The following is a 72,089-nucleotide window of genomic DNA, read 5'->3' as shown; positions in this document are numbered from 1 at the left end:
TACTGAAAAGTGACAAAGTTGGTTACCTTGAATGCTAGTGTGTTAATAGATGTTGTACTGTTAGTTACTGAGCAGAGCCCTTTAGGATTTCACAAGGTACAGACCTCTGATGTGATTCCTCTCATTGTGGAGCTGCATGCAATACTTTGTAGGCTTGCAGTACTTTTATAAAGATTCCCTCAAGCTGACACCTGTCCTTGCTTCTCATAGTTTACTAGGGTTTACAGAAGTTGATATAGAGTAGGATAATTCAAAGTTATCAGAAATACTAATGACCAGGCAGGAAGATTGAAATCTTCACATAAAACTCATGTTTTTTTTCTCATCTTTTGTATTGCAGCCACTGAGTTCTTGGTGTGTTTCTTATTGTTTAGACTAAAATGTTATTAGGAGTTTTGGATTCATTCTTGTGGTACTATATTTCTATAATATGCTTCTGAGATCATTTATATCAGTTTGTTTTTGAGTCTGTAATAAAACCCTTTAACCTTCTTTAGTAGTCTTAGCCTTACTGTGTGACTAATTTGTTACACTGTTATTGGATTTTACAACTTACGTTTACTCTCTCTTACCTCTCATGCAACTAATAAAGGTCCACTGACCAGTAAAGGAAAGTAGTACCAGAAGTAGAGTGTTCTCAGTTGGTAGCATGGCGAGGATGCTTAGTTCTTAGAGTAGAGGGCGGTAGAGAGGTTACCATAGACTAGTTTTAACTCAAGCCCTAGCCCCTAAAGTTGATGTTTTGGCCTGGAGGATCAGCGAAATTACAGCGATTTGAAGCAGAAGCAGAATGTTGGTAGCAGCAGAGAAGTGAGTATAAATAGGGTTGTGTGTTACAGTGGTTTATATGTAGCTTGTGGGTTGTATTAAAATGGTCTGATTTTTTGCGGGGTGTTTGAGTGTCATGTGAGTGTGGTTTTAAGCTGAAGTTGTTACTGGGTCCGACATGACCTAAGATCCCAGGATGATATTCAGATGTAGAAGAAACTGTATTGTAATTTGTCTGCTATAGTTTTATGGGGTTTGCTGTGAGACGTCGTCGACAGCCCAGTGAAGATAGCGACTTTCTTTCTATGTCTGAAAGTGAGCGATGATCAGCGCTGTTAACCTTTTGCGCAGAGGGAAATTGTGCTGATCAGGTTAGTTCTTAACAGGTTGAGATCCCATTTAGAATGTGTGTTCAAATAGAAATATTTCTTGGGTGATTGCATTTTGTTGATTTCTTTACTAAAGCAGACAATTGTTTCTGATCGTTATTTGTATTACTGGTGTTTGTGTATGGTGGTGAAGAGAGATTGTTCATGGAAATTGTAAAGGAGCGTGAGCTCCTGCGAGGAGCAAGATTGGCGTCATAGTGTGCCGCTCTGAGATTGGTAGGTTGGTGCAAAGTCAGGCTGTTATTGGTTGTTCACGTAATTGAGTACCGCGCTGGTATTGGTCAGTGGGTTGGAATGAGAGTTTTTGAAGAAAAACATTGTTTTAGATTGAAAGTATTCTGATCTTTAATGCTGATACATTTGTTGGGAAAATTGAATGTTTTGGACTATTATGTAATTGGTGAGGGTGAGGATACCTGTTAGAGAGGGAGAAGAGGCACCACCTGAAGCTACAGCAGGTCATTACATGGCAATAAACATAGGGCTTCACATATGTATTTAGCTTAGTAAATGGCACAGGATCACAGAGAAAGAAACTGCACTGCTGTTTCCTGGCTATGGTACGTTTAATGTAGGAATTATCAAAAACATGAGAAGAATTTTATACGAAATGAAACCGTTACCCAGACCTGGGAGTTAGCAGCGCATACCAGAGAAAGAGAGAAATATCAGTGAAGTGCTAGAATGGCAGTGTGGACATATGTGGATGCTAGATGGGATACCGAACAGAAAAGGTGGACAATGGACATGATAGAAGGAGCAAGGTTGTACCCTGTATTGACCGGTGAAGAAAGTGGCACAGAGAGAATGAAGGAGAAGAGAGACAAGTCCAAGGGATCAGGAGAAAGGAGAGAGGATAGTGATAGACACTAGTGATAGTCTTTTGGATGTGTTATTGTGAGAATGCCCACCTCCATACAATGAGCCTAACATGATAAGTGGGGAAGGCACTAATGTGAGTGATCTGGTGGGAGTGGCTACCGCCCCAATTAATGGGAATTCCAATGTGATGGAGATCACTCCTGTTACAATGAATCAAAATATGTTAGGGGAGAACTCAGGAATATTTGCACCTAGCACCTCCCAAGCTCTCACCCCTCCAGATGCTCTTACTGTTCCAGTTACTATCAGCTCAGTCCAAATTCTGCAGGGAATGTGATACCTTGTATGACTCTTCTGGCTATGCCACAGACTTCAGGGAATACTCCCACCTGTGTAGGGGCGAAAGGATTAGTTCCTTTAGTTCCTATGAGTGTGAGTTTTTGTGGAGCAAATGCAGACCCCTTGATGGATCAGACTAGATTTGGACCTTTGAGGACATTCCAGAGATTACCAGAAACTGATACGATTACGTGGGAGCCACCTATAAATGCAAATAGGAATATGCCCAGAGAGGAGGAAATATCTGCAGCTCCTGGGAGGCAGTCAAATTTGAGTGTCCAAGAATTGGATGAATGGCTGAAAATGCTTAATGAAACATCAAATATAAGTAAGTCTGGGAATAACCAGGTCAAACCTCAAGGCAAATTTGGTGGATGTACTCAAAGGGAAATTGGAGCCAGATGAGATGATAAGGGGAAGCCTTCAATTAGCTCAAATAGATGTCTTGCACCCTAATGATCTTTTATTTATGAGCACTTTTTTATCAGACAAGCTCATGATAAACTTGTTGACTTAGCAAGAAAGCATGAGATATGCCTGGAGCAGCGAAAACTTTACAAAAGAACCACTGACTTTCCTTCTCAGATCAGGGCATAGAAAACTTCAGAGTACCAGGATTGAAAATGCTATTTCGGGAGTTGATTCAGAGTATTTGAATCTGGTGTGCATTAGATAATTAAGAGGACAAGTGGCCAAGGAAGAAGAGTCCCAAATGATCTATGGGGTAACCGCCTCCTTCAGGAGAAAAGGGAGCGTGTACCACAAGTTTCCCCTTGCGGGAAGTACCTAGCGGAGTTTATGTCCATGTGCTTTGGAGTAGAAGTGATCTTGTGTCATTCACTAATGACTTTCCGTGATTGAGAGAGAAGCCTGTGGAATGGTACAAAGAAGTTGATCTATTTGTGAAAATTTCAAAGGTATTGTGAACTTATTTGAATACTTTGTTTGACATTGTCGTTCCAGGTGATTTGTGGTCTGCATGTAAAATAGCTATGGATTGGCCTGAATGGGAGCCGGAACAGGATGGTGTGGCACATGGCCCATCATCTATTTTAATGAAAAAGTATGATCAGGTGATGACTTGGCTGAAAGCTAAGGTGCAGCCACAGGATATTGATTGGGTCATGTTTAATAGGATGACTTGTATCAATAGTAAGGTACAGGAAGAATTTCTTGGCAAGAAGAAGACGTCTTAATGAGATAGGAGACAATTTCTCATGGTGGAGAGGGACGCTCAGGACAATCGAGAGTGTGGGAGAATATCTGAATGCTGCAAATTTCTACCTAGGACGATAGAAATTTACTGAAAAATGATAACGTTGGTTGCCTTGAATGCTTGTGTATTAATAGATGTTGTACTGTTAGTTAGGGAGCAGAGCCCCTTCGGTTTTCACAAGGTACAGACATCTGATGTGATTCCTCTCATTGTGTTGCTGCATGCTATACTTTGTAGGCTTGCAGAACTTTTACGGAAGACTCCCTCATGCTGACACCTGTTCTTTGCTTCCCATAGTTGACTAGGCTTTACCGAAGTTCGTATAGAGTAGGATAATTGCGATTTATCAGAAATGCTAATGACTAGTCAGGAAGATTGCATTCTGCAAAGTTAACTCCTAGTACTTTGTTCTAATCTTTTGTATTGCAGCCACTGAGTTCTTGGTATGTTTCTAATTGTTTAGACAACATTTTATTAGGTGGTTCAGATTCATTCTTGTGATACTATATTTTATAACATGCTTCTGAGACTCCTTTGTATCAGCTTGTTTTTGAGTCTGTAATAAAGACCCTTTAACTTTCTTTAGTAGTCTTATCCTTATTGCCTAACTAATTAGTTACACTGTTATTGGATTTGCAACTTACGTTTACTCCCTCTTACCTTTCATGCAACTAATAAAGGTCCACCGACTAGGAGAGGAAAGTAGTACCAGAAATAGAGCATTCTCACTGATGTGCGATTTACTAATACAAATAACAACACATAACATGTTATTAGAACGTATTTGAATTGTTCTGAATGAGCCACCATAGAGTAACAAGCCACCACCGACTACCAATAGCCAGGCGAGGGCAGTACTATGATGACCTTTCAAAGGTAATTACGAGAAACAGTGGTATTAATACTGAGAAAGACTCTGCCCAGCAGCTCCAATGACAGAGCAGGTCCCAAGGCCATTTGGGGCGGCAAAGGTTTATTTAGGTCCACGGCCCTGCTTTGGGACAGCTTCCTGTTGGAAATTAAAACAGCTCTCTCTGTATCGGTTTTTAGAAAGCCAGACTCTTTGTCCAAAAATAGGATCAGAACTTTGCTTCCCTGTCTCTTCTAGCGCCAAGACGCCTCTGGGCATTATTCGTTTGTGCTTAATAAATTGCTCATTCATTCAAAAGGGTCATGTTTGCGCCTAAGCACGACTGACATATATATACTGGCTTGTAAAAAACACTGCGCCTCCTTGCTTTGCTTCATGCAGAGGAAGCATTCACAAATGTAAAGATGGCCGCATCCGTGTAAAAGGGATTGCTCTGGAGTGCCGGAGCCACGGCGTGTTCATGTCCCCGGGCTGGGACGTCCCTCGTGGGCTCTCCACAGACAGAGATGAATCGCCTCTGCCTGACCCCTCAGCGGCTGCCCTCCCCTGGCGCCCCCCGGCAGACACGAGGAGGGACCGCTTCGTCCCTCTGGGGCAAAGCATTTGAGGGGTCAACGGACGGGGCGGAGTGGGGCAACATTAGGCTAATAACTCTATGCGCCCCTCGCCCCGGAAGGGTTCTGTGACAGATGGGGCCGTGTTTCACACACAACATTGAATGTTTCATTGACTGATAAAAGCATGAATAAAGAACAGAGATAAACAGCCACTTTCGTTCTATTCGTCCTTGAAGAGCTTGCTGTTGTGGTGACACACTGGAAATAATGCTAAAATAGACGTGATATTTGTACCCGTTTATATTTCTCTCTGACTCAAGGCACACTCGGGCATTCGAGGCGAGCTGCGATAAGGGCTTGACTCTCAGGCACGCGCTCTCTTCGGTGCGTAGCTGCTGCTGGCGACAAGGCCTCCCTTAGAGTCAGGGGGATCCTTGTTGCATGTGTTGGAAGATGAATTAGTAACCAGAGAGTTAATCTACCAGAAAAGCTTGTTTTAAATTATCGTCCTCTAAACATATCGCAGCCAGAATATCACTCTTTACAAAGTCGTGAATTGAAGTTACTAGAGGTTAGTATCGATGTTCTATTCTCATCCCCAGCTATATGTACCTTGGTGATATATATGAACATCCTCAGACCCGTAAGCAGAGAACAACGCGGGACCAGGGTTCAATTCCCGACCCGGCAGGGTCATGGACCAGGGTCAAAACGGACTCGATAATTCTCGCCTCGGTGCCTACTCTAACCAGGGAACACACTCGGCAACTCTGGCCATTAAGCATGCCTCATCTCTACAACGGCCCCCCACAGACACCGGGGATGCCTGGTTTCACCTTGGAGATACCCAGAAAAGGGACCATCTCACAGGGAAAACCAGGACGGGTTCCCCAGCGGTCTTCAGCGACAGGATACTCCATGGAGTCGCAGTGCGCTTTACAAGTACACCCACATTTACTTTAATGTGGATTTAGGAATGATGAATCCAGATTTACCTATGTATACTTAGCTTCTCAGTATTATGACACTCAATCTTCTGGCTGTATTATTTGGGTAGGACCATATTTTTGTTCATGATATTCTCATGTAGAGCCTGCTGGCAGCATTGCAGTTGTTCAGATACTGTGAGGACCCGCCACTTGGGGCACTAGAGAGGTGCATAATGTGTGAGACGCAGGGGCAGGGGGCACTAGAGAGATTCAGGTAATGTGAGACACAGAGGCTGGGGGCACTAGAGAGGGTAGATAGTGTGAGACACAGGGGTGGGTACTAGAGAGGGTATATAGTGTGAGACACAGGGGCTGGGGGCACTAGAGAGATTCAGGTAATGTGAGACACAGGGGCTGGGGGCACTAGAGAGGGTAGATAGTGTGAGACACAGGGGTGGGTACTAGAGAGGGTATATAGTGTGAGACACAGGGGCTGGGGGCAATAGAGAGGGTAGATAGTGTGAGGTCCTGGGACTGTATCTGCACTAGAGAGGGGAGCACTAGAGGAATTCCGGTAATGTGAAGCCAGGGGCTGGGGGCACTAGAGAGGGTAGATAGTGTGAGACACAGGGGCTGGGGGCACTAGAAGGGTGCAGACCATGTAAGGCTCAGGGTCTGGGGGGCACTAGAGAGGGTAGATAGTGTGAGACACAGGGGCTGGGGGCACTAGAAAGGTGCAGACCATGTAAGGCTCAGGGGCTGGGGGCACTAGAGAAGGCAGATAATGTGAGACACAGCGGCTGGGGGCCCTAGAGAGGGTAGATCGTGTGAGACACAGGGGCTGGGGGCACTAGAGAGGGTATATAGTGTGAGACACAGGGGTGGGGCACTAGAAAGGTGCAGACCATGTGAGGCTCAGGGGCTGGGGGCACTAGAGAGGGCAGATAGTGTGAGACACAGCGGCTGGGGGCCCTAGAGAGGGTAGATCGTGTGAGACACAGGGGCTGGGGGCACTAGAGAGGGTATATAGTGTGAGACACAGGGTGGGGCACAAGAAAGGTGCAGACCATGTGAGGCTCAGGGGCTGGGGGCACTAGAGAGGGCAGATAGTGTGAGACACAGCGGCTGGGGGCCCTAGGGAGGGTAGATTGTGTGAGACACAGGGGCTGGCCGCACTAGAGAGGGTAGATAGTGTGAGACACAGGTCTGGGGGCACTAGAGAGGGCAGATAGTGTGAGGTCCAGGGGTTAGGGGCACTAGAGAGGGTAAAAAGTGTGAGACACAGGGGCTGGAGGCCCTAGAGAGGGTAGAAAGTGTGAGACACAGGGGTTGGGGGCACTAGAGAGGGTAGATAGTGTGAGACACAGAGGCTGGGGACACTAGAGATGGTAGATAGTGTGAGACACCGGGGCTGGAGGCACTAGAGAGGGTAGAAAGTGTGAGACACAGGGTTTGGGGGCACTAGAGAGGGTAGACAGTGTGAGACACAGGGGAGGGGGGCACTAGAAAAGGGCAGACCTTGTGAGGCGCAGGGGCTGTGAGCATTAGAGCGGGCAGATATTGTGAGGCTAAAGAGTTGAGGGCACTAAAGAGGTGCAGGCAGTGTTGGGTGTAGTAGAGAGTGCAGACAGTGTGAGGCCTAGGAATTGAGAGAAATTAAGATCTGAAATAATGTAATACCTGGGGCAAGTGACGCCAGTCTAGTGGCAGTGGGGATGGCAGAAGCATGCAGTGAGGCCTACAGCCAGGGGCACCTGACACCAATTATGTCGGGATACAGAGGTGCAGGCAGAGGTGCCCAGGGCTAAGACCTGCCTCTCCCTGCACCCTCGAATAGTCTGGCTTCATTGTGTTTGCAGCTTGGAGTAAGCTTCGTTCTCAGCACTAGAATCATACATGGCCTCCTTTCAAACATACATCTTTGTTGTGTCCTGGCACAGGCCATTGCTGATGCTCATTCCACCAGAGGGCTCCAGCGATTCTATTTCCTTGCACTGTTTATCTGTGTATATATTAATATAATGATGAGCACATTTTCATTTAAAGAACTACCACCGTCAGTGTAGTGAGTCACAAAAGCACAGTGCATACACTGACAGTACTCAGGCTGAGCTCCTGTAAAGGCTATTCTGCAGCAGACCCTGAAACCAGTCCCAGGATGATTGTTTGCTGTGCAGGGAAGTCCTAGCTTGTCAGTTCCGGCTGGACCGTTCTCATGAGGTCATTAATTAATCAACAGTGGGAATGGACACTAGTCTCTACAATAACCATTGGTTATTCTTTGACAACCCTCATAGACGCTGACACAATCGGTTGTTGAAAACGTGCGGTATATCTTTTCGTCCGCCCCTTAGTCAAGCGTCAGGGCATAGTCATTGGGTTGTCAAAATAACGTGCTGTATGCCTGCCTCACCCGAGGCAACCTCCAGTTAGTGTAGAAATGTCCAGAGATAGGGGGACAGATCTCAGGAGGTGATGAATAAAACAAGAGGGGGGTTTTAGGAATTGTAAAAAACGGTAGTTCCCCGTAACAATAATATTTATTCAAAGAAGGTGAGTACCGTTAGATAAAAAAGTAATGGTTATATTAAGTAATTGAGTTACCGGATTACCATATAACTCTTAAAGACAGGTCGACATGTTTCAGCTCACCTAGGGCCAGAAGGTCTATGGAGCTTTCGTCAGGACAAAACACAAAAAAAGGACAGAGAAAGTACTCACACTATTAGTGTAGTTTTCAAAGGTTTGTACGAAGTTCTCAATTTGAGATTCCTGTAATAGTAAAACAAACAAGGTATTGCTAATAAGCATTAATTAAAGGATGATGGCACCTAGCACGCAAGCGTGGCTCAAAGTTTTGAGCTGGATACGAACAATATTAGTTCTTCAATGAAAGCGCACCTAATTACGGGCACCTAATGGGGAGGAGGGTCTGAATGGGAGGAAGTTCAGGAGGTTCGCTACACTGGAATTATTTACAATTGTATCGGTCAGTTGGATTTAGTAAACAGTGATGAAATTATCTAAAATTAACAAAAAGGAAGAAAGTCACAGGATTTCCATATGTCTAATACAGCGTGCAACGTGGCGACATTGTGAGGGTTTTTACACAACATACCTTCGTAAGTGGTTCAAAGTTCCACATCAGGTTGCAAAAGAGTCGCTAGTAACGCGGTCTTTGCTGAAAGGTTAGAGAGCAGAGGTGGTATTTAACAAAAGTGACTCAATAAGAGTAATGTCATAACTAGGAAATCACAAGGTTCATAGAGGAAGTCCTAACCGCCATTCTTACCCGCGTGTTCCGAAGCATGTGCTGCTTGTGCTGACTCTGCCCCTGGAAGAGGAGGCCTTAGTTCAGTTTCCTGTTTATAGTGGAGAAAGTAGAAATAAACAAGGGATTACCAGGTCAAAGTGCTTACTTCAAGATGGTGGCTCTGCTCGAAATTCACTCGCAAATGAATCGCAAAAATAGACATCAGTGGAGCCTGTGATGGTAGAACAATTTTTGTCAAAAGAAATTATACATCTGTATATTATATGATCTTTTTGGGAAAATCCCCCCAAAAAAACGAACGTTCTTTTTTTGGGAAAATGTCATTGTTTTTTGAGAACAGATTAAGAAAACTGATGCCAGGGAATATTATCATTCAATCCCGATACATGGGTTTTGAGGCGATTTACCCATCGCTGTTCCTTTTCAAAAAGGATCTGTTCAGCATTTTGATTCTTATCATGGAGCATCTCGAGTATTGTCCAGCTCAGTTCGTCGCATGTATGCCCAGCTTCCAAAAAGTGTGTGCTGAGTTTGGTGGTATTTTTCTTCAGTCTCACATTACTTCTGTGTTCACCTATGCGGATTTTAGCTTTTCTGCAGGTCATGCCAATATATTTGAGATGGCAAGGGCATGTGACCATATACACCACATGGGTGGAGTTGCAATTCGTGCGGGATCTTTGGGTCCAAATGAAGTCATCTGTCAACTGTAATGTTTTGGTGGTTTTAGTGAATTTGCACACGCCACAGGTACCACAGGGGAAATGCCCTGTGACTGGGGCCATGTTGATGTTCCTGATGGTAGGTGTCGTGAAATTTTTCTTCTTTGGTCGAGTGTGCACCAAGACATCTTTCAGATTCTTTGTTCTTTTGTTGGCGAATCTTGGTTTTGGCCAATCATACACGCCTGACGTTATTATTTTCCAGTTTTTTCTTATCAACTTTTGTACTTCATAGCTGGCAGGGCAATAGGTGGTGACACATGTAACCAGGTCTTTTATTGGTTCCTTTTCATGCAGTTGGAGTAGGCATTACCGAGGTTGATTTTTTGCTCTCTTTTTACATTTTGCAATCACTTGGGGCGTGTAGTCTCTTGCTCGTAGCTTTTTACTCAGGACTGTAGCTTGTTCTTTGTAATCATGTTCTTTACTACAATTACGCTTATGCTGGAGGAATTGGCTATATGGAAGGTTGTCTCTGAGTGGGCGAGGATGGTAGCTATAATAAGACAAAAGGCTATTCTTGGCCGTAGGTTTAGTATAAGTTTTTGTCTCAAGTTTCCCATTATCTGCGAAGATGGTCAGATCGAGGAAATCAATGCTGGTCTGGCTAGCTGAAAAGGTGAATTTCAGCCAGCGATCTCTCCTATTCAGCCATTCAATGAATGTGGTTAGGTCTTGTTTTGTTTCCCAGATTAGCAGGATATCGTCAATGTAGCGTTTCCAGTATTTAATACTGGAAACGAATGGGTTGTCGTTGTTAAGGACAAACTTCTGTTCAAATTGACTGACGTACAATCCCGCTACTGACGGCGCGAAGGCACTGCCCATGGAAGTCCCGTGGCACTGTAGGAAGAGGAGTCCATTGTACTCAAAATAATTCTCCTTTAGGGCTAACCTACAGCACTCAAGGACAAAGTGGCGAGGAGTCCGGTGGGACCATTCTTCCTGAAAGAGTAGGTCTTCGAGCATCTGCATGGTATCATTTTGTGGTAGGCTCGTGTACAATGATTCGACATCCAATCCTACTAAGATCATGTTCAGTGGGTCGAATTCTTTATCCGCAATCTGTATTAATAGGTCGCGGGTGTCTTTGAGATATGTCGGGGTTCGCTGGACAATCGGTTTCAAATATTCGTCCGCAAATTTTGAAAGAGGTTCCAAAAGAGAACCAATTCCCGACACAATTGGACGGCCTGGTGGTGGCAACTTGTTTTTATGAGTTTTGGGTAACGAGAAAAAAATATGGTATTTTTGGAACTCGCGGGGTCAGGAAATCGGCTTCTTTTTTGGATATCCATCCGTTTACTTCTGCCTCATGAACCATTATGGCGATGGTGTTCGTTAGTCTTGCAGTTGGATCAGAGTCCAACCTCCTGTAGAAGGTTTCATTTGATAGTAGGGCAAGACATTATTGGTCATAACCTTCTTTTGTAAGGATCACAACCCCTCCGCCCTTGTCTGCTGGTTTTATAATTATGTCTTCATTGTCTTTCAGCTCATTGAGGGCAATTCTTTCCTTTTTGGTAAGATTTTGGAAGGGTTTTTTCTTTTTTTCAAGATGGTCTATTCAATTCAAGATTGCCTGTTCAAAGGCTAATATTTCGATTGGTACATTGTTTGTGGGGGGTAAGAATTTAGACTTCCTCCTTAATGTGGTGTCTCCCTCATTGTTGGTTGGGGGGGAGCCATCAAAGAATGCCTTAAGTTTTAATGTCCTACAAAATTCAGACAGTTCGCATTTAAGTTTAAAGGAGTCCAGGGGGGGGGTTGGGACGAAGCCTAAGCCTTTGTTCAAGACTGTAGTTTGTTCTTGGGACAGGATCGTATCAGTTAAGTTCACTATTAGTGATTCTTCTTGTTCTGTTCCGTCTGGGCTGAAGACATGCTGCGCGTTTGTACATTTAGAGGACAGTCTTGCCATGTTATGTTTTTCTTTTTGCCTCTTTGTAGATTTTGGCCTCTCCCTAAAAAAGCTTGTGTCGATTGAAGGGGTGGAATCTGGTTATGCATCATTTGGTTTCCCATTTGTTGTTGTTGGTCCACCCCCTGGGTGTAGGGGTTCATCCAACCTCCATATGGGGGCATAAACGGTTGGAAAAAAGGCATAGGGTTTCCTGGAAAAAATGGTGGTCTATGCCATCTGTTCCCTCTATTTCCACGTCGTGGACCTCTGAACCTTGGGGTGTAACGTCCCCTCCTCGATGTTTGTGGGTCTTGATTTCCTTCTGAGCCATCAGAGGACCACCCTGCAGAATCTGTATCTGAGGTGACCTCATTGGCAATATATTCCTCCTTAGAATAGGGGTGCATGCGTTCTTGGCTGAATTTTTTGAGATCTTTCGCTAATTTCTGAAGTTTATTTTGCATCAGAAACTGCTGAGTTTCGTCCATTTCTTTATTGATCTCGTCTAGTCTTGAAAACTACACTAATAGTGTGAGTACTTTCTATGTCCTTTTTTTGTGTTTTGTCCTGACGAAAGCTCCATAGACCTTCTGGCCCTAGGTGAGCTGAAACATGTCGACCTGTCTTTAAGAGTTATATGGTAATCCGGTAACTCAATTACTTAATATAACCATTACTTTTTTATCTAACGGTACTCACCTTCTTTGAATAAATATTATTGTTACGGGGAACTACCGTTTTTTACAATTCCTAAAACCCCCCTCTTGTTTTATTCATCACCTCCTGAGATCTGTCCCCCTATCTCTGGACACTTCTACACTAACTGGAGGTTGCCTCGGGTGAGGCAGGCATACAGCACGTTATTTTGACAACCCAATGACTATGCCCTGACGCTTGACTAAGGGGCGGACGAAAAGATATACCGCACGTTTTCAACAACCGATTGTGTCAGCGTCTATGAGGGTTGTCAAAGAATAACCAATGGTTATTGTAGAGACTAGTGTCCATTCCCACTGTTGATTAATTAATGACTTCCTAAGGGGAACTGATTGGACTACAATTCCTCTTCCCTCCCTTTTGATGAAAGCCGTTCTCATGAGGCACAGGGTCAAGACTGGATTTGTATATAGCTGGGTCTGAACTGGGGTGGTGAAGATGATAGATTAAACCCAGATCTGTGATTGGGGGTGAGTGTCTGAAAAGTTTCAACGCTCCGTCCATCATTTCCTTGTGTTTACTTTCTTCGCCCTAAGTTGGCATGGTGTGCCCAGACCTTTATCCCTTGCTCATTTTGCCACTGGATTGAAACCAGCCTGGCTGATGAGGGGTGTTACCCCGAAACTGGTCCCAGGATGCCTGATTCCGTTACTGGGAAGACCTGGCTTGGCAGTTTGGCCTGGACTGTTCCATGAGGCACAGGGTCAAGACTGATTTGCATATAGCTGGGTCTGAACTGGGGTGGTGAAGATGATGGATTAAACCCAGATCTGTGACTGGGAGTAAGTGTCGGAAAAGTTTCAGCACTTGTTTGCCCTAAGTTGGCAGGGTATGGCTAGACCTGGGTCCCTTGCTCACTTTCCCCGAAACCAGTCCCAGGATGCTTGTTTCCAGTCCAGGGTACATCATGAGGCACAGGGTCAAGACTGATTTGCATATGTCTGGGTCTGAACTGAGGTGTTGAAGTGAGCTAAAGAACGATGATGGATTAAACCTAGATCTGTGATTGGGGGTGAGTGTCTGAAAAGTTTCAACGCTCCGTCCATTATTTCCTTGCGTTTACTTTGTTCGCCCTAAGTTGGCATGGTGGGCCCAGACCTGGATCCCTTGCTCATTTTGCCACTTGATTGAAACCAGCCTGGCTGATGAGGGGTGTTACCCCGAAACTGGTCCCAGGATGCCTGATTCCCTTCCTGGGAAGATCTGGCTTGGCAGTTTGGCCTGGACTGTTCCATGAGGCACAGGGTCAAGACTGATTTGCATATAGCTGGGTCTGTACTGGGGTGGTGAAGATGATGGATTAAACCCAGATCTGTGACTTGGGGTGAGTGTCTGAAAAGTTTCAGTGCTAATTTGCCCTAAGTTGGTAGGGTGTTGCCAGACCTGGATCCCTTGCTCACTTTCCCCGAAACCAGTCCCAGGATGCTTGTTTCCAGTCCAGGGTACACCATGAGGCACAGGGTCAAGACTGATTTGCATAGCTGTGTCTGAACGGAGGTGGTGAAGTTAGCCAAAGAACAATGATGGGTTCAACTCAGATCTGTGACTTGGGGCGAGTGTCTGAAAAGTTTCAGCACTTGTTTGCCCTAAGTTGGCAGTGTATGGCCAGACCTGGGTCCCTTGCTCACTTTCCCCGAAACAAGTCCCAGGATGCTTGTTTCCAGTCCAGGGTACACCATGAGGCACAGGGTCAGACTGATTTGCATATGGCTGGGTCTGAACTGAGGTGGTGAAGTGAGCTAAAGAACGATGATGGATTCAACCCAGATCTGTGACTGGGGGTGAGTGTCTGAAAAGTTTCAGCGCGCCGTCCATCATCTCCTTGTGTTTGCTCTATTCTGCAGCAGACCAGAAGGTCCACAGTCTTTGGAACCAGGGATTCGTGGGATCTGGTGGTGATCTAGTTGGCAGCAAAGAATACAGCATCCCCAGCTCCCACCACGCACCCCACCTAGACCTACCAAAACAGAAAGCAGCAAGAATGATATGGGTCATATTTCATGAATTCCAAGAAGGCACACGTACACATAACATTAGAATTTCTCTTCTACCATTCTGCCTGCAGACAAGAAGCAAATGCTACAGAAAGGAACCCAGTGTTGTGGCAGTGAACGGAGTATGAGGTAAAAGAGTGCATGTACATCTTTGATGTGCGGTGAATGCAGGTTCACTGACAGGCTGCTTGTGCTGTGCTCTGTGGGCCTCTCTCCATCACTCTAAAATGCTTCATGAGATATGACATCTGCTGGAATGAATAGCTGTGCTTCCCTCTTAGCCGCCGTGCTGCAAGCTGCAAGCACAATAGCCCTTCCAGTGTCCCTTGTGCCTCACGCCAGTCAATCTAAAAGCTCATTGACCCACTACCAGCCTCCAAAACCGTATATAGACTCAGTTCATTGAGTGTCTGCCTCTAAACAGGAATCAAGGTAGCTGCACAGATGTAAGACATGCTTCCTGGTTCCTTGGTCTTTATGGTGACCTTCTCCCTCCAGGACATTACCTTTATTGTTTCTGGCCCTGGACACTTGTATGGTAGCCTAAAGCATTCTGGTTGTTGTAGTCTTGTTTTGCTTCAATTGAACTACGTAGATTAACACACTTGGAATCATTGATTTACAAGTTAAAAGTTCAGGACTGGCGAAAGTGTCTGCAAGGGCCTGCAGCACATTGGTGACCCTGCTCGTCGTAGAGGCAAACAGGCCAGGACCCCAAACAGGGCTGTGATCTGGGGGTTATGGTTGCATCTTTATAGCAGCTCCTTGCTCAAACTACTGACAGTCTAACTGCACACACAACATTTAGGGCAGGATTTACTAATGTTTTGTGCAACACAGCAAGACAACTTGCTGCGCTGCGTCAAATGGAGAGGGCTATAATGTGCTTTATTTACTTACATATGGTTCATTACTGCTGTCTGTGTGCGGACGCAATTGTGGCTGTCAAGCGCCAAAGTGGGCACCCTTACGCCATGGTGCAAGGGTGCCTGCGATACAGGACTCCTTCCTACACAAATACAGTCCTCTCAGGCATTTTCCTCTTTCTATTTGTGCTGCGGAAAGAGAAACAAAACGAGGGGGAATTAAGATATTTCTCCTCGTTATGCCTCACTTAGGAAGGGATCACCCAAACTCCTCCCATGGAATGCCTTCCCAGCGCAGAGTAACACAAGGCAGTGACTTGCGCGGCCTTGCGTTACTCCATATTTACTATGCCATGCAAGGTGGCTCTGCGTGGCATAGTGACGCAAGCCCTTCGTAAATCTGGGCCTAAGTCTCAAAAGACATATGGACCAATCAGCTGCATTCATTCTTTCCATGATACCAACACATGAATATGACTCACCAGCCAATTATGCACAGCCAGAAGATCTGATGCATAGTCCATATCAATTCTATGGTAACATAGAAGTTGATGCAGTGGAATATTCAGTCAAACACTAGAGCAGGAATGTCCAGCGCAGGTCCAGGAGGAAGGATCCATCCCAGGTTTTAAGAATAACCATGGACTTCGTAAATTTTATTCATTTAGATCAATTCTGTGTTACCGTCGAGCCGAGACTCCGTACTGTCTGTCGCTGCCGTATTGCAGGGGGAAATTTCCTTCATATGCCGCGGGGTTGCCCGAACACACTGGGATGAAATACAACGTGAGTTAAACATGGTATTGGGAGTATCCATTCCAGCAGACCCGAAGGTTGCGCTTTTGGGCATCCCTTGTGATGTGGATGTTACCAGGCCACATTTTCTCTTCAATTTGCTAGGTTTAGTCGTGGCAAAATGAAATATAGGATGATACTCGGGCACGTCAGATATGCCGACACTTCACATGTGGAAAAGGGGGATGGACCTCTACATGGTGGTTGAATGAGTTACATGCAAAAGCAGGGGGTTCCCCAAAAAGTGCTGTAGGATATGGGGCAGTTGGATAGATCACTATAGTTTGGATTTCCTAAACGAGACACCACAGATCATGGTGAGTGGGGACCAACCTTAGTAGTGGTCCCAGAACCCGGAAGAGGTTCGACCAAGAGATACACAAAATGGGTTTTGGATTTCTCTATATCTGGGTGGGGAGGGAAGAACTACTGTAATATCTTTTTTTTTTTTTCTTTATTGCATAGGAAAGACATTACACAGCTTCTTGCACCTACAACCCGGAGGCCGGCAGCGTGACAATCAGATATAACACAGCCTCGTGAACGGCATCCCGGAGGCCCGGCAGCGTATCACAGGATCAGGCGATAGTAGTAGCACCTCCGGCGTTGCCAAGTATCGAAGGATGTACTGCAGCAGAACAGCGTTTTCAGTTATTATTTTTTTAAAGTTGAAAAAACGTCCCAACATTCAACAAACTAAGAGGCTTTATAGACACACTCGGATATGAAGGTACGAGCTGATAGAGTAATACAGATAGGCAAGATCGTACTCATCTAAATAGTCATACAACAAGAGTCTTGGCGGCACAGAATCAACGCTATAGCAGGCATCATGCATGGTGTCACGGAGTGTCATTGAATGTGAGGGGGGCGAGTACATGGCACGGGTGGCATGGAAGGACCCTGGGATGAGCAAGGGGGCAGGCGTCGCCGAGAGAGAGGTCTATGGTTATGAGCGACATATGGGGTGCGCTGGGCAGGGCGGTGACCCATGGCTCGGGAACAGGGAGACAACCCCCATCAGAATGGAGATGAAATGCATATGTATTGACGAGAATTGTGGTCCCACTTTAAGTCCCAGCAGTGTCACTAATCACTAGTATGGTTCCCCTCAGGTGTATCGTCATCATCAGTCTGTGCAAGTAAATAGCTCACTAGGGGGCCCCAAATATCTTTAGGCCGACTCATGACCGGTAACAATTCAGCGAAGGTAGTAAGCTGTTCCTGACAATAGGTTAAGTCTGCTATCCAATCCTTAAATTTAGGCGCTCTGCCTCGGCCCCAATGGCACGCCACCCGCCTCCTAGCCAAGAGCAATGCAGTATCGACAAATTTCCGACAGGATTTAGGGATATGCGGAGTATGCCCGAGAAGTGCCATCAATGGGTCCATAGGCACGACGCCCTTCGTCATCGCCGTGAGGGCGTCCGTTACCTGTTGCCAGTAATGCTGTACCAGAGGGCATCCCCACGCCAAGTGCAGGAAGTCTGCGTGTTCGGCATGGCAACGCCCGCATCGGTCATCGTCCGCTAAGCCAAATCTGTGTTTCTGCACTGGTGTATAATACATCCGTTGTAGGAATTTGTAATGTATGATTTTAAGTCTACTGCTTGCGGAGATACGAGACGTGAGGGTGCAGCAGTATTGCCATTGCTCATCAGTGAGGTCAGCAGTTAGTTCAGCATTCCAATGTATCCGGGCACCAGCCTCAGGCATTGGAGCAGCAGCCCTGAGCTGACGATAAAGGCCAGAGACAAGATGTGCCCCGTCCTGTGAGCACAGTAGGAAATGAAGTGGAAGTAGGATTTCAGGTTCATCAGGGAAATCAGGCAGGATGTCCCTCATCCCCGCGCGCAGGCGTATGTAATAGAAGACTTCAAGCGGGATGCGGCTATGAGATGCAAAGAACAACTCCGCAGACTTAAACTGACCGTTCGAGAACAGGTCGCCCCCAACAAGCAACTCCCACCCTCGCACATAGGGTGCGAAAACCCTGTTCCTGCAGCAGGGCGAGATCAGGATGAAAAGTAAGCGGTAGCTTGGGTGAATACGGCAGGCGGCAGGACAAGCTCTTGGCAATACGGCGCCATGCGTCAAGTGTACATGATACGGAGGTGTTCGATGTAGGTATGGATGATTCCGGGCAGTGGAGCAGCCCATTGAGCGGAATAGGATGTACAATCCAATCCTCCACCGCAATGTGAGGCAAGAAGGGGGTAGGGGCCAGCCAGTGGTAGGCGAACTGCGCTTGTGCACATTGATAATACGCTTCAAAGTCAGGGACATCAAAGCCTCCCTTGTCATATGGAAGGATGAGCGTGGACCATTTCAACCTTGGGTTCTTCCCCCCCAGAATAACCGACGTTGCTCCGACTTCAGGGTTTTGAAGAAAAAAGCGCCAGGAAAATAGGGAATGTTAAGGAAGAGATAGAGGAAGCGGGGTAGAATCACCATTTTTATAAGGGATGCCCTTCCGGCCATGGAAAGCGGCAAGGTTATCCAACGGTCTACTGTGGCAGCTAATTTAGTGATTGCTACTCCCTAATTGGACCGTAGTGTTTCGCTCCTATCTCGGGAAATTGTATCCCCAGGTATTGAAGATCGGTCCGACACCACTCCAGCGGATAATCAAGGGGAAATTCGGCAACCGCTTCCGTTAAAGGGAAAAATTGCGACTTGGACCAATTAATGTGTACACCTGACATTCTGCAGAACACAACACATTCTCGGAGTAGAGGGTTAAGGTGCAACTCAGGGTGTTTAACATAAAGCGTGATGTCATCAGCGTAGAGAGACACATCGATTTGCCGCTGTAAGCATTGTTTCGCCCCCTCACAATGCAGTTGACGTAGGCGACAGGCGAGAGGTTCAACAGCTATAGCAAACAAGAGGGGAGATAAGGGGCATCCCTGGCGCGTGCCTCTAGTAATGTCAATAGTGTGCGAAAGGCGACCATTTACAAGTACTCTCGCCGTGGGTCGAGTATAGAGCAGGCGGACCCAGGAGATAAAGAGTTTCGGGAACCCCATAGTAGCTAATACTGTAATATCTAATGAGATTTTTAGTTTTTTTCTGTATTCCTCTATGTATTAATTGAGGATATAATAATTGGATATTTTATGATTGCTAAATGTGCGACCATTGGTATGGTTTTGTAAGTGGCATGTTTCTCAGGAGACATGAAATAAAATAAAATAAAAAATAGTTATAAAAAAATAATTGTGTGTAACCGCAGGGTATGTGGCTATCTTTGCATGGATCCAGCCCCCCTGGACCTAAATTGGACACCCCTGCTCTTGGACCCCTTATCTCGAGGCCATTACCACCATCTGTGGCTATACCTATAACTTGGGTTCTGGGCCTTTAACAACTGGTACAGCCCTCAGCAGCAGGTTGATTGTTGATAGCTACATTTGAAGACAATAGAGTAGCAGCTATAGCCCTTCAGCTCCAACACACATTGTTTGTCTTTCTGTTTCTCCCTTTTAATTTAGAACATTCTGCCCTCACTGGGAGGCATATTCTAATTACATAGCCCTTCTGCTTTGTGCTTTACGGGTTGTTTGAGACCCTCTCTTTTGTTATAGTCCCTCGTCTTCTTCAACTTGGACATGCAACTCAGGTCTAGAGCTTTAAGAACGGATACAGCCCTCAGCAGCAAGCTATAATGCTGTAGTAATAACTTTGCAATATTACCCAGGAGGAGGATGGTCAGGATGGAAAGAGGGAAAAGGTAGGCAATATTCCACAAATGACTGAACAGCTGACAGTCACTGCTGTAATGCCTCGCAGAATAATAATCATTCGAGCTGGCTATGGTCCAAGATAAGCTATGGGGCAAAGGTTATAACTAAGGGAAGTAAACTTAATTAGTGGAGGGCGAAAGGAGCTGAGTCGTGAGTGCCATGCTGATTACAATGCAAAGTTGCAAACATATATTGACGAAATTGCTCAACATGGAAATACTGTTGCAAGACTTGACTGCCATGCAGATGGTAGGACTCTGTAGACACAGATACATTTTAACACTGGGTGGAGTGAGATCAAAATAATATGCAGGTAATCAGCGGGAATGCAGACCACAGAACAGAGGATCATGGCAAAAAGAAAATCATGTGAACTGTAGGTTGTACTAGATAGAGTAAAGCCGAAGAAAGTGCAGTGGATAAGTCTGAAGTATGTATAGTCATTATGTATTATGTTTGTTGTATTTGTATAACGTGAACCTAGCCAAAAGGCTATAAGATAACATGAAACCAACAGCCAGAACTAAGAAAAACAATACAAGGAAATTGGTGCTTGGCGAACCTTTAAATATGAGAATAGTCATGTGAAGAAAGTATTCTGGAAGGACGTGAGCAAGGAAGGGCAAGAGTGACTCAACACATCTTGTATCAGTTAATACTATGGTGTATGGCCACCACACATACTATTGAAATGTACTTGTGTAATAGATTTTGGGCAGTGAATTTAGTAAACAAATTAGCACGACATGCACCATCTAGGAAGACAAATATTGCCATCTGGAGCCCAGAGAATATATAGCAAGGTTTGGGAAAGAAAGATTCAAGGGGAAAGACCAACGTGGAAACAAAATAACACCAACATACTGTAATCCTGGTCTGAGGGCAAGAGGAAGTGAGTGTCGGGAGGAGTGTAAATCATTTGTCACAACAAAAAGAGAAGATGTTAGTGGATAAAATGAGGAACACAAAGTAAATGCAGATGGTGTTAAAGGTAGGAACAAACAAGAGGCCAGTGGAACAAATGAAGTATCTAGACCATTGGCACGGATACACTGCGGGTTAACCCCTCACAAAGACCATAGAGAGACAGGTCATTTAAATATAAGCAGACATGAATGGGAATTATTAATTGTACTAAGTTGCTTAGAACATGTTAACATTTTTAAATTTGTTGCTTCCAAGAGTCCTAGGCAACTGAAATGCCATCTTGTGATGAGTTTGGTAAGTTTGAGATTTAGGTTGATAAAGATCCTGAAGGGAAGACCCTGCGGGTGCCTTGTCACAGAGGTGGCCATCAGGCTTAAAAGGAATATAGAAAGCATATTTACTATGACAAGGATACATTACATACTCATTTAAAAGGAAAGGAATAAAAACTTTCAGTCTGCTAAATGCCAGTAATCAGTAGCAGCTGGTGTGCGGGCGGAGTGGCAGGGCGGGGGAATGGACAAAAGGGAGGTGGGGGGAGGGGAAACGGACAATGATGAAAATATTTTTAAAGAATAGGGAATAAAGAACTTACCTGCCACCACCGCTCTTCTGGTCCATGTCTTCGCTGCAGCACAGGCTCCCATACTCCCCTGCGGCCAATCCTGATGCTGCTCTCATGCCTGAAAGCATCATCAGGATTGGCCTGAGCGCCATGAATTTGTGCTCCCATAGAGACTGGGAGCCTGTGCTTGCTGTCTCCAATCCGGCAATGCAGCTGGGTTGAAGCCAGCTCAGTGCGCCTGTTGGTTTTGCCGCCTTGAGACGGCCAGCCAAATCGACATGTGCACCCATAGCAGTGCCCACCACTTCCTCTCGTCACTGCCTTTGCGACTTGCCCCACCCTTAGAACTTGAAAAGTAAAATGATAACAGACCAATGTTACCATTGTTTTATTTTTCAAGTTTTGAGGCTGGCGGGGGGGCGACCCTCCTCCACCGTAGGCGAGTAGCCACTACTGCAGATAATACCAGCATTGACAAATAATGGAACTCTGAAACTCTCAATAAGTTTGTCAATATTATTGATGTCTCACAAACGAAGCTGCTGAACACAGGAAAAAAAATCACTATGGGACAATTCCGATCTTGACCGGAAGGGCTCTGAATCGGATTCGGAATTGCCTAAACTGATCTGGAGCCCTTATTTCCAACCAAATCATTCACAGTTTCGAATTACCTAGTACGATGCCTGGAAAGCCTTATCGTTGACCGTATCGGTTCTGGAAGGCATTCGGAGAGATAGAGCCCTCAAGGGCCGATTCGTACAGCTCTATGGACTAGGGGGCATATTAGCAAGGCAGGCAATATGAAATTATTGCTGCTTTTGCGGCCCGTTTTCATCCGCAAAGCGGCGATAATTACATCGCCCTATTAGCAAGCTGTTGCTAACATCAGTTGGCGACAGCTTTTAGGTGATAGCGAGCGGTTTGGGGCCCGCTTTGCATGTCATCGATATTTATCGCTAATGACAAGCAAAGTGGGCGTTCCCAACATGTTAGCGACTGAAAGCAGTCGCTAACATCGCTATCGCCTATTATCAACTCAGGCATAGCGATGAAAAAATTGCGCTAAGCACGAATATTGCTGAAAACTAACGCCTGCTCAGACCACTTCTTAACCTGTATATCCAATGGGAGGTGGATATTCAGATTAAGACCCTAGTGGCGTTAATGCCTGAATATTGCTGGATTTCCAGAGATATTCACGCATTGAGCCGCTATCGCCGGATATTTTATCGCATTTGAGATAAACGTCGCTAATAGCACGTTATCGCTGCTATAAAACCCGGCGATAGAAAAATTGTCGATAAGCTTATTTAGCAATAAATATCGCTAGTTGTCGATAATATGCCCCTAGGTTTTCCAAGCGAGCAAGTACGATGAAGAATTCGGACATCCTTTCCGATTCGGTTTGCCCAGATCAAAAAAGGCTTTCGGAATTGGTCTTTGGGGGCCCCTCGCTAGCCCCTCTTCACCCGGGGCCCTCCGAATCATGCTTGTGGGGGTACCCATGGGTCCCCTTTACCCAACCATGCACAGTGTGTTGGGCACCGGGTGCACGCTTTTCTCCACCCACCCCTTTTTTGCAATGGGAACCTGTGTACGCGTTCAGTACACAGCCTTCAATGGGAGTCCGCGAGAACCAAGTTCATCACTATATGGATGCATCAGAATTGGTTGCACGGACTACCGGAACGCGATTCGCTTGGAAAGCTCCCCTGAACTGAGTCGTTCAGAGGGCTTCCCCAACGGGATCGGAATCGGGCCCTTAGTGATCTACAGGAATTTCAATGTCCCAATATCACAATTAGGTTTAAATAATGAGGTTTCCTCTATTGGGGAACTAATATGTGAGATAATGGAATGTACCTAGATAGGTAAGAAGGGTTACAAGAGTGTAAAGAGGTAAACTGAAATGGGTAAGCCAAACTCTCAAAGGATAATCAGAGATAGAACAGATTCAGACACTACAGCTCAGACAATATATAATAATGGCAGGAGAAGTGTGACTGATTTTTGTATAGTGAATATTTTGGCTTGGTATCTGATATCAATGATCTAGTAATACATATGTGTCCAGAGTGTGACCTTGAGCATCTGATTGTAACCCTACATAAGACAGACCAATCGGGGGAAGTGCATGCAGAAATTGAGAGGTAAGTAAGGGCCAGCTCTACGCTACCAATAAGAGAAGGATTATCTAGTGGTCTACACTAGATAATACAACTGTAATTCAAATGTAATAAATGTAATGAATTAAGTTAAATCTCGAATAGATAGTAGTCTGGTAGATGACATAGACATATGTGTGTTGCATGAATCTCTAATCTCTAAAATAAATTTTTTTGAAACTACCGTTAAGTGCAGAAGTGTATTAAAGGGGGAAAAGTAGAGACATTTTGGTTTGAGGGAGATTAAGTAGCATATAAGGAAAAATTAATACCACTTGAGCGCATGGAGAGAAGTGGGAGTAAGTCTGGTGAACTGTTAAGGGCAGTAAAAAGAGACCACAAAACTGATCAAGAACACGAAGCAGCTATTCCAGAACCAAATGTAAGACAAACTACTAGAGGCAGCAAAAGCAAAGGACTTAAAAGAGTTTTTGGGAAGTAATAGCAGGTGCCATTAAGAGTTACCAAACACTAATGATGTGCATCTCTAGTGATGCTTGGATAAATCATTATCAGCTTTATAGAGTTCAACCAGGAGAATGGAGAGGGTAGACCTGAGTGTGGTAGTTGAAGAGACAATCCTATTGGTGAGTGAATTTTGCTTTGAAGAAATAAGTAACACTCTAAGAGTAGATAAGGATTCTAAGGCACCTGGCTTCATACCAATTGATATTTCCTTGTTGGAACCAGTGGTGTGGGTCACTGTCTTGTGGTTATTCAGTGTTCCAGAATCATGGCCGAGCCCAGTGATCCTTTCTTTCACATAAAAGGGCTGTAGAGATGACCCTGGCAATTTGGTTTAATAGACTTGGATAATAAGATATTTGGAAGCTCATGTTAAACCGAATACAGTAGCTCCTGGATTGCAAAAACAATTTGGTGGACACACTGACTGGACTTCTTTCTATTTTTTGGATGGGAGGCTAATGTTTTAGACTATTCGTAATTTGGTGTAAAAGTGGTGCTAGATAAAGAACACAACTCTTTTCAACATTTATTGACCTGAAAGCTGCGTTTGACTCAGTAGACAGTCAAAAACTTTGGTTGGCCCTGGAAAAAGATGGCATGTTCTCTAATGTGCTGTAGAAAGAGCTACATGAACACAATCACGCATGTCTTCGCTGTGGAAAGTAGGGAAACATGACAATAATGGTGTCATGATCCTGGTGAGCAGACCTGCTGAAAGCCCCTGGAGTTCTGAACACCTATTTGGATGTGAAATATAGTTTACAGACCTGTGGTAGCAATCGGGGGAAACAGGGAAAGGAAGTGAGCGGGACACTGGATCTTTCGCTCAGAATGTTTTTGTCACAGGGACAAATAGTACAGAGCAACCTCAGCGTGCAGGAATGGAAGGTCATTGAAACGCTTGTATGTTAAACAGAGTACGACCACAGGTAAATATGCAGATACTAGTTGGAGTGAACTCATAAGACATGGAAGAAATACAAGCTTACTGGTTTCAGCAGCGAGTGTTTGAATGCTGAGCCCTTGAACCAACGAGGACGTCAGGATGCCACCACAAACCAGGCCAGTGAGGAGCTGAAGACGTGAGTGAGCCAAAAGGTATCAAGCACAAAAAAAACAAAAATAGGGTAACGAGTGCTAGAGGGATGCTTAATGAGTAAGAACCGAGAGGTAATGAGACAGAATATTGAGGCAAAAAATTCGAACTACTTTAATATCGAGTGAAAAATATCGTGGAATGGAAATATCGAGTGCAAACATAACGATGTCAAGAATATCGATTTGAAGGTAAGTAATATCGATTTTAAAAATATTGTTATGTGTTTTAGTATATATTTTAAATCTGTGTCATGTAATATTTTTGTAGAAGTATGGTTTATGTTTTTTAATATATGTGTTACATTTCTAGTAGGTATTACGTTTAATTTAATTTAACTTTGTGTCTTTTAGTTCCATAGCGGGTTGTGGGTTTATAGGAGAATAGGGTGGGAAGTAATTTAATTATAATGAATTAATAATAATTTTTATTTCATTTTATTTATTTAATTGATATTTAATATTGTTAATTGTGCGTTTAAGTTTTTTGGGCTCATTTTATATGTGGGTTGTGGGGTTTATAGGAGTAAAAAGTAGGAAGTGATTTCTTTTTAATTAATTATTAATTGGTTTTTAATTAATATTAATGAATTAATTGATAATTAATTATGGTAATTGTGTAATATTGTAGGTGCGGGATGTGGGGCTAATAGGGGTGGGAAGTGATTTATTTTTAATTACCTAATAATTTGTTGTTAATTAATATTTATTAATTAATTGATCATTCATTATGGTAATTATGTTTTTATGAGGGGCAGGTTGTGGGGTTAAAAGGGCAAAGGGTAGGAACTAATTTATTTTAAGTTAATTATTAATTAGTTAATAATTAATAATAATTATTTAATTGATAAGTAATTATGGTAATTGTTTAATTACATATTTCTGGGTGTGGGTTTTGGCAAAGGCTGAGTACTAAATTTATTTGACTTAATCTATAGTTAGTTGTTAAATACTATTAGTTATTTAATACAGAATTAATTTTAATTGTGTAATTAATGTTTTTATTGATCAATTTTAGGTGTGGGTTGTGGGGATTATAGGGTTAAAGGGTGGGAAGTTAATTAATTTGAATGAATTATAATTTGGTTTTTAATTAATAATATTTATTTAAGTGATAATTAATTATTTAAATTGTAATTTTTTTTACATTTTTGAGGTGAGTTCTGGGTTTTGTAGGGGTATGGGGTGGGAGGTAAATCCATTTTAAACAATTAATATATATTTTTTAATTAATAATAATAATTAATTTAATAATCAATTGTGTTGTGTGTTTTGTGGGGTATATTGTGTGAAGTACATTAATTAAAATTAATTAATAATGAATATTTAAATCATGAAAAATTATTTGTTGATGAATATTTATACTAATAGTGTAAATCATTATTCAGGTGCCGGTTGTAAGTTTTGTGGTGTTATAGGGTGAGAAGTAACTAAATAAAATGTATGTAATAATGAATGTTTTTGTTAAATAATTTTTAAATAAAAATATTTGTTTGTATGAAAATCATTTTTGGATTTTATTTGTAATACTATTTGTAGCTATTTGTGATATGTATTTAACATTATAATATGTTTTTATTTTGTAAATTGTATAATAATAAATATATATCTTTTTTCAACATATTTATGTATTTTGTTTAATTACTTTGTTTTAAAAATATTTTTATTTTGCTTGTTTTTAATTTAGAACTGACTGGAGTAGGACTAGTAAATTGTATCCCTCTGCAATGCAACACTTTCCCTAAAATAGTACATTTTACCCCTCTGCAATCCAACACTTTCCCTACTGTTGTACTGACTGGAGTGGGGATAGTACATTTTACACCTCCGTAGTCCAACTCTTTCCCTACTGTTGTACTTACTGAGTGGGAATAGTCAATTTTACCCCTCCTCAATCCAATGCTATTCCTACTGTTGCACTGACTGGAGTGGGAACAGTAAATTTTACCCATCCACAATCCAACGCTTTCCCTACAATTGCACTGAATGGAGTGGTAATAGTAAATTGTACCCCTCCGTAATCCAGCGCTATCCCTATTGTTGCTCTGACTGGAGTGGGAATAGTACATCTTACCCCTCCACAATCCAACACTTTCCCTACTGTTGCACTGACTGAAGTGGGAATAGTAAATGTTAGCCCTCCGCAATCCAGCACTTTCCCTACTATTGCATTAACTGGCGTGGGAATAGTAAATTTTAACCCTCCACAATCCAACCCTTACCCTACTGTTGCACTGACTGGAGTGGGAATTGCTTTTTTTGTTAATTATACATTTTAATGTTGTGTTAAGTGTAGTGGGAATAGTAAATTGTAGTATTTTGTAATGTTATATTTTATGTAAGTTTATACTTATTGCAGTTAGAATAGTAAATCTTATTTTTGTGTGGTGTAAAATATGTTGTTACTGTTGTGTTGTTTCAGGTGGGAGTAATTATTTCTATATTTATTTAGTAGAAAAATGTTTTCTTTTTAATGTGGTCGGAAACGTATATGTATTTATTTTAATTTGAACTAATTTGTTTTATGTTGTACTTTATGTGTTTGATTTATTATAATAATAACCTAATTTGCAATATTTATTGTTTGTAACTTTTTTTTAATAAAATTGTAAAATACGTGTTGTTTAATTTTTATTTTAAATTACATTGATTCCCGTTGTTTATATTTTATGTTTTTGGTATATTTAATATGTTTACATATATTTTTGGTAATATTATGCTAATTAAGATTTTGTAAATTATATCATTAATTACAATATTAGTTTATATTTTTATAATTATATATATATGTGTATTTACATTTTTAAAAGGAAGTTTATTTGTTGTATTTGTTAAAATATACATTTAATTATTTTTTTCATAAATTAAAGTTAGTATTTAATTTATGTGTATTTCAATATTTGAAATTATATATATTTTAAAATCGATATTTATTACAACTATAATATTGTAAACTATATATTTTTGATATTTTTGTACTTACCTGTTCAAGTATAGGGAGTCAATATTTTTGCACTCTATAGTTTTTACCTCAATATTTTTTACATCTATATTTTTGTGGCCGATATTCTGTCAGTGAACCAACCGAGAGGGAAGAAAGTGAGAAACGTGAGGGGCACATAGCAGATGAAAACTGGTACAAAAGTACCAACAGGTGCAAACTGTATGAGATGAAGACACGTTACCAAGCAAAAAGGAAATCTCAGAAATGGCTTTAACACTTTCCATGCGTTGAACGGCCCCACAGCCGTCCGACGTCACAGTTAGCCTGTGTGTCGGACGGTCGGAGGCTGTCCGAATTGCACACGGGTGGAATTTGCCCGCACCGTGGTGGATTTCCACGCTCGTTCAAGGGGTTGAATACTAGTTGCTGGAGGCGTGGCTAGCCACCTAGATGGGAGCAGCATAACTCAAAGCTCAGCGTCTGACCCCAAACATCCGCACTAATCCGGCTCAGTGGCACCCACCGTCCCCAGGGACATAAACTTATACCTGTGGTATTGCTCTCCTTCCAGTGGTCTGGACAGGCATTCAGCTAAGCTAAAGGGGCCCAACGATTGCTTCTGCCAGTCGCAGTGTCATCTGGGCTTCGCGGTGGCCCGTGAGGCAGGGGACGGCTCCCAGCTATGACCCCTGAAGAACTACAGTCAGAGCTAGCAGGGCTCACGGGGAGCACTACCCCTGCTGGGAGCCTGGCGATGCTGTAGTTCATGTGATGTGTCACACTGGGGCCTCTGACGACATCAATGAGTGAGCCGGCTTGGAAGCCCATCCAGCAGTGACACAAGGGGCCTTGTTAGGCTGTGGTGAATACCAACGGCTTGCAACACATCAGCATCTCTTGCCCCGGGCTGACGTCACGTAGGTGCACAGCTTGAGATGCTCTGGGGGCGGCGCAAGGAGGGGAGGCCCCCACCTCTCCATAAACATTTGGTGCATACACCCTGAGCCGGCCCCACAAGACTCCTATCAACTGGCACAGAGGCTGTGGTGTACCTGGTGAACCTTCTTCCACCACCAAAAGCAAAAACAACAGTTGACGGACAGAATGCAGAACAATGTCATACATTCACCCCAGTACAGAGATCTGGGCCTAAATCCATCGTTTTTTTGCTCACCACACCACCCCAATTCAGACATGGCCATATGCAAATCAGCCTTGACCCTGTGCCTCATGGGAACAGTCCAGCCCGAACTGCCAAACCATGTCTTCCCTGGACCGGAATCAAGCACCCCAGGACCGGTTTCTGGCTATCAGCCGTCTTCATCCAGGATAGCTTGAGTCCCGTGCTCTCCATGCCACTGGAACCAAGCTATCCAGGCTGATGAGGGCTGAAAGCCCGAAACCGGTACTTGGATGCTTGTTTACAGTCCAGGGAGGACCTGGCTTGGCAGTTCAGGCTGGACTGTTCCCATGGGGCACAGGGTCAAGACTGATTTGCATATGGCTGGGTTCAAACTGGAATGGCATGGTGAGCAAAAAAACGATGGATTTAGGCCCAGATCTCTGTACTGGGTTGAATGTATGACATTGTTCTGCATTCTGTCCATCACCTGTTGTTTTTGCAATTGTCACCCCGAGTGGGACGGGTATGCTCAGATGTGAGTCCCATGATCTCCATGCCACTGGAATCAAGCTATCCAGGCTGATGAGGGCTGAAAGCCAAAAACTGGTCCCTGGATGCTTGTTTCCAGTCCAGGGAGGACCTGGCATGGCAGTTCGGGCTGGACTGTTCCCAAGGGGCACAGGGTCAAGACTGATTTGCATATGGCTGGGTTCAAACTGGAATGGCATGGTGAGCAAAGAAACGATGGATTTAGGCCCAGAACTCTGTACTGGGGTGAATGTATGACATTGTTCTGCATTCTGTCCATCACCTGTTGTTTTTGCATTTGTCACCCCGAGTGGGACGGGTATGCTCAGACGTGAGTCCTGTGCTCTCCATGCCACTGGAATCAAGCTATCCAGGCTGATGAGGGCTGAAAGCCCGAAACCGGTCCTTGGATGCTTGTTTCCAGTCCAGGGAAGACCTGGCTTGGCAGTTCGGGCTGGACTGTTACCATGGGGCACAGGGTCAAGACTGATTTGCATATGACTGGGTTCAAACTGGAATGGCATGGTGAGAAACAAAAACGATGGATTTAGGCCCAGATCTCTGTACTGGGGTGAATGTATGACATTGTTCTGAATTCTGTCCATCACCTGTTGTTATTGCCTTCTTCCCCCACCAACAAAGGGAGGCCCATAAGCATGGTGGCTGGGCATAACTGAAGGATTGCCTGCATGCATTGTCCAGGAGGATTATATGACAGTAACCTTTGGCTGTGAAACAGAACCCAGCATCACAGGACTAGGACTCGGGTGCCCAAGTTGTGGTAGAACTGGACTGCCACCTGGCTAGCCCAAGCATTAACCTGCCTTGTGGTGGCCCCAGGGGCCGGCTTTGGCTGCCACGCTCGGGAGCAACACCTGCAGCTGCTGGTTCTCTGATGCGCCTACTACCCCAGTGATAATATAAATAGTTTGGGAAACTCAATATAGCCTTGGAGGCTTGGGCGATAAATGATCAAAGGTGAAAAGTGCCTTCAAGGGATTTCGTTTGTGACAGACTTACATTAGTTGTGATTTATTTGAGGGTAAGTTATAAGAGAACAGACACCCAAGTGTCTTAAGACAACACCACTGAATGTAAATTACGAACACAGAACAACACTGGAGATCCTATTCCTATGAAAATATATGTATTTTTATATAGCAGAAATTTATAAAGATTACATGAAAATAAAACAAATCAGCAATATGTCATAAAAAGATGTCAAATCAAATTTATCAAACAGTTCATGACAAACATCAACTCCAATACAATCAACAAAGCGACAAATCTCCTCATGAGAATAGATGTCACTGGAGAACAGAAAGTTTCTTTGGAGTGGATGGCAAGGTCGACGTTTCGGTCTTCGTGGCGTCAGTCTGTCAGACCATCACTCAGGACAGTAGGTATGGCAAAAAAGAAGACTCCTATATAAACATAATACAATGTGTTGCTGTTGCCAGATTTGTAAACATGATTGTGCAGTCAGTAGATTACAATGATTGAAAAGGATACCCGTGTGCAAGAGAGAAAGACAAAAATATCACGTGACATTGCAAAATTGTCAACATATAGTGCCATTTATCAAATGTGTACACTTCCCTGGTGAAAACATGCTGCTAATGTGTCACCACTGTCAACTTAATAACTTAAGAGAAACTAAAAACAGGCTTACTTCTGTACTTAGTCAGTCCAGCATAAGGCCTATGCATGGAATATTGAAGCTTCTTGCCTGAGCAAGGAGCTATGGTCAAAACCGTGATTTAATCACTGTCAAACAAGAAGATAATAGACAGATGTCAACCGATCGACTGCTCTACCCTGATCCATATCGTGATGTAAGGATCATTGGCTAATTAAACCCATATCCATGGTATATGGTACAGAATGACGTGCAATTTAGGAAACCAGTAGAGACGTCAGCAATGGCAGCAAGATAAACGCTCCTCAATTCGTTAATGTTCACTGATATCTGCATAACGCAACATATCATACTATGTGAACATAGTCTGGTTCACAAGTTAATAAAGAATTCTGTATTTATATGTATACAATTGAGCAACCAGAAAAATTAATCAGGCTAACATGGTGCCCCTGGTTGTCAGAATATTATCAAACAGGTTGTATGATCCTGGTGGTGTCAGCGACAAAACCAGCGTAACTCTTATGTTATGCGCATAGAGATTGGATATAATGTCGACATAGAAACTCATTCCTCTATTGTTTGGAGCATCAAAACTAACAACTACATATTATTTGAAGCCAAAATGGTTAAAAATACCTTTTATTAGTCATGAATGATACACACGCCTACTACTAAACCAAAAGGAAAGATGGCGTAGTGTAGCAACATCTAGCTGCCTCTTTATTATGGAGACATCACATAGATGGCTGACAAAACAAAAATCTGTGGTAAAGGACACTGCGAACTCGCAGCGACTTATAGCTATTCGGGAAGGCTCTTCGTCTGATCTACATTAGTGCTTATACGTAAGCTGTTCCTATGGGGCACTGGGTCAAGATTGATTAGCATATGGCTGGGTTACAAACTGGAATGGCATGGTGAGCAAAAAACGATGGATTTAGGCCCAGATCTCTGTACTGGGGTGAATGTATGACATTGTTCTGCATTCTGTCCATCGCCTGTTGTTTTTGCATATGTCACCCCGAGTGGGATGGGTATGCTCAGACGTGAGTCCCATACTCTCCATGCCACTGGAATCAAGCTATCCAGGCTGATGAGGGCTGAAAGCCCGAAACCGGTCCTTGGAGGCTTGTTTCCAGTCCAAGGAGGACCTGGCTTGGCAGTTCGGCTGGACTGTTCTCATGGGACACAGGGTCAAGACTGATTTGCATATGGCTGGGTTCAAACTGGAATGGCATGGTGAGCAAAAAAAGATGGATTTAGGCCCAGATCTCTGTACTGGGGTGAATGTATGACATTGTTCTGCATTCTGTCCATCACCTGTTGTTTTTGCATTTGTCACCCCGAGTGGGACGGGTATGCTCAGACGTGAGTCCTGTGCTCTCCATGCCACTGGAATCAAGCTATCCAGGCTGATGAGGGCTGAAAGCCCGAAACCGGTCCTTGGATGCTTGTTTCCAGTCCAGGGAAGACCTGGCTTGGCAGTTCGGGCTGGACTGTTCCCATGGGGCACAGGGTCAAGACTGATTTGCATATAACTGGGTTCAAACTGGAATGGCATGGTGAGAAACAAAAACGATGGATTTAGGCCCAGATCTCTGTACTGGGGTGAATGTATGACATTGTTCTGCATTCTGTCCATCACCTGTTGTTATTGCCTTCTTCCCCCACCAGCAAAGGGAGGCCCATAAGCATGGTGGCTGGGCATAACTGAAGGATTGCCTGCATGCATTGTCCAGGAGGATTATATGACAGTAACCTTTGGCTGCGAAACAGAACCCAGCATCACAGGACTAGGACTCGGGCGCCCAAGTTGTGGTAGAACTGGACTGCCACCTGGCTAGCCCCAGCATTAACCTGCCTTGTGGTGGCCCCAGGGGCCGGCTTTGGCTGCCACGCTCGGGAGCAACACCTGCAGCTGCTGGTTCTCTGATGCGCCTACTACCCCAGTGATAATATAAATAGTTTGGGAAACCCAATATAGCCTTGGAGGCTTGGGCGATAAATGATCAAAGGTGAAAAGTGCCTTCAAGGGATTTCGTTTGTGACAGACTTACATTAGTTGTGATTTATTTGAGGGTAAGTTATAAGAGAACAGACACCCAAGTGTCTTAAGACAACACCACTGAATGTAAATTACGAACACAGAACACTCTGGAGATCCTATTTCTATGAAAATATATGTATTTTTATATAGCAGAAATTTAAAAAGATTACATGAAAATAAAAAAAATCAGCAATATGTCATAAAAAGATGTCAAATCAAATTTATCAAACAGTTCATGACAAACATCAACTCCAACACAATCAACAGAGCGACAAATCTCCTCATGAGAATAGATGTCACTGGAGAACAGAAAGTTTCTTTGGAGTGGATGGCAAGGTCGACGTTTCGGTCTTCGTGGCGTCAGTCTGTCAGACCATCACTCAGGACAGTAGGTATGGCAAAAAAGAAGACTCCTATATAAACATAATACAATGTGTTGCTGTTGCCAGATTTGTAAACATGATTGTGCAGTCAGTAGATTACAATGATTGAAAAGGATACCCTTGTGCAAGAGAGAAAGACAAAAATATCATGTGACATTGCAAAATTGTCAACATATAGTGCCATTTATCAAATGTGTACACTTCCCTGGTGAAAACATGCTGCTAATGTGTCACCACTGTCAACTTAATAACTTAAGAGAAACTAAAAACAGGCTTACTTCTGTACTTAGTCAGTCCAGCATAAGGCCTATGCATGGAATATTGAAGCTTCTTGCCTGAGCAAGGAGCTATGGTCAAAACCGTGATTTAATCACTGTCAAACAAGGAGATAATAGACAGATGTCAACCGATCGACTGCTCTACCCTGATCCATATCGTGATGTAAGGATCATTGGCTAATTAAACCCATATCCATGGTATATGGTACAGAATGACGTGCAATTTAGGAAACCAGTAGAGACGTCAGCAATGGAAGCAAGATAAACGCTCCTCAATTCGTTAATGTTCACTGATATCTGCATAACGCAACATATCATACTATGTGAACATAGTCTGGTTCACAAGTTAATAAAGAATTCTGTATTTATATGTATACAATTGAGCAACCAGAAAAATTAATCAGGCTAACATGGTGCCCCTGGTTGTCAGAATATTATCAAACAGGTTGTATGATCCTGGTGGTGTCAGCGACAAAACCAGCGTAACTCTTATGTTATGCGCATAGAGATTGGATATAATGTCGACATAGAAACTCATTCCTCTATTGTTTGGAGCATCAAAACTAACAACTACATATTATTTGAAGCCAAAATGGTTAAAAATACCTTTTATTAGTCATGAATGATACACACGCCTACTACTAAACCAAAAGGAAAGACGGTATAGTGTAGCAACATCTAGCTGCCTCTTTATTATGGAGACATCACATAGATGGCTGACAAAACAAAAATCTGTGGTAAAGGACACTGCGAACTCGCAGCGACTTATAGCTATTCGGGAAGGCTCTTCGTCTGATCTGCATTAGTGCTTATACGTAAGCATGGCCATATGTTGGAAGACTGACACATGTGCCTGAACGAGCCATAAGGGTGCAGTGTTCTGTTATACAACTATAATGACGCACTCACAGCTAAAGGAGCCGCTAGTAAATACAAACAATGCGGAGTCAATATCTATTCAAACAAGCTCTTAGTCTGATCTGCGTTACTGCTTGTACGTGAGCAAAGCCCTGCGTTAGATGACTGACACGTGTGGTAGACAGGCTAACAGCGGCCAGTGTTTTTTTACTAGTTTCTTAATATCATTAGTAGCAGTCCCAAAGGTGGTAACACATACTAGTTGGGGTAGTAATGTTTTGGGTTTGACCGTGAGCAAAGCATCACGATCATTGTACCATGCTCATTTAAGAGAATGGTTCAGCAATTTATTAGGATAACCACGTGCATGTAATTTATCTTTGAGCTTCTTGGCTTCGCTAATGACATTGATAATGTCATTGATATTAAGAAACTAGTAAAAAACACTGGCCACTGTTAGCCTGTCTACCAGACTTGGTTGAAAAAACATTGTTCTCTTTTAAAAGAGGCTGGAATTTGAGAGATCGATTGGTCCATGCCTATAAAACATCTGAAAATCATGTGGTTGATGACATGAGGCAGCTAAGTCTGGTGATCGGACATTACAAGTGCAATCATTGCACAGCATGTCAGAGTACCATTAACCTTAAATCTTTTGAAGTGAATGGCAACACAATCATGTTAAAGTGTTTTTCTAATTGCAACACCTCAAACGTTGTCTACTGTATCCAATGCCCTTGTGGCTTAAGATACATTGGTAAAACGTCACAAGTTGTAAAAAAACGGATCCTACAACATCAGTCTAGGGTCCGTTGTAAAACTGAAAATGCACCACTTGTTGAACATTATGTCTAAATGAAACACACAGAAAAAGACATGATGTGGTGGGTTATGGAGGTTGAAAACCCACCATAAGACAAACCAATGTAGACCAGGTTCTCATGCGTAAAGAACAACGTTGGATTTGTCGCGCTGATACTGTCAAACATGGTTTAAATTCTCTGACAGATTGGCATACCTTGGCATGCCTTTAATGACATTAGTCTTTTGTTTTTGTGAAAATGGGGAGATAGGTCCTGGGACGTGGGGTCAGATGGACCATATAATACTTTTTGAAAAAACAAGGTGCTGGCCCTACAATTTATTTATTAGAGCTCTTAAATCTGAGCAACAAATCAATCTTATTTCTAGATTTGTTCGGTATAGTTTATTTATACCCTTTACTTTTTCATTTGTTCAATAGAAATTCATTTGCATGAGAAAAACATTACATTTACACATTACACTTGATTCATAACATTAAACATAAAGGCAACAGTTCATTCTATGCACATTATATACACATTGCACCATTATTATGCAGCAAATATTCAATCTTTGCATTGTGTTTCATCGAATATTTAAAGGGTAAAGTCACGTTCAAAACGAGATGGAAACAAATCCCATAAAGAAAAATATATTTGACTATGCGAATTGATCAATATTATAGTCAATCCAAAGGTTCATTTGCTCCTTTCTGCTAGAGATTAATTAGCTCCTTTTTGCCGACGCCTTTCGAACTCGTTATCTCATTCTACGGGTTCTCATCAGGGCTTTATCACTTGTTATCTGCAAGTTGTGTGCAAAAAAGAAATAGGTTGGTCTATATCTTATTAGCATCCCTGTTGTATTGCACTTTGCTACTTTGTCACAAGTGGTGTACCTTTGGTATAATTTGTAGCAGGTTTCCGGGGTTCACTCTGTCTGTTTGTCTCTGTTAGAAATTCTGAAAAATGCCAATAGTCTAAATTTAGTAGTTTGCTCGAACATGTTGACTGTGGCTTAACGCTATCAACACTCTTAGATCCTACCTTTTGGATGTAGTCATTTCTGTCTCGATGTTACTTTGTTAATGGTGTCGATACACCGTGAATGCGCTTTTGCACTTCTGTCTCAGATTCGTGGATGCCCGCAGGTTTCCTATCCATCTGCCTAAAAAGAATAATCTATATACCTAATGAGTTCCTGTTAAGTATTGAAGCACCCTGCCCCAGTAGTCAATATATACCTTTGTCTCTAGGCTCAGCGTGCTTGCTCCACCTTTTCTTTGATGCGGCGTGTTCTACGCTGTGTCCCTTACATTCGTGTTCTAATCGCAATCCTGCCAAGATTATAAACATGCGATTAGCTGACGGCTACCTTTCCTTCGCTTTTCTTTGACCATTATCGCATGTTTTGTTCACCTACCCGATTTCGTTCAACTCAGCGCTGCTACATTCAGTCACCGCGGCTCTCCGTCAGTGCGCCATGTTAAAAAACATGTGGTATTTACCTTCCTCACGTGATTGATTGAATGCTGGGATTAGTCTTTTGTCTAGCACAGGAATTTCAGTAAGGTTGTTTAGATTTCTTGCTATAGGATTGCTAAGCTGACCAACTATTGTTGAATTTTTTTATGTCTACCATACGTTGATACATGCTGTTTGTTTAAATAACGTGTTTAACTTTCTTTAAGTAGAATTGTCTTTGAAAATGCAGTAACATTGTGAACAATGTATATGTCTATACCTTTATGAACAATTTGATCACTGTTCTCCATATTTGAATAGAGACATGTCATTTACCAATGTAGCCATTTAAGTGCTATATATGTAACATAACTATGCCAATCCATCTATGCTGTTATTACATCGCAACTGGAGCTGTAATACACAATATGTTTATTTCCATACCATTTTGTTTTTTGTTTGCGATTTTTAAACAACAATGTAATTCCAAACAATAGTATATGAGTTTTTATACCATCGCAATATGTGCTGTGATTTCCATGTTGGCAGACATGTTCATTTGCACTTTGTGGTGCTATTTGACTGGATTTTGTGCACTTCTGAGTTGGTAACATTAACAGTGTGTTATATTAACCACCAAAGGGGTTTATCTAATAGGGACAATTTGTGTTCATCCAAAAACGTCCCCATTTTGGTTGAATATAGGCAGTCTAAGATGGCCGCCATTTGCACTTTAAGCGGTGCTCCTTCTTCTTTCAGCAATAATTGGGCGAACTGGTCGAATACATTTGGGTCACAACCTTTAAATAGGTGTAATGACTATGGGGCCCATTACGATGTCAGGCGGCCTGGCGGAGGCAATCCGCCCGACACCGTATCCCGAATTCCCCCCGCCATATTAGTATGGCGGGGGGGACCCCGGCGGACGGAGAGACCGCCAGCCATATTATGATGTGTGGGCATAGGTGCCTTTCCGCGGCGACGATGCCGCCACAGAAAGACAGGCGGTATTTGCTTTGGGGGCCCCCTGCGGGCCTCCCTGGTGAAGGCCGAGGTGGTGGGTGCAAAGGGGGGGTACCTGTGGTACCCCCCAGCATTTGCATAAACCAAGCAGCAGGCATCACGCGGTGCCTGCCGCTTCGTGTATGCAAATGCGTGCATTCATTTTTAAGATTGTTAGGGAGCACCGGCCGCCACAATGTTAAATAGGAGGGATGCTCCCGCCACTGTGGCGGGCGCATCCTAATGCACACATCGGGACCCCCGCCCTTTAGGCAGGCGGTCCCGTTTACCGCAAGGGTGGCGGGCGGGCAAAGCCCGCTCGCCATCCTAATGACCCCCTAAGTGCGCATTACATGCCGTTTTTTTATCCTGTGACTGATGCCGGTTCAACACAACGCTGTTTTCTAAAGTGAGTACTGACGCCTAGAACTCTGGCGTCTGTCACGATTTGTTACACTGTCCGCGTTACTTTTCTACACTAGCGGTTCACTAGGTGCTCCTGCACCATTACCTGTATCGGCTGTCTGGTTTTTTTTTTAATAAGGGAAAACTGCACCCCTAAATATGTGCATATGTTGAGATTTCAATATTGAATCCGCATTGCCTGTATTTATCAGCGGCTTCATTAGCTGTGAGTGTGCCATTATAGTTTTTAGAACAGAATATTGCACCCCTGCGGCTTGTTCAGGCACACATGTCAGTCATCTAACGCAGGGCTTTGCTCACGTACAAGCACTAACGCAGATCAGACTAAGAGCTTGTTTGAATAGATATTGACTCTGCATTGTTTGTATTTACTAGTGGCTCCTTTAGCTGTGAGTGCGTCATTATAGTTGTATAACAGAACACTGCACCCTTATGGTTTGTTCAGGCACATGTGTTGGTCTTTCAACATATGGCCATGCTTACGTGTAAGCACTAATGTAGATCGGACTAAGAGCCTTACCGAATAGATATAAGTCGCTGCGAGTTTACAGTGTCCTTTACCACAGATTTTTATTTGTCAGTCATCTATGTGATGTCTCCATAATAAAGAGCCCTCAAGGGTATATTGGGTTGCTCACTCTGTATATATCCATAATAAAGAGACAGCTAGATGTTGCTACACTACGCCGTCTTTCCTTTTGGTTTAGTAGTAGGAGTATCATTCATGATTAATAAAAAAATATTTTGAACCATTTTGGCTTCAAATAATATGTAGTTTTTAGTTTTGATGCACCAAACAATAGAGGAATGAGTGTCTATGTCGACATTATATCCAATAACTATGCGCATAACATAAGAGTTACGCTGGTTTTGTCATTGACACCACCAGGATCATACAACCTGTTTGATAATATTCTGACAACCAGGGGCACAATGTTAGCCCGCTTAATTTTTTGGGTTGCTCAATTGTATACATATAAATACAGAATTCTTTATTAACTTGTGAACCAGACTATGTTCACATAGTATGATATGTTGCGTTTTGCAGATATCATTGAACATAAACAAATTGAGGAGCGTTTATCTTGCCGCCATTGCTGACGTATCTACTGGTTTCCTAAATTGCGCGTCATTCTGTACCATATACCAGGTCCGTGTTCAATTAGCCAATGATCCTTACATCATGATATGGATCAGGGTAGAGCAGTCGATCCGAACTGTCTATTATCTCCTTGTTTGACAGTGATTAAATCACGGTTTTGACCATAGCTCCTTGCTCAGGCAAGCTTCAATATTCCATGCATAGGCCTTGTGCTGGACTGACTAAGTACAGAAGTAAGCCTGTTTTTCGTTTCTCTTAAGTTATTAAGGTGAAGGTGGTGACACATTAGCAGCATGTTTTCACCTGGGAAGTGCCCAAATTTGATAAATGGCACTATATGTTGACAATTTTCCAATGTCACGTGATATTTTTGTCTTTCTCTCTTGCACACAGGTATCCTTTTCACTCATTGTAATCTACTGACAGTACAATCATGTATACAAATCTGGTAACACATTGTATTATGTTTATATAGGAGTCTTCTTTTTTGCAATACCTACTGTCCTGATGATGGTCTGACGGACTGACGCCACAAAGACCGAAACGTCGACCTTGCCATCCACTCCAGAGAAACTTTTTGTTCTCTAGTGACATCTATTCTCAAGAGGAGATTTGTCGCTTTGTGGATTGTGTTGGAGTTGATGTTTGTCATGAACTGTTTGATAAATTTGATTTGACATCTTTTCATGACATATTGCTGATTTGTTTCATTTTCATGTACTCTTTTTAAATTTCTGCTATATAAAAATACATATATTTTCATAGAAATAGGATCTCCCCTGTTTTCTGTGTTCGTAATTTACATTCAGTGGTGTTGTCTTAAGACACTTGGGTGTCTTTACTACCCCAGTGGGCTTCCCATGGTGTTGTCCTGGAGGGGCGTTGATGATCCTTAGCCAGATGGTGGCCAACGAATGTGAGACAGGGAAGGCCCACCCAGAGAGCAAAAGTGATATTATCCGTTGACTCTGGTCCAAGCGGTCACAGAGGTGCAGCTACAGCTCAGCAATTGTCTGCTCCACAGGGGTCCTGGAACAACCAGTGAGTGCTTTGTCCTACTGCAGTAGCCAACACCTGGCACGAGACACAGCCTGTGTGTTCCGACATTGGCACTAAGTGCCTAGGGCGAATGCTCCGGAGAGCAAATAGCCAGCGATTGGCTCCCAGACTGAGAAGATCTCCCTGACTATGGGTAAGGACAAGATTGCAGCCCCAGTCCAGGGGAAAATGTGCAAGTTCCCCTAGTCCATATGGACAAGAAAGACATCTCGTCACAGCTGGGTCCACCTTCACCAGACCCCATGGCGACGATGCTACAAGAACTACAGTACTCTTGCTCACCCCTCTAGATCAAGAATGGGGAACTAAGTGAAGACCTATCCTTGCTCCATCGAGATCTCCATAACAACAATGGAGAGGGTCACTGAAGCCGATGAGAGGCTGTCTGAGGTCGAGGACACTACCACATCTTTCTGGTGTTACAGCGTAAACGTGTTGGGCCTTGTAAATTATTTAAATTGATCTTGTTACTCTTAACATCAAAATAACCTCAGCGACCATACTAAGGGGTCGATTCCGATCTTGTTTGGAAAGCATACCGAACGACTCGGTTACGGAATGCTTCCCGTACAACTCAGATTGGGGAAGTCCGACCGAACAAGTGCAATGCATCTGGATACGTTTCGGTTGGACTCCCATTGACTTCAACGGGAGCCTGTGTACCGAAAGTGAACAGAGTCTCCCATTGAAGAAAGGGGTGGCTGGGGAAAACTGTGTACCCTGTGGCGGACACCCCATAGTGCCTGCAACATTGTGCATGGTCGGAAAGAGAAGACCAATGGGTACCCCCACAGGCCAGATTTGGTGGGTCCTGGGTGAAGGGGGCCTGCAAAGACAGATTCTGGCAGCCTTTTCGTTCTGGGCAATCAAATTGGAAAAGCTTTCCAAATTGTTCATCATACTTGCTCGCTCGGAAACCAAGTCCATAGAGCTTTACGAATCGGCTCCGGAAAGGCTCGATCTCTCCGGATGCCTTTCGGAACTGATTCGGTTAGCGCTAAGGTTTTCCAGGCATCGTACTTAGTTGTTTGGAATTGGGAACGATTCGGTCAGGAACAGTGGCTCGGGATCAGTTTGGGCAAAACCGAATCAGATTCGGAGCCCTTCCAAACTAGATCCGAATTGACTCCGAAATCTCTTAGGTCCTCCAAAGGATCTTGTTCTATGCTGGAAGGAGCTGGAATCCCTAGGGGATGAACAATGAGAACCTGGAATAAGATCATTGTTAACATTCCTTTATTTCTGATGGGATTTTCCCTGATTAAATCTACCTTTAGGTCAGTTAAGATTTAAAGTAGATTCATTGGCCACAACAAATAATGAAACAGAATCAGCAGAGTATTTGATCTCAAATTGTATCTTTATCAGATTTTAAATAATTAACAAATAAATATCTAATTTAAGATTTTGAACAGTTTTAATGAGTATTAACATCTCATGAAATTCAATCTGAAGGGAGCTATCTGCTTCAGCAGAGGGAGATTTTATTCTAAGAAAAGGAGTCTATGGGAAATCAATTATCACTTGTTCAAACCCTATTAATGAAAGTTCAATAAACCACTAAATGACCAGTTCCAGTTCATGGACAGGGTTGTCTGTTCCTGTCCACACTGCAGTGTGAATGCCACAGCAATGTCTTGGAAAGATTTCCACTACGTAAACATACCAGCTGGCAGCAAACACAATATTTTCGTCACAGTTCGTGTTGTTTCTAGAAGTCCAAATCATCAGTATCTGTACCACAAGGTGGTAGAAGGGAGATGGACAAGATAGGAGCCGCCCCTGTCCAGACTTTAGGCAATTATATTGCATCAATTTCTGGTTTACACCCCTTGACATCACCAAATTTATCAGACCAATCTACCCCATTGGTTAATTTCAGTAAGATGAGATGATGAAGCAGGTAAAAGTGTACTTTCTTTCTTTCTTTATTATACAGTTAATAAAAACCGTAATGTACAGACATAGCAATACATGTTAGAGTAACATTTTAAAATGTATAAAATCATGATCAGATTCTTAATGCTAAACGTTTATACAGTGCGGTTAAAATAATATTAACGAACTTCCCAGCTCTTGCTAGGGCCTGGGCTGAATTGTTGCTAAAACACAAAGTCGATGCTTCCCTACAGTGTCTCAGTGATTGTTCCCGAAAGACAGGGATCAGTAGGCGACGTCCATCGGTAGCAAAGAATGGGCAGCAGCAAAGCAGGTGGAGCCAGGACTCATGTATGTAATTGCAAAACCTGCAAATTGGCTGCTCATTCCACCAAGCCCACTGTGGGTTAAAGTCAAACATTGGTAGGGCAAGCAGCCTCATATATAATATTTTGTTGCGAGTCTGGGGGTTGAGGGAGTAGTTAAAGTATAATTGAGGTTTCCCCTTGATATATGATTCATTCAAAGCGATGAAAAGTTCATTTTTAGATAACCCGGCAACGTCTGTCTGAAATGAAACTGAGATGATTTGTTTTGTTATTGTTTTTTTCCACATTGACAGGGGGATAGTTGGGTTAGTGAGAGAGGTTGGTTCAATCTTTAATGTGGAGGTGGCGAGGTGCAACTGTTTATGCCAAAGGGTAAAAGTGTACAAATCTGGAAAAATTAGAGGGTCCATTATGATGTCGGACGGATCGCCACCGCCATGGTGGCGGTGGCAATCCGCCAGACATTCATGCCCGCCCGCCACCCATTTTCCCCCGCCATATTACTATGGCGGGGGGGACCGCAGCGGACGTAAACACCGTCCGCCGAAAATGTTTAATATGGTGGCGGTGTCTATTAGACACTGCCAGCAATATTATGATGGGCTTTCAGACATGCCTTTCGGAGGCGGCATTGGCATGCGGAGACTCCCTGCGGGGGCCCGTTGCGGGCCCCCTGGGACTCCAGGGGGTGGGGGGTTCACATGGGGGGCTACCTATGGTACGCTACCGCATTTCAAAGTGCAACATGGCAGGCACCGCGCGGTGCCTGTCATGTTGTGCTTTGAAATGCACAACTTTCAGCACCCCCCGCCGCAATGGTAAAAATACAGGATGCCCCCGCCAGTGTGGCGGGCGCATCCTAATTGCCAAGGCGGGACCGCCGCTCCTATCGCGGGCGGTCCTGTTTTGCACGGGGGTGGCGGGCGGGCAAAGTCCGCCCGCCATCCTAATGGGGGCCTAAGTAAGCCATTACTTTGCATTTTGATTGGTTATGACATTTAGGGAAGTAGGCAAGTTCATGTTCTCATCCTTTGTCAGCCCTCTCACAAGCATGTGCTCTAGAAAGTAACTATTTTGTTGCAAGTCTAGTCAAGCTACAAATATGAAAGGAATTATTGAGTGTTAGAACACAAATAGAAACTTTATGAAAGGTTTCCATAGGCTTCAGACTGTTTTGTTCATAAGTTCATGCTAGAAAAGAAAAGCAAGTGTTAAGGCCTTCATGAAGTACAGCTTGTGCACGATAAATTTGTGCTAAAATATGAATCTCACATTATTGAATACAAAACATTAGTTCTCCATTTAGGCAGATTAATGATTTGCAGTTGCATCATGTAAGTATAAGATACCCCTAATTTTAACATTTCAATATTATTTTGCATATAATTTGCAAGTTTCTTTGCACGTTATAGAATAATACATTATTCAGGATTTGAAAGCACATTCAAAATAAACCTTTACATAGAATAAAATATTATAGCATCTATTTTTCTCATCAATGTTAGAACTCACATTGCACATTCTAGTGTTAATGACCATTTTCTTAACAGATAAAGCAACTTTATTCTTATACAGAAATGTCTATGTTTTCATTTGTTTACTATGTTCATTTATGCATAACGAAAACGTATATCAATGTATTTGTTAAACTTCATATTAGTTTATTAGTGTCATCAGAAACCTACGTCTAACATTCAGCATGATTTTACGATGCTGTATCTAAATCAAACTTCATTTGTGCTTTTCTCTTAAACATGGTACCCTAACACACATTTGTCATTTTCGTAAATTAATGTCACGAGTAATTTTTCCAGGGTGAATTCATAGAGATAGATGAAAGGTAATATCTATGCTCTATCACTGGACTGAACCAACAACGTGTGGGCCTCCTGGAGTCCAGGGCAGCAGATTCTGAGGGTAGGTCCAGACGCGACAATATCCGTATAATGAAAATCCCAGAGAGTATGGAGGGGTCCTGTCCCACAGCCTATATTTTAGACTAGATCCAGCCATGGGTCCAGCAGGACTCCTTGTCGGCTTGCATCATGGTGAAGAAAGCCTATAAGTCCCAGTCACCGAGGCCAGCCTCCGGGGTTCCCCCAGACCAATCATCACCAGCTTTTCAATTTAGTCGACAATTTTCTAGGAAGGGAGAACCACTTACTGAGGGGCAAAGTATTATGTTGTTCACCGACTACACGCTAAAAGTACAACAACGGAGGTGCACCTTCAAGGCCATCAAAGAGAAACTCAGCACCATTGCAGCTCCTGGCGCACCTTCAGGTTGTCCACAAAGATAAGACCCTGTTCTTTGACACTCTGGAAGAACAGGAAGCCTGGGCTTGAGTGGAGGAGCACCCAGTCCTGGGTCCAAGGGGCCGCTGGAAGTCCCCCACTACAGGTAGACTCAGAGACAGCAGCCTAGAAGCCACTTCCTAAGCACCAAAGAAAAGACAGGCGCCACCACAGGTCAGAGGACACAACCCCTTACCATCCATGTAGGCAGTGCTTGCCTCTGCAGAGGGTTCCCCAGACTTGAAGGAGGACCGGGGAGGAAAGAAGTGACTGTATCTACCAGATTCACATTGGACTCCCCCTGCAGGGTCACAATGAAATGTCATACCATTTTATCAAGGGTCAGAGGATCTCACCGCTGATAGTCTGTGTTTGGTTGGGGAGTTATGTTTTTGTACCTCGGGTGACAGATGCTTCAACGGGGAAAGTGTAGAGGGGAGGGAGGTCTTGGGGTCCACTGGCTGCTTGTTGCAGCATCACTAGTGTTATATTTGGATGTTCAGGTGCCTATTTTTCAGTTGTACGAGCTACATGACAGGGCCCACATTAGTTCACTAATAAAAAGAGCATACACACATTCTCCACCTCTCTGGGGTATCTGACAATTGCAGGTCACATAAGAGAATACAAGCTAGTCACGTGGAATGTCAACGGCCTCAACGACAAGATCAAAAAATGAGAGGTCATAATGACATATGTGAAAAGGCACAACCCCATGGAAGTTCTTTTTCAAGAGACCCACCTGCTGGAGACGCAGTACTCTTTCCTGGGCTGTCATTGTTATTCCTGCGTCTACCATTCAGGCTACACGAGAGGGTTCAGAGGGGTGGCCAAACTACATACCACATTTTCCCATTGGTTCACCACAACCAGCTGGGGAGATTTGTAATCCTCCATGGCACATTTGACAGAATAGCGTGGACGCTGGGGACCGTATATGCCCCACCGTAGTTGCTGTGGGCGATCCTTGAGGCAGTGGCGGGGCACCAGATGGCAGCTGTCCCTAGGTTCACTTTATTGGTGTCGACTTCAAAACTTGAATGGACCTCGCGATGGACGCTTTAGGTTTAGTGGACTCTAGCCATTGTCTTTGTCACAATCATACCGAGCAGCACTACACATACCACTCATCCCCACATGGCACATCCCACAACTTGACTATTTCTTCTCATGTCCTCAGACATTGGACAGGCTGCTCAGTCCTGTATCCTTCATCTGGCACTTTCGGACATTCACAGGTGCTATTGTTGGTGGGCGAGAGCAGCCGAGGCGAGAGCGGACTGGAGCATGAAACATCACTTACAATGCAGTCTTAAACACGTAGTGTCTTTACAGTGTGGCCAATACAACAAACACATCATTATCATGTGTTCCTTTAGCATGCAAGTTGTTGCTACGACTTGCTTTAGGGAATGCGTTGTTGGACTGGTGTTGGATTTTAAGTCCAACACCTTCCCTGCCATTACAAGTCTGGAGTTGGAATAGTAAATTATACTATTCCAAAGTCCAGCGCTTCCCTAAGGCAAGTCGTTGGAACGTATGGTAATGATGTGTTTGTTGTATTACCGCATTGTTAAGGTATGTGTCGTAAAGGCATGCATGGTTCTGTCATATAATCGACTGATTTGGCTGATCGTGTGGTGGCTGTGCGACGAGGACTTTATGGAAGAGGTCAGACAGGCTGTGGCATACTACTGCGAACGCAATAAGGGTTCTGTAGACTGCCCAATGCTGCTGTGGGAGGTGTTCAAAATAGTCCTCAAAGGCCAGGCCTTTTCCGTAATCGGGGTCGCATGCACCCTCGAGAGGCAGATCTGCTGCGCTTAAAGGATGAGATCAATGATCTCGGGGGCCCCACTGGGGCCCACTGCATGCAGGCAGTGCAGCATAGGTTGGCACAGGCGCATCTGGATTTCCGGCTTCAACTGCTGGACACACCAAAATTGATTGGGTTTACGAGATGGGGCCAAGGTGGGCTAGTTGATGTATTGGCTGGCGAATGCTGACCGTACCTTTACTATGATCACAGAGCTAAGATCCGTGGAAGGTGACACCATAACTGGTGCGGCGGGCATAGCACATACTTTGTCTCCCATTTCCAAAACCTATATGAGATCTGAGAAACCCTGCAGGGGAAATAGAACTGCCCCGCACCTCAGACATCCCAGTTGGAAAATGATCCTCCTTGGAGTCCAGAGACCTTGGTGAGCCTCTCACTGCTAAAGAAATTAAACGCAAGATTTTGGCCGTGCCTTTGGGGAAGGCCCCGGGCCCCAATGGGTTCCCACTTGAACTGTATCAATGGTTTGCACTTTGCACCCTTTTTAATATCCCACCTGATGGTGCTATATGAAGGTGTGCTCCTCAATAGCTCACTCCCACAGGACCCGAGGAGAGCAACCATCACAGTCATTCTGAAACCCGGAAAAGCACCAGAGGACTGTGGGACCTACCGACCCATATCCCTTATTAACCTGGAAGTGAAAACTTTAGCTGAGGTTCTAGGCAGTAGTGGTCTACTCAATAATACATGCTGATCGGAATGGCTTAATGCCACAAAGGGTGAAGCAATGTTACTCCTGGTAGACATAGAGTAGGCACTCAATACAGTGCACTGGCCTTATAACATAACATAACATATAATGTGTATTTGTAAAGCGCACGTTCACCTGGAGGCATCTTGGCGCTGAATAACAGATGTTTATTGTTACCCAACTGAATGGTACTCATTTTATCGGGCTCAGATGGATGAAAGGCTGAGTGGACCCGCCGGGATTTGAACCTGTGACCATGAGGTCGAACACAGGCCCTTCAGTGGGTGCAGTAGTCCACTTAGCCACCAGCCCCGGTTTATCTCTGTGGTTCTCCATCAAATGGGGTTCGTCCCTGTTGCTGCAGGTGGGTGTCGGTCCTCTAAATCAGGCTGTGGGCCAAGGTTCAAGTCAACGGGGGCTCTCCACCTGTTTTCCAGTTGAGAGGGACCCTCGCCAGGGATGCCCCCTCTTGCCCTCACTATTCGCTTTAGTAATGGAACTCCTGGGTGAGCTCATTCAAATTGATGCCAGGATCTGTGGCTTTGACTGGGGAGGGGGAGAGGAATACAGGGTCTTATTGTACGCCAAAGACATGCTCCTCTTTATTTAGAAGCCCTGCTGCACCCTCCCTTGACATAAAGATTCTGCACATCTACAGGATGGCCTAGCGGTCAATTGGTCCAAATCTACCATAAAACCTATTCGAGGAGTGGTGTTGAGAGACTGATAGATCCCCAGCTGTGGATAGCAAGCTATAGTTTCTGCTACTTGGACATGACGGTCTCCCTATCCCAGACACAATACTGGGACCTTACTGTACTCCTCTTGGCGGCTCAGATGCGGCGGCATATGACTGAGTGGTCCAGGCTGCCGCTGTCGATCCTAGGTCAGAGAACCCTATTCAAGATGGCAGCACTCCCCCACTTTCTATACGTGCTATAGCATTACCCCTATGTGATTCAGTCCTCGTTCTTCAGTGAACTGCACTTGCACATCTCCACATTTCTCTGGGCTGGGAAGACTCCCAGACTGTCATTCGCAAAGTTTTGTCACTCCTCGTATAATGTGGGACTGAGCTGGGCAAACGTTTGTCTATTCTACTGGGGATCGCAGCTCGTCACCATAGATGACTGGTTCCGGGCAGACAGAGGGTACTCGGCCCACAGACTGGAAATCACCCTTCCTCTGCATCACGCTGTGCTCTCCTTGCCCCTGTGTACTCTCCCGCCGGTAGCTCAGATCCCAATTGGTTGTTGGCACTCAGTGCTTCACCATATGTGATGCCATGGCACACTCACAGGAGCTACCCCCTTTGGCATGGGACGTGGTTGGCCAAAGCTGCAAGTTTGAACAGATTCCGACTATATGACCTAATTGGCATCTCCACTTTGGGATGGCCAGATGCACTCCTTCTGGGTGCTGGCAGACGACTTCTGCCTTCATCCCCTCCAAATGTTTTTGCTACGGCATGCCTTAGAGCGCTATAAAGACAGGCTCACAACACTCTCTGAATTCAACCTGCTTAAGTGTAAGTTGGTGACTGGTGCACTGGGCAGGGGTGGAATATCTTGGCTCTACACATCCTTGGTCACAAACACACCTGACCCCCAGGGGGCACTAAGGTCCAGATGGGAGGAGGACGTTGGGACCCTAGATGATGAGGACTGGGTTGAGGCAAAGATGGCCCGAGGATGCTGGCGATATCGATGGGATTACGCCTGGTTCAATTCAAATGCTTTCATAGGATTTACTACTCCCCAGAACACCTCTGGCGCATGGGTCGGGCCCATGACCAGCTGTGCTTGTGCTGTGGCTCTTCCCAGGGCACCTTTTATCATGTTATCTGGACATGTCTAGGGGTACCGGCATACTGGACATCGGTCAACAGACACATGGGGCGGGTGGTAGATATCCCACAGGAACTTGATCCCAAAATTGTGCTAATGGGGATAGTGGAATCTATGGGCGGCTCCATGGCAATCGCTCACTCCTTGTGACGGCATCCATGGCAGCCACGAGGGAGCTCGCTAGACTCTGGAGAGAGGAGCGGGCCGCATCCCTACAAGAGTGGATCTGCGGCATGGATGCACGTGCTGCTCTCAAATAACTGGTGTACAAGGCAAGGGGTGTCCCACAGGAGTTCAATCGAATCTGAGGGGTGTGGATTGAGAAGTCCGACTGGTAATGACCATGGTCAAATGTAACGGTAATGAATATTTCTGCGTAGATTGTAGTGATGGCTGCATCTACCAACTCTGTGCAATAAAATATGGCATAAAAAAATTAGCTGAAGCACAATGTTTTAAAAAAAACTTTATTTATAATTTTGTCACGTAATAGCAATATAAGCAGAAGTGTTCACTGTCATTGTCATCACAGTTGAAAAAAGCAAAACCAACGACTTACAAACATGCCATGCATATTGGTAATAAAGCATCCTAGCTGAGTTCAAAAGTTGCAGTCCCATGGGCTCGGCCAGCACCTTAATGCAAGTGTTTCCATCTCATGCCTGTCTGTCGCCATCTATAAACCTACGGATGCAAGAGCAATAACATAGCTAAGAAATCATAACCATTAGAGCATTCGTCATAACATTGGTGAAACTACATTTGAAAGCAACGGCCAAGTTACCCCACTCCGCGGGGACTATGCCTAGTGCCAGCTGTGAAGCAGCGGCTCGTTGTTGGGATTCAATATACGTTCTGAATGGACCCCAAACGTCTCTGGGACGGGAAGAGGAGGGTAATGTATTGGAGTATACCTCGCTATTAGTGTTGCGTGATGCCAAGCTACCCATCCAACTCTGTAATGTAGGAACTGTCTTGTGGCCCCAGTGAATAGCGATCCCCCTCTTGCGCAACAGCAAACTTATAGATACAAATTTCCACAATTTTTGGGGAAAGTTTACCACACAGCCCAGCAGCGCCACTTTGGGTGTGGGAACAACCGACAAATTGTTAATTTGCCTAGCGTCTTGTGCACTGCCTCCCAAAATGTCTGTAGGTGTGGGCAGGACCATGCGAGGCGTACACAATCAGCTTGTTGGGTAGTGCATTTGCGGCAAGTCTATGGGCTCTGGCAGGGTTGATGTATATTCTGCACAGAAATTTGAAATGCATTAGCTTGTGTCTGCTGTTTAGGGATACTTCCTTCATAACTGCGCCGCATTTGGGCGGCCCAAGTCTTCTTCCCAGTCCCTGCAGACCTTGTCATCGTTGACTGGAATGATCCCAGAGCATGCCTTTTATAGTTTAGATATGAGGTGAACCCCCTTTTTGCACTCAATGACCAGAGACAGTGGAGCAAACGATTCTGGTTCAATGGGAAAACCTGGCAACGCGGCGCGCGGAGCCGAACGAATCCGACCCAACACAAAGCTGTCCATGAATGTGGCATTAGGAAATCGGACGTTGTCTTGCACCAAGAAAACTTGTCCATCGGGGTACAGGTCTCCCGTTTTTGTGATCTCGAATTTAGTCAAGGTAATCTGTACTAGTCTTTCACCTGTAATTGATAGCCAACGGACTTTGGGGAGAGGCAGAACAGTAGAATGCAGTTTGGTAGTGCTGATGACCCGTCTCAGCTTCTCCCAGACCCAACTGGTAGTGGAAACTGTCTGTATGTCATTAAGGTCTCTGGTACGCCCTTGGGTAGTACCGTAGATGTGTAAATGTAAATGTATTTGAGCTTATATAGCGCACAGCTACCCACAAAGGGTTTCCCGGCGCTTGCTTAGGGAACCCGTCCTGGTATTCCCCTGTGAGATAACCCTGGCAGGGTATCTACAAGGTGAAAGCCAGGCATCCCGCCACGAGGGGCCGTTGTGGAGATTAAGCAAGCTATTGCCCAGAGTCGCAGAGTGTGAACCCGTGAGTCGAGAAGGCACCGAAGCGAGAATTATCGAGTCCGTGGAATTTTTGAGCCCAAGACCCGCCGAGGGGGGGAATTGAACCCTGGTCCAGGGCCGATCTCAGCTTCCGGGTCTGCCGCCTCTAACCCCTGAGCCACACTTCTCTAGATAACCCCTTGGGAAGAACGAAGTCAGACTCCAAACAAAGGAACGAGATTCTGGTGTCCGAGTGAAACCATACATAGGCGTAGCTGCATTGGGCTACAAGATAATACAAGTGTAGGTCCGGCACACCATATCCTCCCCTATCGTATGGGAGAGTAAGCACCTGCCAGCGTACACAGGCCTGTTTGCCCCCATACCAATCTAATAAGATGTGATCTTAACATCAAGAAGAAGCTATTAGGGAGGGGTATAGGGATATTATTAAAAAGGTATAACAATTAGGGGAGGACGACGATCTTAATAATCGCAACTCTGCCAGCAATGAACAGCAGTAACCTCAGCCATCTCTCCACTTGTGTCTCGAGGGCGCTAATTGTTTGCCCATAGTTGGGTCATATGATCTGAGCGGCGTCCAGATGGATGTGGATGCCTAAATATTTAACAGAATCTGTGACCCATTCAAGAGGGAATTCACACTCCCAAGGAGTCGTGCTGGAAGTGAAGGGGAAAATAACCGACTTGTGCCAGTTAATGCCGAGACCCGAATATTGACCAAATCTAAGTATTTCTCTTATGAGAGGCTCTAAATTGGCCTGTGGCTCCCTAACATAGAGGACAGTGTCGTCTGCATAAAGCAAGACTAGAAGGGGGTCCTTGTTGAATTGGAAGCTTCTCTATAAATGTTTTTCTTGGAAATGGCAGATTAAGGGGTCTATAGCAAGTATAAACAACAATGGCGACAGAGGGCAGCCCTGTCATGTACCGCAGGATAATGAGAAGGGTCAGGAGATCGTGCCATTTAGCCGGAGTTGCGCTGTTGGGCAACAATAAAGTAATGCCATGGTAGCTATGAAACCCATAGGCATTCCCATGCGGTGCATAACGGACACAAAAAAGGACCACTCTAGGGAGTCGAATGCCTTCTCTGTGTAAAGGAGATTCGCTGCAGCTGGAACCTCAGGATTAATTCTGTGGAGGACTGTTGTGGAGACCAAAGATAAAAAAGAAAAAAAATTCTGTGGAGAACTGAAAAGAGAATCCTAAGATTGAGCAAAGTAGATCGATGGGGAACAAAGCCGGATTGAGCTGGTGAGACAGTGAATTCCATCAATTGAGACAAGCGCATGGCAAGAACTTTGGCCAGGATTTTATAATCTAGATTTAATAGGGACAAAAGTCTATATGATCCACATAGTTGTGGGTCTATGCCTGGTTTGAGGAGGAGAATAATGATGGCTTCAAGAAGGGTAGGGGGTAGATTTTGTTTCTCCTGGGCTTTCGCGTATACCCCAATGAGTTGCAGTGCCAAGAGATCTCTGTATGCCTTTTAGAAGTCCCCATAAACCCATCCAACACAGGGGTGAAGGAACACCGAAGGGTATCTATGGCCCTAAGGACATCATCCTCTGAGATTGGTTCTGGAATTCTACCTGCAAGGAGGTGCCTACTGTTGTTTGGGCCCTCAGAGAAGACTGCGAGTCGCTGGGAGATGGAAGCGCGACCCAACAAGGAGAAGCGTGTCGCCGCCGCAGCAGTTTTCAGTGCATCACTAAAGAAGCGTGCCGCCCCTGCAGCTGTTTGCCGTCGCATCATCGACGAAGCGCATTGCATCACTGGAGAAGCGTGTCGCCGCCGCAGAGGACGCATTACCGGAGAAGCATGTCACAGGGTCTGTTGCGGCTCAGAAGTTACTGAGTTCGCTACACGGCCGTCAGGTATGCACGCATCACATCCAACATTGTCGCACATCGAGACGCCATTTTCTCGCATCGCACTGGATTGTCGTATCGCGGCGCCATCTTGTCGCATCGCACCAGATCACAGTAAGAAACTAACACATCACCTCCTCTCCGGTAAGGAACCAATGCATCACCTCCCCTGGGGTGCATTAAGGAACCGATACATCACCTCCCCCGAAGCAAAGAACCAACGCATCACCTTCCCTGGGACTCTTTTCTTTGTATTGCGTGACGCATCCAAGGTACTTTGAGAGTAAAGTGTTGCATTTACCATCTACATTGAACTAAACTATTTCTACCATTTAAAAGTCTATTTTTGAATACAGTATTGTGGATTTTGTTGTTTGGTCTTGTGTTAAGTCTAGTAAAGATAACTTATTTTTCTAAACTGGTGTGGTGTCCATTTGTACTGTTTTCACTGTATTACTGTATGTGTTCACAAATGCTTTACACACTGCCTCTGAGATAAACCTGTCTGCTCGTGCCAAGCTACCAGCAGGGGTTATTTTAGAAGTGTACCCCCTTACCCTGACTAGAAGCAAGGGTCCCTATTTGGTCAAAGGTACCTACCTCTGCCAACTAGAGACCCCCAGTTCTAACAGTGTCTTTTCTTGTGATTATCATTAAGGCCCCTAACGTTCCATGACATCAAGGACAGGCCGGAGGCACCATCAACAGAACCTAGCTGGGTCATCTGGTGGTCGTGGCATGCATGACAAATGTAAATAGTAGCGAATACATGCTAACTGTGACAGTGAACAGACATGTGGACATCCAAAAATATCTATGAAATAGCAATTGTCCCCCCCACCCAACCTCACTACAAATAAAGCAAGGCAGATCCAGAACCCACAACAATACAAAAAGTACCAATCAGCTTGACAGAGGAGTGAAAGGTACATTCGCGTAACAAAAAAAAAACACGGTGTACACCAAGGGGGGTGGCAACGCCACGCCAGTTGACCAGCTACTTGAAACATTTCACAATGATCAATAGCATTATCCCAAAATAGTCATGTGCTAATGGAAAAAGAACTACGTGGTGGAATCAGCCAGAACCGGCTCCAGAGAAAAGTTCCATTCTTGAGTCGGAGCCAGTGTGCGGTGGGGAGGGTCTGATTGTTTTGTTTGTAAGTGCTGCAAAATTCCTGGGCCTCGATTGGGCTGTCAAAAATGCGGGCCCTACCGCTGACATCCACTCTCAATCTGGCAGGGTATAACATGCCATATTTCAAACCAAGGTTCCTGAGGGTGGCTTTAACTCCATTATACTTGCGGCGGACCTCTTGCACCATGATGGTAAAGGCTGGATAGAGTAATAGTTTGGAGCCCTGCCATGTAGTGTCCCCTCGTTCTCCGGTGAGGCGCAGCGTGGTGTCGTGGTCCCGGAAGTTCATGACACGCGCGATTATGGGTCTTGGAGGGCAACCCAGGTTGGGCCTGGGGCCCAATGTGCAGTGGGCACGCTCCACCACAAAGCCAGGTGAAGGACTCTCTCCTGAACATGACAGCCAACAACGTCTCAACTAAGATGTCCAGGCAGCCAGTGGCGGTGGATTCCGGAACACTTGGAATGCAGATGCTATTGCGCCTACTGCGCGCCTCAAGATCCTCGTGCTTAATTCCTCGTCTTTGAGGATGCGTTCCACATGCTCTGGCCTCTTGAGGGACTGTGCGGTACCATCCTCGATGTCTGATATGCGGGCCTCCGCGACATCCAGGCGTGTGTCCTGAACATGGATTTTTGCTCCCAGATCTGCAAGACTCTTGTAGAGGGTGTCAAATCGACTGTCCAGGGCTCTGAAGCTCGCTCTCATCTCTTGCAGCAGCTACGTGGATTGAGTAGAGGAGTCGTCGGACTGCTCTGCATCCTGCCTACCCTCTGCCATGCTGGAGCTGCTCTCAGAAACCGTCTCTACAAGTTTCTCGAATGGGAGGGTCTTCTGTTTAGGATCTTTGTGGCCCATGCCGCACTCCGTTGCCACAGGTGGAGCGGCAATGGGGTGGTCCTTGTGTGTACTGCAAGTAGAAGGCAGGACCGGTGCATGCAGCAAGCATTTGAATACACCCAAATCAGAAAAGGAGGGGGGTCGGGACTACTGGCAAAGGAGTAAGCAAGGCAGGTAATCTTATCCCCCAATCAGCCGGATGTGGATAACAGCGGGAGCCTTAGCCGGCAAAAGTGCAGCCCTGGACGCCCAGTTGAAAAACAAATGGTGGGCACCACTGGCGGTTCATAGCATCTATGTAGCCCCTGCAGGGGTATGCAACGTGGCAGTGGCAAACGATTATTGGGTGATGGTCGCGTGTGCAGGCCCCAGCTCAGGTATGTTGTTTGCCCTGTCCTTGAGGAGTCAATGAGGCGGTCGCGGCAGTAGTGGGCCTTCTAGTGTCGATGGCTACGAAGCGGGAGGCCTGATGGCAGTGGATTGCACAGTTGACTGGCAGCGTGGATGCGTCTGTGTGTGGGGCGGCAACCGGGCGCGGGAAGTGACGAGCTATCACTTGCCTCTCCCCCGCTGTACACCTAAAAGTGACCGGATGGTAGCCTTCCGTGCTCGCCCGGGGGCCTTAGGGAAGTGGAGGGGGCTTACTACATGTCTGGCAGGCAGTAAAACGGTGCCGCGACTCACTCAAGACAGAGATCATGCATGGGGAGGGCACCATGAAGAAAGACTCGCACAAGGTGCACTCACCGCCGTTGCGATCCCCCTCTCTTGTCAGGCAGCAGCAGCTGGGCTCCACCGTATCTCAGCCGTGACAGGTGGTGAAGGCCTCGGCCGTCCCCATCATTCGTTCCTCCCTAAGCTCGCCACACATCGAGGAACTCAGCTGCAACTGCACCGTTCCCCGATCGAGTGGGATCATCGAGCACAACTTGGCTCAAGGATCCAGCGGTGGCAAGTAGATGATGGCTGTTGCCGTGTATATGGGGAATAATGGCTGCTTGGCTGGGATGGCTGGAGGAGCTTCAACGACGCGCGGCCATCTTGGTCTGCAGCTTAGCCAAGCCCCACAGCTGAAGCACAAAGTTAATTTGCTTTTAAAAATATCACCTGACACTAATATTGTCAAAAATAAAATTGTGATTTTAGCCACCAGGCATGTCTGCATCGCATGTTTGTTCCACCTTGGGGAAACATGTTGGTCTGTCCCGTCCGCTATACATGCCATACGCCTGTACAATGTGCTATGATGTCTACTTTTCAACCTGCTGCAATACCCAATAAAATACATTTGAAACTAAAAATAAAATTGTGGTGACAATAATATTGTGGTGCAAAATATTGCCAGTATGAAATAGTTTATTTAAGTGTACAGTTTACTTTGCAATGTTATATAATTTCGATGATTTTGTATATTGTAAGTTATTAATATGTTAATGGTAGGTGTCTGCAATTTATTTAGTAGTTTTATAGTTTTAGTAATATTCTTAAAATGTTGTTTTCAAGTTTATTTCAATTTTTTATAATTGTTGGTGAGTTGCTGGCTTTGTACGAAAGTAGAGTGGGAAGATATTTTAATATAAATGTAAATGTTTGTACATAATTTTACAATTCTGTAAATGTTATTTGTTAATTACATTAATAATTGTTTAAATAATTTAAGTGTTACATTCATTTTTGTTTAAAAAACTTATATATTCTTTCAATTGGTTAATTTGATTATCGGTTGTGTAAAATGTTATATTTATTTAACTATTTCAATATTTTTTATTGTAAATTGTTCATTGTTTATTTTAATTGGATCATTTTAGTATTAATTATGTACATTAGTAAACTGATTATGATATGTTTTAGTTTTATTTAAATATTTATTATTATCTTTTCAAATATTTTGTTGTGCTTGGTTTAAGTTTTTTTTTGGTATGATTTCACAATTTTTACGGGTTGTTAGGATTCCTGGGAAGTAGGGTGGGAAGTGTTTGCACTGTAATTATTTTGGTTCTTGGAAAATAGTGTTTAAGTTGGTAATTAAAAAAAAAACCTAAGTAATGTTTTAGACTTTTTTTGTTGTTTATAGATTTTCTAATGCAACGTTTTAAAGCACATTTTATTTGATATTATTTTTTATAGTAAGTTATAACATTGTGATAAAAAAATTATATATTTAGTATACATTCCTTACTAATGCTAAGTTTGTTGCGGGAATATTAAATCTGCCCCCTGCATCCAAGCCAAACACTTTCCCTTTTATTGCTTAGACTGGAACAGCAATAGAAAATAAAACCCCTCCAAAATCCAAAGCTTTCCCTACTGTTGCTTAGATTGGGAGTGGTAATAGTAAATCTGACCGTTGCAAAGTCCAGCACTTTCCCTACTGTTGCTTCGGTTGGAGTGATCTGACCCCTCCAAAGTCTAAGACTTTCAGCAATGTTGCTTAGGTTGGAATGGATTTAGAAAATCTGATCCCTCCAAAGTCCAATGCTTTCCCTCATATTGCTTAAGTTGAAGTGGGAATAGTAAATCTAGCCCCTCTAAAGTCCAACGCGTGTCCTACTGTTGTTTAGATTGTAGTGGGAATATTGAATCTCACTTTACTAAAGTCCAACGCTTTCCATGCTGTTGCTTCGGTTTGAGTGGAAATAGTACATTTGACCCCTCTAAACACCAGCACTTTCCTTACTGTTGCTTAGAATGAAGTGGGATTATTACATTTTCTACTTCTAAAGTGGGTCACTTTCTCTACTGTGTTTTTTAGGTTAGAGTGTTACATTTTATTTTTCTGACTAACTTATTTTTAGTATTTTTTAGGTTGTATTTGGAATGTTAATTTTGATTTATTTATTTATTTTTCGGGTTTCATTTTCATTTTAATATAGTTCAATCGTTTGATATGTATTTCAAATTTTATATTTATTACTTTAAATTTGGAATTTCAAATATTCTTCCCCTTTTTGTTGAAGATAAGATGTTATCTTATTTAGAGAGTTTATTTGTGTAATAGGAGTTTTAATATGTTTCTAAAATGTAATTTTAATAATGATGTTTATTTCCTATTATATATGTAATATATAAATGTTGTGTTTTTACATTTTTAGAAGTTAATATTTGTTTTCATTTAAAAATATATATTTTAAACTATGTACTGTTTGTTATATTTATTTCTAGCTTTATAACCTTTATTGTTACGTTTATTAAATATCAATATATATATATATATATGAAAGCTCCAAGTTTACCCACTGGTTCAGGAAGCACTCCAGCCACGGTGTACATCCACACACCCACAACCACGTCTCAGACAGCCGACGCGTTTCGAAAATTAATTCTTCTTCAAAGGCTTCATTCCACAAAGTACACAGTGTTCGTTGGGACCACACCTTTATTCCATGCAAAAACATTAGTTGCCTTCTGATAGGCTGCCGTTAAATGCCTCCTGATAGGCTGAAAGTATTCTGGGATACGTAGTCCACCATGTACAGTTGCATGCGGAATCACATTAAAAGACCCTCCAATGGGCCCTGAGGCGTGCGTGGTAATTGAAAGGTGCCATGGCTCCAAAAGATCAGGACAAGATTCCCTGTTCACTGGCCCGCTGCTTTCCTGCCTTCATGCGGTGGTGCTTCCCCTTACGGCTGGGCTGCCGCGTGCACATGAAAGCTCCAAGTTTACCCACTGGTTCGGGAAGCACTCCAGCCACGGTGTACATCCACACACCCACAACCACGTCTCAGACAGCCGACGCGTTTCGAAAATTAATTCTTCTTCAAAGGCTTCATTCCACAAAGTACACAGTGTTCGTTGGGACCACACCTTTATTCCATGCAAAAACATTAGTTGCCTTCTGATAGGCTGCCGTTAAATGCCTCCTGATAGGCTGAAAGTATTCTGGGATACGTAGTCCACCATGTACAGTTGCATGCGGAATCACATTAAAAGACCCTCCAATGGGCCCTGAGGCGTGCGTGGTAATTGAAAGGTGCCATGGCTCCAAAAGATCAGGACAAGATTCCCGTTCACTGGCCCGCTGCTTTCCTGCCTTCATGCGGTGGTGCTTCCCCTTACGGCTGGGCTGCCGCGTGCACATGAAAGCTCCAAGTTTACCCACTGGTTCGGGAAGCACTCCAGCCACGGTGTACATCCACACACCCACAACCACGTCTCAGACAGCCGACGCGTTTCGAAAATTAATTCTTCTTCAAAGGCTTCATTCCACAAAGTACACAGTGTTCGTTGGGACCACACCTTTATTCCATGCAAAAACGTTAGTTGCCTTCTGATAGGCTGCCGTTAAATGCCTCCTGATAGGCTGAAAGTATTCTGGGATACGTAGTCCACCATGTACAGTTGCATGCGGAATCACATTAAAAGACCCTCCAATGGGCCCTGAGGCGTGCGTGGTAATTGAAAGGTGCCATGGCTCCAAAAGATCAGGACAAGATTCCCTGTTCACTGGCCCGCTGCTTTCCTGCCTTCATGCGGTGGTGCTTCCCCTTACGACTGGGCTGCCGCGTGCACATGAAAGCTCCAAGTTTACCCACTGGTTCGGGAAGCACTCCAGCCACGGTGTACATCCACACACCCACAACCACGTCTCAGACAGCCGACGCGTTTCGAAAATTAATTCTTCTTCAAAGGCTTCATTCCACAAAGTACACAGTGTTCGTTGGGACCACACCTTTATTCCATGCAAAAACATTAGTTGCCTTCTGATAGGCTGCCGTTAAATGCCTCCTGATAGGCTGAAAGTATTCTGGGATACGTAGTCCACCATGTACAGTTGCATGCGGAATCACATTAAAAGACCCTCCAATGGGCCCTGAGGCGTGCGTGGTAATTGAAAGGTGCCATGGCTCCAAAAGATCAGGACAAGATTCCCTGTTCACTGGCCCGCTGCTTTCCTGCCTTCATGCGGTGGTGCTTCCCCTTACGGCTGGGCTGCCGCGTGCACATGAAAGCTCCAAGTTTACCCACTGGTTCGGGAAGCACTCCAGCCACGGTGTACATCCACACACCCACAACCACGTCTCAGACAGCCGACGCATTTCGAAAATTAATTCTTCTTCAAAGCAGCGGGCCAGCGAGCAGGAAAACTTACCCTGGTCTTTTGGAGCCACGGCACCTATGAAGTACCACGCTCACCTCGGGGCCCATCAGAGGGTCTTTTAAAGACATTTCCACATGCAACTGTACTTGGTGGACTACATATCCCAGAACACCCAAGCCTATCAGGAGGCATTTAAAGACAGCCTATCAGAAGGCAGCTAATGTTTTTGCACGGATTAAAGATGTGGTCTCAACGCAACACCGTGTACTGTGTGGAACTTAGCCTGTGAAGAAGAATTGAATTTTGAAACGCGTCGGCAGTCTGAGACGTGGTTGTGGGTGTATGGATGTACACCGTGGTTGGAGTGCTTCCCGAACCTGTGGGTAACTCGGAGCTTTCATATATATATATATATCTACGTTAATTTTTTTGTTACGGTATTATATTATTAATATTACTAAATACATATATATATAGTACCCGTGATCAAGGCGACTGGTTCGCTGAAACGCGTTGGGCTGTTCCATGTATCTGTGTTTTGGAACCGATGTAAATTAAAAGCAACTTGAAAAGTACACCCGACTGCTCGAGAAATTGACAAAGACGTGTTACCTGAACGGAGTGCATCGGCACAGTTTCTACCGTGCTTCGTGAACTACAATATATATATATAATTTCAGTTAAAAAGAGATTGAGTTTCTTGATATAGCAATCAACATTAATGGTCCCAACATTGAAACAAAACTACATCGCAAAAAAACGGCAGGGAACAGCATACTGAGGGCTGATAGTTCACACCCCCGCAGACTCGTACAAAGCATCCCCTATGGGGAACTACTAAGGGCCAAACGTAACTGCAGCACCACTGAATCCTTTGAAACAGAAAAACAGATAATGTGTGGCAGATTTAATGACCAAGGCTACAGTAGTAAAACCATTTCTACTGCATGTAAGAGGGTGGATGAGATTGCAAGGAATGATCTACTCTATCCAGCTAGGGAATCAGACAATTCCAATACTGTCAGATTCATCTCCACTTACTCTGGCCATGCCAATGATATAAGGGATATCTTCAACAAACACTGGCATGTGCTGTTGAGTGACGATCACCTTAAATCAGATCTGGCATGCAACCCTCAGATCACTTTTAGGAAAAGTAGATCGCTAAAAGATGAGTTGAGCCATAATCATGTCACACGTACTAGGAAGACAACTTTTGCTACTCAAACAGGATACAAATGCTGCAATAAATGTAAAGCATGTAGAGGAAGTGTGAATTGTGAGAAATTGGTGGTTCCACATACAGGGAAGGAATTTCACATAAGGAAACACTTGACCTGTGACACAACCTAGTGTATATACATTTTGATATGCCCCTGCAACAAATGGTATGTAGGTAGTACCAAACATACTGCCAAGAAAAGAATCTTGGAACACCTACGAGCTATCAGGAATAAAAATAAAACATATCCTGTAGCTCGACACTTCCAGACACACCACTACAGTGACGAAACCAAACTACGTATGGTTGTGATTGACAAAGTGGACCTGGGGATGAGAGGTGGTAACTGTGAACTTTCTTTGTGAAAACTCGAATCAACGTATATCATTGACTTTGAATGTACTGTACCCTTTGGACTCAATGTTAATGAAGAACTGGCAATGCACCTTCATTAAGTATAAATTTGAATTGGTATGATAGCTTGTCACAGCTGATTTTCAGTAATTTTAATCTTTTTCTCCTTGCAGGTACGTAGGAATGTCTGGCAAGACTATGTTTATTTTGTGTGAAGCACTCAATAATGAGAATGCACTGGACATCTTCAATGTCACGCCCACTTGGGCGAGGAGAACTTTGTTAGTCCTTTATTTTCATTATATGACCTTTGGAATCGCCCACTGGGGTGGAACTGGCTGGTTGTGCAATTTAGGTGCTTTTCACAACAGCGTGGCATTGTGGTATAATATTCTTTGTATTTTACAGGAATATGATGATCAGCTCGGTGCCTCACAATTTGGTTATGTATTTTTGTGACCATTTACATTGCCACTAATGATATGTCAAAATGGCCGACACATTCACTGGTATTCCTTGGTGACCTGCAAAGTAGTCCTTTGGTTATGTGTATATTTGTTTGTGAATTTAAATGGCATTTTTACGGCGAGATGGTTAGCGTGATCAAGGCTTAATCGCCGAAACGCGTTGTTGTTGCCAATAAACCTACATCTAACTGCACAAGAAAGGTGTCCGAGCAGTCTGTCCGTATTGAGCTCACGTTGAAGTACGTAATTTGGGGATTCCCGGTGCCCTGGCTCGAACCGCCCACTGACAGCGCTCCTGATTTACCGGTACTCGTGGGAAGAATATATACATATATATATATATTGACGCTTCAAGTTTCTTTTACTTTGGCAAAAGAATGGACGGCACTCCACAACTCTCTTTCAAGACTCTTAGGGTTTATTCAAAAATCAAACAGGACGCGTTTCGGCATCACGCCTTCGTCTGCTGTGACTAGCGCCAAGTTCATTGGTAATTTAAATAAAGTTGTGTATTGACGGCAATCTCATGTTAAATAAGCACAAAAGAAAGACTAAGAAATGAGTATACAGAGCGGCCATCTTGTAGTGGTTAACATAATACATGAATTGTATGGCCTTGTTTAACAAGCAGACGTGTATATATATATATATTTATATTACTCTGATATATAATCTTGATATTTAGCACCACTATATTTTTAGATGATAATTTTGTAGCTTACATTTGGAGCATGTATACTCGATATTTAGCATCACAATATTTTTCCTCCATATTTATGTATCGCTATATTTTTACATCGATATTTTGTCATAGAACCCATTGCATCCTGGATGTGTACTAATAACCAGGAGGTGAGTGTATCAGTGAGTCAGTCAGTTAGTGGCCCGCATTCACAATCTATTTAGTTTCCATTATCCTGTTCTCCTCAGTCTCCAGCCACCATTAGTGATGCTTGATTACCGTCTGTGCAGGGCCTGATTCCTGACACCTTCTAACAATAGAGATTAGCCAAGGTTGCATACAAACTGCAGCCCTTTTTAGCCTTTTCCTCAGCAGCACTGAAGCTTTCCTGTCAGATTTAAAACTGAGTTTCCCAATAAAAGATAATCTTTTCCTCTACCTTATGTCATGTTTGCCAATTATAGTTTTATATCCACTGAGATTGCCATGCATAGATTGTCAGAGAGCTTCTCTAATTATTGTGCACAAAAGACCTTGTTAATAAAGAAGTCCCGATTAATAGATAGACACCCAAAATAACCTTTAAGTGTAATTGACAATTGTTGATTTAGTTCTGTACTCCAATTATTTTGGTGTAACGTTTGCACATTCCTTGCTGTGGACACATCTGGTGCAGAAGTCTGCTTTAGAACTGAAGTATAGCTCAGATTTGAGCACGCGCCTCCAGCTGTGCATCAATTCCACTTATAAAAGATGCATGCAATGCTAAACCTATTGCCACAGGAGCATGTTCCTTATAAGCATTATGCATTTGAGGCCCAGAGGACCCATGAGAGCACTGAGGTTGGAACATGCAGTCAACACAATTTCAGATGTGCTTGTCCCAAGGCCAGTTATAAATTGGCTACAAATGTGACTGGGAGCTCAGAGCGCAGTTTACAAACTGCGATTGCTGAAACTAATCGAAATTGGAGGGAAAATAAAAATGTGCCTAGAGTACATCAAGACTATGCTGGTACATTTCTCACAGTCCAAGCTCTATCAGCAAAAGAAATATAATGTTGGGTTCGAAAGGATGTTCTGCAGCAAAAAAAACAGGTGATCTGTGGTCGAAAGGTGATAATGGGCTGGTACCTTATTTGAACAATTTCATATCAAGGTGTAATTATTCTCTGTGCGTGAATTTTAGATAGGATATCTTGCCGCTAAACACTAGGGTATAGTAGGTTATAACTGTCTCTGTTGCTGTCTTTGGAAAGATGAATAAATATGTTTTTAAATCTTTTAGCCTCTTTTGCTAAAGCCCGCATGCAAGGTGATTGATTGCGCTATTTAAAAAACATGGTATCGATAAGGGGGAAGAGGCTATGCAAATATGCCCTCCCATTAGTACAGTATGCTGTTCATAGCTGCTGCATGGAGGATGAGAAAACATTGATTAAGATAATGTGATCATCTATGACCGAGTCTGCTAACTTGACATGATTGGTTCCAGCAAACAAAAGGCCACATGTACTGATTTAAATCAGTGTAGATCGTACATAATCTTGATAATTCTGCTGTTTTTAAGTAGATCTGGCGTTTATGTATTATGCTTATGCTCTGTGAAAGGAATGTTAAGCTTTTTATTCTAAGACCCTCATTAGAAGTTCTCCATTAACTCTGCGGGGAGATAACGGGGCTCGAATGAACGATTCCAGCAGGTATCCACCTATGTGTTAACAGGGATCATGAGTTATTACCTCCCAGAATGGGGCATAACATGCAGACCCAGGAGTACCAGGTGGTTGTGTAGTACTAGCAATCAGTTCCTGCTGCCTCACTATCAGTTGTGCATTTATGGTGGTGTGATCAGTGTGTATTCTATGGTCGCTCACCCTTTGTATTGTGCTCAGCCTCAAACTGATATATATGTTTTTTGTGAAATATCTCAGCTCCTAAGGTAGTAGGAATTTTAAGTTTGTTTCCTTCTTTATCTTTCTATCTAACCTATAATTTTCAATTGGACATAAAGTCATAATGCTGGGTCAATAAACCTCACTTATTGGAGACAAACCTTTTTTGTACGTGATTGCTGTCTTTTACTGCCACAGGACCACAACCTCTACTACTTCCTAAGGTAAGCATTGACAACTCAACTGATATACAAAGGGCATGCTGCTGGGAAACAACACACATTTACAATATTGCTATGTAGACACATACTGCCTCAGGACCTGGAAAAGGCTGTTATAAGTACTATACTATAGGTGGGTTATCCATTACATTCATTTGCCCTCTATCAGCCTCATGGCTGCTTCTTGGCCACTTGCAGACACACCCTTGCAGGATCAGTTGACAATCTAAATTTAAGCGCAAATAGTCATTTTCAGTAGTCAATTAGAAAATAACCTGTCTAATGCACAAAGTGCACACTAACTTCCCAGCTGGGCCCTAAAGCATGTAGGTAAATTAAAGACACGTATTTGTGTTATCTGCCACATTGTTGGTTACCGCCACTCTCAAGCACAGAGGGAGCAATTGGATCAGAACATAAAGAGTAACTTGAGTCAAACTGTATGTGAGGCTGAGCGTCACATCCACTGTTCCTCCTTCATTGCATTAGTGGTCACAAGAGTTTAGCCGAAGGATGTCCTAAAGAGATTGCTTTCCACTTGTTTTCTGAACTGAGGAGATCTGGTTCGGCTTTAAGCCTCTGATTGAAAGAGGCCACAAGTCCAGCACCCTGAACACCCAGAGTTCGGCCTCCACGTTTCAGTCTTCTGAAGGTTTGTTGTTGCATCAGGTACATTGGCCGATCTGAGGTTCCTGGTGGGAATTAGAGTGGGTCGGGTTCTGCAGGGAGCAGAGTCCTTTGATACAACAGTCCTGGCAAGCCGGGACCCCGATAAAGGAAAGCCTAGACCGCTGTTCAGTCGAGCAGTAAGTGGGGTACCGTTTGGCTGAAGATAGGTAACCGAATGTTTTCGACCAGATGAGACAACGTATTCTTCAATATTTGTGGATACCGGCTGTTTCTTGTGTGCACTTTATTCTTATGTTTTATATGCAGAGGGACTAATTATATTTCTGGTCCTGCCCAGGAACCCCGGTTGGGGTCAAATAGAGGGCAGAAACATGTTGACCCAAAGCAGGGGTATATATTTGTTGTTAACCCCTAGTCCTCTCAGCTTATAATCCTGCCCCAAGACACCGCACAATAAAGTTATTCGGTTTCCTGGAGACAGTTTTAACATTTTCACACTTTAACCTTTTATTGTTGCACTCTGCCCCTCACTCACCGTGATTCTCGGTCTCCTCTAAATAAGAACACCTCAGCTCCTCTTCCATTTTTGGAAAGTTGTAGCCCACACTCGGGACCTTGCGGCCCCAGCGTGAGGAGGAAACCCTATGATGAGCATGTCACCTTCGGGTGAGTGAGGGTTCTCGTACTTAAAAAAGGATCTCCCCCATCCTCAGCACTACCCTTCATTTCTGTCTTATACATGAGTTTTAGATTTTTTCTGTTACAGATTGGTTGAGAATGTACTTTGTGTGAGTAATAGCTTTTTGATCTGCGTAGACTATATTGCAGTTGTCTTGACAGCTAGGGGCCAGATGTAGGTAAATCCCATTTACCGATTTTGAAATACCGAATTTTACCGATTCAGTATTTCAAAATCGGTAAATGGGATGTAGGTACCAACATCTGGATTTTTTACCGATACCTTGAAATTCGGTATTTACCGATTCGGTAAATACCGAATCCGTATTTGCTATTGAATCCTATGAGCCTTGAAGCCCATAGGATTCAATTCAAATACCGATTTGGTATTTACCGAATCGGTAAATACCGAATTTGTCAAGGGTGCAGGAGGTGTCACTTTGACACCCTCCAGCACCCCCAAAACGGGCCTGTGTGCAATGTGGCACACAGACATGCCCTAAGGGCACGTCTGTCTGTCACATGGCACATGTGTACATGCACAGATGTGCATGTACACAGGAATCGGTATTTTACCATGGATTTGTATTCCATGGTAAAATACCGATTCTGAAAGCCATGTGCCAATGGAAAATTGGCTACCCACATTGCATTTTCGGTAATTTTACCGAATCGGTAAATATTACCGAATCGGTAAATTTACCGATTCGGTAATAATAACGATTCAGTAAAATTACCGAATATGTGCCCCTACATCTCCATAGCCCTTTACCGATCGGAAACGGCCGAAAATCGGTATTTTCGGCCGATTCCGATCGGTAAAGGGCTACCTACATCTGGCCCCTAGTCATCTAAGCCCCGTAGCTGGTTTGTAGTAGTGGGAATATTTTCTTGAGCCTTAATAGCTTTAGACTCATGCCCGGTACAACTGCATTCATTCTATGAGTGAAAAACATATGCCAGCAGATGCTCCTTGGCTTATAGGCCATTCAAAAGGAGGTCTATCATGGTCCCCCCCACCCCTGAACTTGGAACTCTGTTTTTGCTCTATTCAGACACAGAATGTTTTTCCATCCAGTAGATTGCATTATCCAGTATTATGTAACCATTGACTGATTTCCTGGTTGGTTCTTTATTTGTATGTGAATTTGGCTGTTGTCATCATAACTTTGGTAATGAACTTGGTGAATACAGCGCGCATGTCAGAGGGATAATGTAGAAGTTGAAAAAAAATAGTATTTGAGAGAATCCCTGATGATCGCATGTCACCTTTAGAATTGATGATTTAACTGCGCCTCTACCATTTGTTGGCAGCGGTTCTGGATGAAGGAGCGGATCCACATCAGCAGTGTCTGGAGACCACCGTCTGTGCATTGAGTCTATTATATAGGATTTCATGATCCACAGTGTCATATTCTACTAAGACGTTTAGGAGTATCACCATGAACGGTCTTTGTTGGGACGATGAGAAGGATTTCCCTGGTGTTTGCAAGAGCAGCCTGTGTTCCTTGCATGGGTCTGAAGGATTGCCCTCACAAGTGGCCCTTCATTCATTACCGCATAGCTATCTAATGGAATTGGCTGTGGTGTCAGTGTCACCCAGCAGATCTCTCCAGTTACCTCATGGTGAGATCCCTTGATAGATGGTCTGGTAACATGCTGGTGGATTCAGAATTATGTCAGATAAGATCAGCCTTAGGGTTTATTATCCCTTTTAAGTGAAAGGGGCACAACAGCAGCACAAGCCCTTTTCCTGTGAAGTATCTTTTACTGCATTTTAAGATACAAATGCAGTTGTGGTTAATGAGCACAAGCAGCACTACCAGCAGAGGGCCTGATTCACAGAGGGCATCCGCACTCACGGCAGAGGCCCAGCAGACGTGGGGGAGTCTCCGTCCTTAGGGCGGAATCTCTGCAATTGGTATTCTCATTGTGGAGATTGTACCCCAAGGGTGGAGACTTCCTCGCGACTGTGGTGAATCAGGCCCAGAGCGTGATTTATCATGGGGTCTGAACCCAGAAGAGACTTCGCACTTTGCTGATCATTTACTTTTTAGCGGCTGCTAAGCAGACCTATTGCGAACAATATACAGAAGCAGGCTTAGTGCCTGTCCCTTTCACCCTTTGGTATTCTTTGGCTGACCTCTTTCAGGCATTGGCTTGAGACCTGTCAAGCATGCCTTTGTCGGACAAGTAGAGTATTCATCTTTCACCTAATACTATTGGCTGGTTGGATGAATCCCTCCATCTCCCCTACAGTGCTTTCAAAAACTGCATGAGGGGCTACCTTACAATTTTAGCCCTCTCTGTCCGTTCCTGTTAGTTCCCTCTCTCTGTCTCGCTCTAATGTGCTAACACTGCATGCTTTAGGACAGCAGTTCCTAACCTTTTTCCTTCTGTGGACCCTAATTGAATTATTACTGGAGCCTGGGGACCCCCACTGAGTCAGTACATAAAGCTGAGGACCCAGACTAAGCAATTTATATGATTTGAACCTCAAAACAATACACAAAACGACATATACAACTATACATCAAATACACACATGATGAAATATTTTATATAATTCCCAAATAAAAATGTATTTATTCTTTATTATTCTGCCAATATTATTTACTTTTTTAAAGAGTCGGGACCTGCTAAGTTGGCTTCACGTAACCTGAAATGTCCACAGACCACAGGTTAAGAAACGCTACTTTGGCACATAAAACCCAGACCTATTGTCTGTTCCAGTATTTGTTTTATCCTGCTTGTCTTTGTTTCAAGAGTATAACTGAACCCAGCAGCTTCTTTGTCGGTGGAAGGAGGTGGTAAACCTGTGAAGGATGACCTTTATATTGGGTCTTTTGGGGCAAAGAGCCCATCGCCCCGTGATGTCATCATATGCATGCGAAACAGAATCTCCCCTTTTGATTCACTTGAAAGATCCACGTGTGATTGCCGAGTAAACAACCAATGCTAAGAAAGGTACATTTGTTTTTGATACAGAGCTGTTTAGTTTATTTGGAACATCATGAATGCGTAGTTGTCGTGCCAAATAAACCATGTTCACATATTTTGAGACAACGCACACTTATATCCACACCAGACACAAAGCAAGCTTTATGCCTGCATCAAGTAATGACTCACTGGAGACGCCAGGCTCACTAGTTGAGCTTATCTTTCAAACATCCCAAAAGAAGATTGCAAATAATGAGGCTCTTTTAACAAGCCTGGTTCTTCAACATGGTTTTTAAGATGCCCTTGTGTAGTGCACTATCTTGTCGTTATGTCCTGGAGAATGTAGTCTGGCCTTTTTATTGAGCAACAAAAAAACGAATTGTACCGGAATTCAGAGAAAAAAACCAGGACTCGTTGGCTTAGTTAGGCTCATATTTCACTCGTACAAATCCAGAGAAATTCAGCAGTTATAGTTACCTGAGCTAACTATAACTTGCGCCCCCGCAATCCACTGCTTATGATCTGACTTATTACATCACTCATGACATGGTCAGTGACATCACTCATGACATGGTCAGTGACAACACTAACACCGATTTCTACCCCAGGGACCCTATTCCCCGGGGCCAGTCTTTTTTTTTCAAATGTGAGGGGGGGCCACACAGCCTCCCTCCCCGGACCTATTTCGGCCCCGGGGCCCCATTCCCGGTGCCTACACTTTCTTTTCTTTTTTTTTCTTAAATGGAAAGGGGCCGTCCGGCCCCCCTCCCCAAGCCTATTCCGGCCCAGGGGACAGGTCTTCATCTTTTTTTTTTCAATGATGAAGGCGGCCCTCCCTGGGCTGATATTGTCCAGGGGATCTCATTCTGCAGTCCCTGTCGTCTCCCTCTCTGCGGGAGCCGGCATTGCTTTTGGACAGAGGGAGTTGCTAACATGCAGCTCCTTCTGTGCAAAGGAAATTCTACTCTGCTTCATGGAAGCGACCGCATTTTTACTCCTTCCAAGCCATAGAAAACTGCAATGTCCATTGCTGGAGCTGGTCCTGGCGGCCCTCAGGGCCATCTAGGGCTCCTGGAGGGGGGGGTTCACGCGGCCCTCCTCCATTGATCACATTTGTCCAGGGGTGGTGGTGGTCCCCGGGGCCAAGTGTCTGCAATGAACCCACTTAGTGATTTAATTTGTGCCCCAGGGAGGTGGTGGTTTCTGGGGCTGCGTGGGGGGCCGGCTGCCCCTCCATGGATTATTAATGAATATAGCCCCGGGGAGATGGCGGTCCCCGTGGCTGCGGGGGGCCACGTGGCCCCCTACATATCCTTTATCTTTAGCCCCGGGGAGGTGGCGTTCCCTGGGGATGTGGGGGTGGCCGTGTGGCCCCCATCATTATTTTTAATTACCCCCGTGACCAGGCTCACCTTGGGACATAATTAAACAAAGCGCCGGAACCCGCACTCATTTTTTAAAATGTTTTGGAGAAATTCGTGGATCCACCGCGATTCCTGCCAAATCTTTTTTTAAATGCTTTTTTTAAGTTGCCTAGGGGTCAGGGTGTTTCTAGACTTCCCTATTTTCTTTTTTTTTTACATTTTTTTCCTGTGACATTCTTGTGGCTTGTGAGTCACAAGATGGCTGCCAACACTTCCTGGCTCGAAGTGTTGGCAGCCAATCAGGTCTCAAGCACGAGATCGGGTGGGTCGTGGATCCCTCGTGGCCACAGTTGTATATCTGAGAAATCTTTAAACTTCTCAGCAACTACTGAACTAATTTACACCTTTGGACCAAGAGCTACCTTTTTTCAATTTTGATGTCATTCTGTTCAGCAGTTCGGGCTGTAGCCATGTCTAAAGTTTCCTATGGAAATTAACATGGAGAAAAAGCATTTTGGGACTCCCCTTTTTTTTCGGCCCCCGCTTGACAGATCACCCTGAAACTTTTAAGACAGCAGCTGAAGTGAGTGTCAAACTAGTTTTGAAAATTTCATGAAGATTCGTCAAATGGCAGCAAAGTTATTGGCAAATGACAAAACGCTCTTCCTATGGAAACTACATTGTAACTATAACTACCAACTGTGCCCAAACGGTGCATCTTACAGGGAACATTTAGCTTCTTCAAAACCAACAAACAGGGTAGAGAGGACCACTCTGTTTTCAATCCAGCAAGATTTCTCAATTTTATTTCTGGAATCAGGTCCGGCTTCAGGATCCTCAACCTGGGAGGACCGTGAAAACACATGGATGGGCCATGAATATACATGGGAGAAGCAAGCAAAAATCACATTTTTTTACCAAATACATAGAAGGTGAGCATTGCTGTGCCCACTATATAAGACGACCTCCTGCACACCCCCATCAAACTACTGACTAATGGCAGTGCTTGGTATTGAAGTTACATGAACTAGAAACTTGGGTTACACACCAAAATCTTTTGCCATTC

The sequence above is a fragment of the Lissotriton vulgaris genome, chromosome 1_1, assembly GCF_964263255.1.
Source record: "Lissotriton vulgaris chromosome 1_1, aLisVul1.2, whole genome shotgun sequence".
Taxonomy (NCBI): domain Eukaryota; kingdom Metazoa; phylum Chordata; class Amphibia; order Caudata; family Salamandridae; genus Lissotriton; species Lissotriton vulgaris.
This window is presented reverse-complemented; position numbering follows the sequence as displayed.